Below are 60948 nucleotides of genomic sequence, written 5' to 3' on the forward strand. Positions count from 1 at the left end.
AACAAATGCAAATGTGGCTAATTTGTTGTTATTCTGTCTGCACTCTTTGACGTGACCGTAAGTTAGCTGTAGTTGGCTAGCTAGCAAACATGGGTTAAGAAGGTTGCCAGCCAGTATGGCAATGGAAATTTTAGAATGAACGACTGGGTCGCGCCCATAGATGCAGAACAAAAATACTGAACGACTGGGTCGCGTCCCTGGCAACCGAACGGACAGAACGAACGACCAGCCGGCTTGGGTAGCAACCCTAGATTTGTGTCGGGACTATATCTTGTGAAAGGATGAAATGGTATTAATAAATTCATCAAAATTACTTTTTTAATAAAAATGTCAATAATTTATAATCATGTATAAAGTGATAATGCCCTTATCCCTTGCTTGCTAACTAGTCAACTTCGGCTAACTTAGTCACGTCAGACAGTCAGAATAACAGCTAAGTAGGTGCATTTGCATTTGTTTAAGCATTGTTGGCCCCCATCCTTGAAACAGCCTGCAGAGCAGCAGACCTCTCCTCTGGCACACGTCGGCCAGCTGCAGATCCCCTCCTGGTCCTCGTGTCCATCCTCATGAAGTTATGCAGGACACACGCAGCCTTCACACACCTGAATTCCTCCAGGAGGCAGTCTCAGATGGCCCTGGTCACCCAACCTTGCAGTGCCCTACACGATAACTGTAGGAAATCCTTTTGAAGGAATCTCCAGTTGCAAGTTATGGGAGAATATGGAAGATAATCTCATTCTTAGACTTTTACATCACCAGGTCATTGTAGATTACTAAAGTATAATATATCTTATTACAAGTCGTGATAACATTGGATAGATGCATGTGCACACACGTACAGAAGGATCATATCAAGGATAGCATCACAAATGAATACATAAATATCACTCGAAGCTTGATGATGACGTGATCATTTGAATCAGCTGTGCAGTGCCGAGGCAAAAACAAGAACCACTGCTCTTCATTGGGACCTCTTCATCAGCAGACAGGCTTTCACAACTCTCTGTATCTGAGAACAGAAAACATTACAAGGAACAGGCTTCATTATACTCAAATTAGACAGCACTGAATATTATGTTACTATTATCCAGTGGGGCTCTGAGCCCCACCTGTTTATATAAAATAAAGCCTGTTTATTTTGGCATTAATACGTGTCTCACATCAGTTTGCAAACATTTATTTTTAAAGCATTGAGTTAATAAAGCTGCACACAAACATGGTATTTTTTGCTGTCTTTAGTAAGGCAGCTCCAAAAGGCAGGTGTTTCAGCCCAGCTCAGTGCTGTCTTTAGTAAGGCAGCGCCAAAAGGCAGGTGTTTCAGCCCAGCTCAGTGCTGTCTTTAGTAAGGCAGCTCCAAAAGATAGGTGTTTCAGCCCAGCTCAGTGCTGTCTTTAGTAAAGCAGCGCCAAAAGATAGGTGTTTCAGCCAAGCTCAATGCTTTCTTGTTGTGTAGTTAGCTGTTAGTAGCCCATGTGCCTCACCCTAATACAGTTAATTCGGGAAGTATTCAGACCCCTTTTTCCACATTTTGTTACATTACAGCCTTTTTCTAAAATGTATTAAGTAGTTTTTCCCCCTAATCAATCGACACACAATATCCCATAATGACAAAGCAAAAACAGGTTTTTATAATTTTTTTGCAAATTTATAAATGAAAAACTGAAATATCACATTTACATAAGTATTCAGACCCTCTACTCAGTACTTTGTTGAACCACCTTTAACAGTGATTACAGCCTGGTCTTCTTGGGTATTCAGACCCTTTACTCAGTACTGTGTTGAAGCACCTTTAACAGTGATTACAGCCTGGTCTTCTTGGGTATTCGGACCCTTTATTCAGTACTGTGTTGAAGCACCTTTAACAGTGATTACAGCCTGGTCTTCTTGGGTATTCAGACCCTTTACTCAGTACTGTGTTAAACCACCTTTAACAGTGATTACAGCCTGGTCTTCTTGGGTATTCAGACCCTTTACTCAGTACTGTGTTGAAGCACCTTTAACAGTGATTACAGCCTGGTCTTCTTGGGTATTCAGACCCTTTACTCAGTACTGTGTTGAAGCACCTTTAACAGTGATTACAGCCTGGTCTTCTTGGGTATTCAGACCCTTTACTCAGTACTGTGTTAAACCACCTTTAACAGTGATTACAGCCTGGTCTTCTTGGGTATTCAGACCCTTTACTCAGTACTGTGTTGAACCACCTTTAACAGTGATTACAGCCTGGTCTTCTTGGGTATTCAGACCCTTTACTCAGTACTGTGTTGAAGCACCTTTAACAGTGATTACAGCCTGGTCTTCTTGGGTATTCAGACCCTTTACTCAGTACTGTGTTGAACCACCTTTAACAGTGATTACAGCCTGGTCTTCTTGGGTATTCAGACCCTTTACTCAGTACTGTGTTGAACCACCTTTAACAGTGATTACAGCCTGGTCTTCTTGGGAATGACGCTACAAGGTTCTCTGCAGATTTTATTTTTTATTTAACTACGTAAGTCAGTTAAGTACAAATTTAGATTTACAATGACGACCTACCAAAAGGCAAAAGGCCTCCTGCGGAGACAGAATACTTAAAAAAAATATAAAGTACAAAACACACATCACGACAGAACACAACATAAAGAGACCTAAGACAACAACACAGCATGGCAGCAACACAACATGACAACAACACGGCAGCAACACAGCATGGCAGCAACACATGACAACACATTTTTACATTTTAGTCATTTAGCAGACGCTCTTAGCCAGAGCGACTTACAGTAGTGAATGCATACATTTCATAGAATTCTTTTCCTGTACTGGCCCCCCGTGGGAATCGAACACACAACCCCTGGCATTGCAAACACCATGCTCTACCAACTGAGCTACAGGGAAGGATTACATGACAACACAGCATGGCAGCAACACATGACAACACAGCATGGCAGCAGCACATGACAACACAGCATGGTAGCAACACAACATGGCAGCAACACATGACAACACAGCATGGCAGCAACACATGACAACACAGCATGGCAGCAACACATGACAACATAGCATGGCAGCAACACATGACAACACAGCATGGCAGCAACACATGACAACACAGCATGGCAGCAACACAACATGGCAGCAACACATGACAACACAGCATGGCAGCAACACATGACAACACAGCATGGCAGCAACACATGACAACACAGCATGGCAGCAACACATGACAACACAGCATGGCAGCAACACAACATGGCAGCAACACATGACAACACAGCATGGCAGCAACATGACAACACAGCATGGCAGCAACACATGACAACACAGCATGGCAGCAACACATGACAACACAGCATGGCAGCAACACAGCAACACATGGCAGCAAACATGACAACACAGCATGGCAGCAACACATGACAACACAGCATGGCAGCAACACATGACAACACAGCATGGCAGCAACACATGACAACATAGCATGGCAGCAACACATGACAACACAGCATGGCAGCAACACATGACAACACAGCATGGCAGCAACATGACAACACAGCATGGCAGCAACACATGACAACACAGCATGGCAGCAACACATGACAACACAGCATGGCAGCAACACATGACAACACAGCATGGTAGCAACACAACATGGCAGAAACACATGACAACACAGCATGGCAGCAACACATGACAACACAGCATGGCAGAAACACATGACAACACAGCATGGTAGCAACACATGACAACACAGCATGGTAGCAACACAACATGGCAGCAACACATGACAACACAGCATGGCAGCAACACATGACAACACAGCATGGTAGCAACACAACATGGCAGCAACACATGACAACACAGCATGGCAGCAACACATGACAACACAGCATAGTAGTAACACTACATGGCAGCAACACATGACAACACAGCATGGCAGCAACACAACATGACAACACAGCATGGTAGAAACACATGACAACACATCATGGTAGCAGCAGATGACAACACAGCATGGCAGCAACACAGGACAACACAGCATGGTAGCAACACAACATGGCAGAAGCACAACATGGTAGCAGCACAAAACAAAGTTCCTCTGTCCAGTGTCTGTGTTCTTTTGCCCATCTCAATCTTTTATTTTTATTGGCCAGTCTGAGATATGGCTTTTTCTTTGCAACTCTCTCTAGAAGGCCAGCATCCCGGAGTCGCCTCTTCACTGTTGACGTTGAGACTGGTGTTTTGAGGGTACTATTTAATGAAGCTGCCAGTTGAGGACTTGTGAGGCGTCTGTTTCTCAAACTAGACACTCTAATGTACTTGTCCTCTTGCTCAGTTGTGCACCGGGGCCTCCCACTCCTCTTTCTATTCTGGTTAGAGCCAGTTTGCGCTGTTCTCTGAAGGGAGTAGTACACAGCGTTGTACGAGATCTTCAGTTTCTTGGCAATTTCTCGCATGGAATAGCCTTAATTTCTCAGAACAAGAATAGACTGACGAGTTTCAGAAGAAAGTTCTTTGTTTTTGGCCATTTTGAGCCTGTAATCGAACCCACAAATGTTGATGCTCCGGATACTCAATTAGTCTAAAGAAGGCCAGTTTTATTGCTTATTTAATCAGAACAACAGTTTCAGCTGTGCTAACATAATTGTGAAAGGGTTTTCTAATGATCAATTAGCTTTTTAAAATTATCAACTTGGATTATCTAACACAACGTGCCATTGGAACACAGGAGTGATGGTTGCTGATAATGGGCCTCTGTACGCCTATGTAGATATGTCAGAAAAAAATCAGCTGTTTCCAGCTACAATAGTCATTTACAACATTAACAATGTCTACACTGTATTTCTCAGCAACAGCGTAGCCTAGTGGTTAGAGCATTGGACTAGTAACCAAATGGTTGCATGTTCAAATCCCCGAGCTGACAAGGTACAAATCTGTCGTTCTGCCCCTGAACATGGCAGTTAACCCACTGTTCCTAGGCCGTCATTGAAAATAATAATTTGTTCTTAACTGACTTGCTTAGTTAAATAAAGATAGAATAAATTTCGGATCAATTTGATGTTATTTTAATGGACAAAAAAATGCTTTTCTTTCAAAAACAAGGACATTTTTAAGCGACCCCAAACTTCTGAACGGCATTGTATATTATACATCTGTTGAAGTTAATATAATGCCGTTGTTAAGTGAGAAAAACCACTCTGGAGAAGGGGCAGAACAGCTCCTCTGGATGTGAACATGAAAATATATTTTAAATTCACTTTCTAGTGATATGAATAACCATTTCAAAGTAGAGAAGTGTAGGCAAGAGATGAATAAAGAAATATTCTGTTGATTAAGATGAAATCTGTCTGATATACAAAAATCTTTGGGGGAAAAATACAGATAATGTCTAACTCATTGAGAAAGGCACAATGGTCTTTACCCGAAGTAAGAAAAAGGGATGAGAAAATATTTATTGATAATCACGATAGGACATTAAAGAGAGTTTGAGGGCTCTTGGTGAACAGATAAAAATCTTAAAAGGCAAAATTCAACAATTACAGGAGGCAAAGGTCATGAAGGCAGACTTGGCCCCCTGTGGGCCTTTTGTTCCCTCAATCTACCCTCAGGCTGAGTTGCTCGGGTTTCAAGCATCTGGTCAACACTGCCTTGGCCTTCGAGTCAACAGATTCTGACAGCAGTGACGAACGATGTCTTAGGCCAACAAAAACACAGGCTGTAAAAGTAAGTAAAGACAAACCCCCGGTGACAGTAATCAGCATCTCCAAAACAGGTGGATGAATGGTCAAAGACTTTGAAGTATCCGTGAAACGTGGGTATGAAGCCTAAACAGCTTCCCTGGGGATTTCCTGATTCTACCTGGATTATGTTGGAGAGGCTTCCATTAAAGAACACCTTCTGTGTTCTGTTAGGCAGGTAACTCTTTATCCACAATAAACAAATATGGCTTATTAACCTATACGGGGGTTAAATTAAAGAACAGCCTCTGTGTTCTGTTTGACAGGTAACTCTTTATCCACATTATAGCAGGGGGTGTAAAGCCATAATACATACGTTTTTCCAGCAGCAGACTATGATCAATAATGTCAAAAGCTGCACTGACGTCTAACAAAACAGTCCCCACAATCTTTTTATCATCAATTTCTCTCAGCCAATCATCAGTCAGTTGTGTAAGTGCTGTGCTGGTTGAGTGTCCTTCCCTAAAAGCACGCTGAAATTCTGTTGTCAATTTGATTTCTGTGAAATAGCATTTTATCTGGTCAAACACCATTTTTTCCTGAAGTTTACTGAGGGTTGGTAACAGGCTGATTGGTCGGCTATTTGAGCCAGTAAAAGGGGACTTTACTATTTTTGGGTAGTGGAATGACTTTAGCTTCCCTCCAGGCCTGAGGGGACACACTTTCTAGTAGGCTTAGATTGAAGATATGGCAAATAGGAGTGGCAATATCGTCCACTATTATCCACAGTAATTTCCCATCCAGATTGTCAGACCCCGGTGGCTTGTCATTGTTGATAGACAACAATATTTGTTCACTTCTTCCACACTGTTAGCCTTTGTTTTAATCAACTGTGAACACGGTGTACATGAAGAAAAGGTTCATAGAGCTGTGGGTGGTGAAGAGCAAGATGTGGCCGATGGATGGAAAAGCCATACATGTTTTCCTTAAGGGTCTGACCAATGCAACCACCAACTGGAGAGAGATAACCAAAATAACCGTTAGTTGAATTTGAAGAAAGGTTTAGAGCAGAGGTGCTTATACACACGGTGGGTCGCCAGACATGGAAGATGAAGATACCTAAATTCCTCCATAAATTAGGTAATCACACATCAGCTGGTGTAATCCATACACGATGTTTCCACAACTGGGAGAGACAAAACTATGGCGACATCATTGACAGGCTGTCACGACTGGACAGAGACGTCAATCAACATAATGAACCATCTGATATCAGAGTTGTGCAGGTTCCCGAGTGAAACCAAACACGTTACTCTTTCAGCAGAAGAAAAACCCTGTAGGCTACTATTTGAAGAGACTGGATGATGTGGCGTTGGGATGGGGTCACAGCTATGCAGCCTCACGTCGCTGTGTCGATGGTTGTGTCTCTTGTTCTCGATCAACCATCAAGTGTCCACATGCTGTTCATAGTCTGACAATGAACGGAGCTGCACAGGTCACAGCTGCTCGTTGGAACAACGACGGTGTTGGAGGCTCCTAACATCATCATACAACGTGAGACACCATGTAATCCAGCTACTCTGATGCTTCTTCCACACACCACATTACTTAAACACGACTGTTGTGAGTTGGTTTTGGATCAGCTCTCTCATGGGTTTACCAAGGGTCATCTGTTAGAAAACCCTGAGTTTATCTTATACACAGTCGGTTCAAGCATTGTGGAGGGTGGGTGTGAGGAAGGCAGGCTGGGCAGTTACTACAATGGACAATGTGATAGTGACAGGCACGTTACCTGCAGGAACATCAGCACAGGTGGCGGAATTGGTGGCTTTGATAGAAACATGTAAACAGGCTGAAGGAAAAACAGCTAATATCTACATAGACTCAAGGTATGCTTTCGGCGTTACCCATGATTTCAGAAAAATATGTAAAAACATGATTCATGACACCACTGGGAGCTCCTGTGAAGAATGGACCAGAGGTGATGGATCTACTGAATGCTCTCCAGTTACCTGGACAAGTTGCGATTTTGAAAATTAAAGCACATGGAAAGACCTTTACAGACGAGAGTAAAGGTAATGACCCGACTAAAAGAGCTGCCATGGCGACTGCCAAGAGAACACCTCTGTCACCTAAACTGATTAGGAAATACACCTTGGAGACATTGCAACACATTAGAGACATGCAAAGCAGTGCACCAAAAGATGAAGTGTGTTTTTTATTTGACCTTTTATTTAACTAGGCAAGTCATTTAAGAACAAATTCTTATTTACAATGACGGCCTAGGAACAGTGGGTTAACTGCCTTGTTCAGGGGCAGAACGACAGATTTTTACCTTGTCAGCTCGGGGATTCAATCTTGCAACCTTTTCAGTTACTAGCCCAACACTCTACCCACTAGGCTACCTGCTGGTTACTGGCCCAACACTCTACCCACTAGGCTACCTGCTGGTTACTAGTCCAACGCTTCCAGCCTTTCCGTTCACCTTCACACTCCTGGGCCAGACTATACTTAATCATAGGACCTACTGAAGAGATAAGTCTTCAGTAAAGACTTAAAGGTTGAGACTGAGTCTGCGTCTCTCACATTGGTAGGCAGACCATTCCATAAAAATGGAGCTCTATAGGAGAAAGCCCTACCTCCAGCCGTTTGCTTAGAAATTCTAGGGACAATTAGGAGGCCTGCGTCTTGTGACCGTAGCGTACGTGTAGGTATGTACAGCAGGACCAAATCGGAAAGATAGGTAGGAGCAAGCCCATGTAATGCTTTGTAGGTTAGCAGTAAAACCTTGAAATCAGCCCTTGCCTTAACAGGAAGCCAGTGTAGGGAGGCTAGCACTGGAGTAATATGATCAAATTTTTTGGTTCTCGTCAGGATTCTAGCAGCCGTATTTAGCACTAACTGAAGTTTGTTTAGTGCTTTATCCGGGTAGCCGGAAAGTAGAGCATTGCAGTAGTCCAGCCTAGAAGTAACAAAAGCATGGATGAATTTTTCTGCGTCATTTTTGGACAGAAAGTTTCTGATTTTTGCAATGTTTCGTAGATGGAAAAAAGCTGTCCTTGAAACAGTCTTGATATGTTCTTCAAAAGAGAGATCAGGGTCCAGAGTAACGCCGAGGTCCTTCACAGTTTTATTTGAGATGACTGTACAACCATCCAGATTAATTGTCAGATTCAACAGAAGATCTCTTTGTTTCTTGGGACCTAGAACAAGCATCTCTGTTTTGTCCGAGTTTAAAAGTAGAAAGTTTGCAGCCATCCACTTCTTTATGTCTGAAACACAGGCTTCTAACGAGGGCAATTTTGGGGCTTGACCATGTTTCATTGAAATGTACAGCTGTGTCGTCCGCATAGCAGTGAAATTGAACATTATGTTTTCGAATGACATCCCCAAGAGGTAAAATATATAGTGAAAACAATAGTGGTCCTAAAACGGAACCTTGAGGAACACCGAAATGTACAATTGATTTGTCAGAGGACAAACCATTCACAGAGACAAACTGATATCTTTCCGACAGATAAGATCTAAACCAGGCCAGAACTTGTCCATGTAGACCAATTTGGGTTTCCAATCTCTCCAAAAGAATGTGGTGATCGATGGTATCAAAAGCGGCACTAAGATCTAGGAGCACGAGGACAGATGCAGAGCCTCGGTCTGACATCATTAAAAGGTCATTTACCACCTTCACAAGTGCAGTCTCAGTGCTATGATGGGGTCTAAAACCAGACTGAAGCGTTTCGTATACATTGTTTGTCTTCAGGAAGGCAGTGAGTTGCTGTGCAACAGCTTTTTCTAAAATGTTTGAGAGGAATGGAAGATTCGATATAGGCCGATAGTTTTTTATAATTTCTGGGTCAAGATTCGACTTTTTCAAGAGAGGCTTTATTACTGCCACTTTTAGTGAGCTTGGTACACATCCGGTGGATAGAGAGCTGTTTATTATGCTCAACATAGGAGGGCCAAGCACAGGAAGCAGCTCTTTCAGTAGTTTAGTTGGAATAGGGTCCAGTATGCAGCTTGAGGGTTTGGAGGCCATGATTATTTTCATCATTGTGTCAAGAGATATAGTACTAAAACACTTTAGTATCTCCCTTGATCCTAGGTCCTGGCAGAGTTGTGTAGACTCAGGACAATGGAGCTTTGGAGGAATACCCAGATTTAAAGAGGAGTCCGTAATTTGCTTTCTAATGATCATGATCTTTTCCTCAAAGAAGTTCATAAATTTATTACTGCTGAAGTGAAAGCCATCCTCCATTTGCGAAGGCTGCTTTTTAGTTAGCTTTGCGACAGTATCAAAAAGAAATTTCGGATTGTTCTTATTTTCCTCAATTAAGTTGGAAAAATAGGATGATCGAGCAGCAGTGAGGGCTCTTCGATACTGCACGGTACTGTCTTTCCAAGCTAGTCGGAAGACTTCCAGTTTGGTGTGGCGCCATTTCCGTTCCAATTTTCTGGAAGCTTGCTTCAGAGCTCGTGTATTTTCTGTATACCAGGGAGCTAGTTTCTTATGACAGATGTTTTAAATTTTTTGGGGTGCAACTGCATCTAGGGTATTGCGCAAGGTTAAATTGAGTTCCTCGGTTAGGTGGTTAACTGATTTTTGTCCTCTGACGTCCTTGGGTAGGCAGAGGGAGTCTGGAAGGGCATCAAGGAATCTTTGGGTTGTCTGAGAATTTATAGCACGACTTTTAATGCTCCTTGGTTGGGGTCTGAGCAGATTATTTGTTGCAAATGCAATAAAATGGTGGTCCAATAATCCAGGATTATGAGGAAAAACATTAAGAGCCACAACATTTATTCCATGGGACAAAACTAGGTCCAGAGTATGACTGTGGCAGTGAGTAGGTCCAGAGACATGTTGGACAAAACCCACTGAGTCGATGATGGCTCCGAAAGCCTTTTGGAGTGGGTCTGTGGACTTTTCCATGTGAATGTTAAAGTCACCAAAAATTAGAATATTATCTGCTATGACTACAAGATCCGATAGGAATTCAGCGAACTCAGTGAGGAACACTGCATATGGCCCAGGAGGCCTGTAAACAGTAGCTATAAAAAGTGAGTGAGTAGGCTGCATAGATTTCATGACTAGAAGCTCAAAAGACGAAAACGTCATTGTTTTTTTTTGTAAATTGAAATTTGCTATCGTAAATGTTAGCAACACCTCCGCCTTTGCCGGATGCACGGGGGTATGGTCACTAGTGTAACCAGGGGGTGAGGCCTCATTTAACACAGTAAATTCATCAGGCTTAAGCCATGTTTCAGTCAGGCCAATCACATCAAGATTATGATCAGTGATTAGTTCATTGACTATAACTGCCTTGGAAGTGAGGGATCTAACATTAAGTAACCCAATTTTGAGATGTGAGGTATCACAATCTCTTTCAATAATGGCAGGAATGGAGGAGGTCTTTATACTAGTGAGATTGCTAAAGCGAACACCGCCATTTTTAATTTTGCCCAACCTAGATCGAGGCACAGACACGGTCTCAATGGGGAAAGCTGAGCTGACTACGCTGACTGTGCTAGTGGCAGACTCCACTAAGCTGGCAGGCTGGCTAACAGCCTGCTGCCTGGCCTGCACCCTATTTCATTTTGGAGCTAGAGGAGTTAGAGCCCTGTCTATGTTCGTAGATACGATGAGAGCACCCCTCCAGCTAGGATGGAGTCCGTCACTCCTCAACAGGCCAGGCTTGGTCCTGTTTGTGGGTGAGTCCCAGAAAGAGGGCCAATTATCTACAAATTCTATCTTTTGAGAGGGGCAGAACACAGTTTTCAACCAGCGATTGAGTTGTGAGACTCTGCTGTAGAGCTCATCACTCCCCCTAACTGGGAGGGGGCCAGAGACAATTAATCGATGCCGACACATCTTTCTAGCTGATTTACACGCTGAAGCTATGTTGCGCTTGGTGACCTCTGACTGTTTCATCCTAACATCGTAGGCTACCTGCCTCTAACCACTAGGCTACCTGCTGGTTACTTGTCCAACGCTCTAACCACTAGGCTACCTGCTGGTTACTAGTCCAGCCCTCTAACCACTAGGCTACCTGCTGGATACTAGTCCAACCCTCTAACCACTAGGCTACCTGCCTCTAACCACAAGGCTACCTGCTGGTTACTAGTCCAACGCTCTAACCACTAGGCTACCTGCTGGTTACTAGTCCAACCTACTAACCACTAGGCTACCTGCCTCTAACCACTAGGCTACCTGCTGGTTACTAGTCCAACGCTCTAACCACTAGGCTACCTGCTGGTTACTAGTCCAACCCTCTAACCACTAGGCTACCTGCTGGTTACTAGTCCAATGCTCTAACCACTAGGCTACCTGCTGGTTACTAGTCCAACACTCTAACCACTAGGCTACCTGCTGGTTACTAGTCCAACTCTCTAACCACTAGGCTACCTGCTGGTTACTAGTCCAACGCTCTAACCACTAGGCTACCTGCTGGTTACTAGTCCAACGCTCTAACCACTAGGCTACCTGCTGGTTACTAGGCCAACCCTCTACCCACTAGGCTACCTGCTGGTTACTAGTCCAACGCTCTAACCACTAGGCTACCTGCTGGTTACTAGTCCAACGCTCTAACCACTAGGCTACGTGCTGGTTACTAGTCCAACCCTCTAACCACTAGGCTACCTGCCTCTAACCACAAGGCTACCTGCTGGTTACTAGTCCAACGCTCTAACCACTAGGCTACCTGCTGGTTACTAGTCCAACGCTCTAACCACTAGGCTACCTGCTGGTTACTAGTCCAACCCTCTAACCACTAGGCTACCTGCTGGTTCCTAGTCCAACTCTCTAACCACTAGGCTACCTGCTGGTTACTAGTCCAACCCTCTAACCACTAGGCTACCTGCTGGTTACTAGTCCAACACTCTAACCACTAGGCTACCTGCTGGTTACTAGGCCAACCCTCTACCCACTAGGCTACCTGCTGGTTACTAGTCCAACGCTCTAACCACTAGGCTACCTGCTGGTTACTAGTCCAACGCTCTAACCACTAGGCTACCTGCTGGTTACTAGTCCAACCCTCTAACCACTAGGCTACCTGCCTCTAACCACTAGGCTACCTGCTGGTTACTAGTCCAAAGCTCTAACCACTGGGCTACCTGCTGGATACTAGTCCAACGCTCTAACCACTAGGCTACCTGCTGGTTACTAGTCCAACCCTCAAACCACTAGGCTACCTGCTGGTTACTAGTCCAACGCTCTAACCACTAGGCTACCTGCTGGTTACTAGTCCAGCCCTCTAACCACTAGGCTACCTGCTGGTTACTAGTCCAACCCTCTAACCACTAGGCTACCTGCCTCTAACCACAAGGCTACCTGCTGGTTACTAGTCCAACGCTCTAACCACTAGGCTACCTGCTGGTTACTAGTCCAACCCTCTAACCACTAGGCTACCTGCCTCTAACCACTAGGCTACCTGCTGGTTACTAGTCCAACGCTCTAACCACTAGGCTACCTGCTGGTTACTAGTCCAACGCTCTAACCACTAGGCTACCTGCTGGTTACTAGTCCAACCCTCTAACCACTAGGCTACCTGCTGGTTACTAGTCCAATGCTCTAACCACTAGGCTACCTGCTGCTTACTAGTCCAACACTCTAACCACTAGGCTACCTGCTGGTTACTAGTCCAACTCTCTAACCACTAGGCTACCTGCTGGTTACTAGTCCAACCCTCTAACCACTAGGCTACCTGCTGGTTACTAGTCCAACACTCTAACCACTAGGCTACCTGCTGGTTACTAGGCCAACCCTCTACCCACTAGGCTACCTGCTGGTTACTAGTCCAACGCTCTAACCACTAGGCTACCTGCTGGTTACTAGTCCAACGCTCTAACCACTAGGCTACCTGCTGGTTACTAGTCCAACCCTCTAACCACTAGGCTACCTGCCTCTAACCACTAGGCTACCTGCTGGTTACTAGTCCAACGCTCTAACCACTAGGCTACCTGCTGGTTACTAGTCCAACGCTCTACCCACTAGGCTACCTGCTGGTTACTAGTCCAACCCTCTAACCACTAGGCTACCTGCTGGTTACTAGTCCAACCCTCTAACCACTAGGCTACCTGCTGGTTACTAGTCCAACACTCTAACCACTAGGCTACCTGCTGGTTACTAGGCCAACCCTCTACCTGCTGGTTACTAGTCCAACGCTCTAACCACTAGGGTACCTGCTGGTTACTAGTCCAACGCTCTAACCACTAGGCTACCTGCTGGTTACTAGTCCAACCCTCTAACCACTAGGCTACCTGCCTCTAACCACAAGGCTACCTGCTGGTTACTAGTCCAACGCTCTAACCACTAGGCTACCTGCTGGTTACTAGTCCAACGCTCTAACCACTAGGCTACCTGCTGGTTACTAGTCCAACCCTCTAACCACTAGGCTACCTGCTGGTTCCTAGTCCAACTCTCTAACCACTAGGCTACCTGCTGGTTACTAGTCCAACCCTCTAACCACTAGGCTACCTGCTGGTTACTAGTCCAACACTCTAACCACTAGGCTACCTGCTGGTTACTAGGCCAACCCTCTACCCACTAGGCTACCTGCTGGTTACTAGTCCAACGCTCTAACCACTAGGCTACCTGCTGGTTACTAGTCCAACGCTCTAACCACTAGGCTACCTGCTGGTTACTAGTCCAACCCTCTAACCACTAGGCTACCTGCCTCTAACCACTAGGCTACCTGCTGGTTACTAGTCCAAAGCTCTAACCACTGGGCTACCTGCTGGTTACTAGTCCAACGCTCTAACCACTAGGCTACCTGCTGGTTACTAGTCCAACCCTCTAACCACTAGGCTACCTGCTGGTTACTAGTCCAACGCTCTAACCACTAGGCTACCTGCTGGTTACTAGTCCAGCCCTCTAACCACTAGGCTACCTGCTGGTTACTAGTCCAACCCTCTAACCACTAGGCTACCTGCCTCTAACCACAAGGCTACCTGCTGGTTACTAGTCCAACGCTCTAACCACTAGGCTACCTGCTGGTTACTAGTCCAACCCTCTAACCACTAGGCTACCTGCCTCTAACCACTAGGCTACCTGCTGGTTACTAGTCCAACGCTCTAACCACTAGGCTACCTGCTGGTTACTAGTCCAACGCTCTAACCACTAGGCTACCTGCTGGTTACTAGTCCAACCCTCTAACCACTAGGCTACCTGCTGGTTACTAGTCCAATGCTCTAACCACTAGGCTACCTGCTGCTTACTAGTCCAACACTCTAACCACTAGGCTACCTGCTGGTTACTAGTCCAACTCTCTAACCACTAGGCTACCTGCTGGTTACTAGTCCAACCCTCTAACCACTAGGCTACCTGCTGGTTACTAGTCCAACACTCTAACCACTAGGCTACCTGCTGGTTACTAGGCCAACCCTCTACCCACTAGGCTACCTGCTGGTTACTAGTCCAACGCTCTAACCACTAGGCTACCTGCTGGTTACTAGTCCAACGCTCTAACCACTAGGCTACCTGCTGGTTACTAGTCCAACCCTCTAACCACTAGGCTACCTGCCTCTAACCACAAGGCTACCTGCTGGTTACTAGTCCAACGCTCTAACCACTAGGCTACCTGCTGGTTACTAGTCCAACCCTCTAACCACTAGGCTACCTGCCTCTAACCACTAGGCTACCTGCTGGTTACTAGTCCAACGCTCTAACCACTAGGCTACCTGCTGGTTACTAGTCCAACGCTCTAACCACTAGGCTACCTGCTGGTTACTAGTCCAACCCTCTAACCACTAGGCTACCTGCTGGTTACTAGTCCAACGCTCTAACCACTAGGCTACCTGCTGATTACTAGTCCAGCCCTCTAACCACTAGGCTACCTGCTGGTTACTAGTCCAACCCTCTAACCACTAGGCTACCTGCCTCTAACCACAAGGCTACCTGCTGGTTACTAGTCCAACGCTCTAACCACTAGGCTACCTGCTGGTTACTAGTCCAACCCTCTAACCACTAGGCTACCTGCCTCTAACCACTAGGCTACCTGCTGGTTACTAGTCCAACGCTCTAACCACTAGGCTACCTGCTGGTTACTAGTCCAACGCTCTAACCACTAGGCTACCTGCTGGTTACTAGTCCAACCCTCTAACCACTAGGCTACCTGCTGGTTACTAGTCCAATGCTCTAACCACTAGGCTACCTGCTGCTTACTAGTCCAACACTCTAACCACTAGGCTACCTGCTGGTTACTAGTCCAACTCTCTAACCACTAGGCTACCTGCTGGTTACTAGTCCAACCCTCTAACCACTAGGCTACCTGCTGGTTACTAGTCCAACACTCTAACCACTAGGCTACCTGCTGGTTACTAGGCCAACCCTCTACCCACTAGGCTACCTGCTGGTTACTAGTCCAACGCTCTAACCACTAGGCTACCTGCTGGTTACTAGTCCAACGCTCTAACCACTAGGCTACCTGCTGGTTACTAGTCCAACCCTCTAACCACTAGGCTACCTGCCTCTAACCACTAGGCTACCTGCTGGTTACTAGTCCAACGCTCTAACCACTAGGCTACCTGCTGGTTACTAGTCCAACGCTCTACCCACTAGGCTACCTGCTGGTTACTAGTCCAACCCTCTAACCACTAGGCTACCTGCTGGTTACTAGTCCAATGCTCTAACCACTAGGCTACCTGCCTCTAACCACTAGGCTACCTGCTGGTTACTAGTCCAGCCCTCTAACCACTAGGCTACCTGCTGGTTACTAGTCCAACCCTCTAACCACTAGGCTACCTGCCTCTAACCACTAGGCTACCTGCTGGTTACTAGTCCAACGCTCTAACCACTAGGCTACCTGCTGGTTACTAGTCCAACCCTCTAACCACTAGGCTACCTGCCTCTAACCACTAGGCTACCTGCCGCCCCATGGACTGGATGACTGCAGGGTGCAAACTCAATCCAGGAGGTGTGTGGAAATACAACCTGAGATGTGTAGCGCCAAATGCACTCCTAAGGGTGGCTACTTTGAAGAATCTAAAATCTAAAATATATTATATATACACTGCTCCAAAAAATAAAGGGAACACTTAAACAACACAATGTAACTCCAAGTAAATCACACTTCTGTGAAATCAAACTGTCCACTTAGGAAGCAACACTGATTGACAATAAATTTCACATGCTGTTGTGCAAATGGAATAGACAACAGGTGGAAATTATAGGCAATTAGCAAGACACCCCCAATAAAGGAGTGGTTCTGCAGGTGGGAACCACAGACCACTTCTCAGTTCCTATGCTTCCTGGCTGATGTTTTGGTCACTTTTGAATGCTGGTGGTGCTTTCACTCTAGTGGTAGCATGAGACGGTGTCTACAACCCACACAAGTGGCTCAGGTAGTGCAGCTCATCCAGGATGGCACATCAATGCGAGCTGTGGCAAGAAGGTTTGCTGTGTGTGTCAGCGTAGTGTCCAGAGCATGGAGGCGCTACCAGGAGACAGGCCAGTACATCAGGAGATGTGGAGGAGGCCGTAGGAGGGCAACAACCCAGCAGCAGGACCGCTACCTCCGCCTTTGTGCAAGGAGGAGCAGGAGGAGCACTGCCAGAGCCCTGCAAAATGACCTCCAGCAGGCCACAAATGTGCATGTGTCTGCTCAAACGGTCAGAAACAGACTCCATGAGGGTGGTATGAGGGCCCGACGTCCACAGGTGGGGGTTGTGCTTACAGCCCAACACCGTGCAGGACGTTTGGCATTTGCCAGAGAACACCAAGATTGGCAAATTCGCCACTGGCGCCCTGTGCTCTTCACAGATGAAAGCAGGTTCACACTGAGCACATGTGACAGACGTGACAGAGTCTGGAGACGCCGTGGAGAACGTTCTGCTGCCTGCAACATCCTCCAGCATGACCGGTTTGGCGGTGGGTCAGTCATGGTGTGGGGTGGCATTTCTTTGGGGGGGCCGCACAGCCCTCCATGTGCTCGCCAGAGGAAGCCTGACTGCCATTAGGTACCGAGATGAGATCCTCAGACCCCTTGTGAGACCATATGCTGGTGCGGTTGGCCCTGGGTTCTCCTAATGCAAGACAATGCTAGACCTCATGTGGCTGGAGTGTGTCAGCAGTTCCTGCAAGAGGAAGGCATTGATGCTATGGACTGGCCCGCCCGTTCCCCAGACCTGAATCCAATTGAGCACATCTGGGACATCATGTCTCGCTCCATCCACCAACGCCACGTTGCACCACAGACTGTCCAGGAGTTGGCGGATGCTTTAGTCCAGGTCTGGGAGGAGATCCCCCAGGAGACCATCCGCCACCTCATCAGGAGCATGCCCAGGCATTGTAGGGAGGTCATACAGGCACGTGGAGGCCACACACACCACTGAGCCTCATTTTGACTTGTTTTAAGGACATTACATCAAAGTTGGATCAGCCTGTAGTGTGGTTTTCCACTTTCATTTTGAGTGTGACTCCAAATCCAGACCTCCATGGGTTGATAAATTGGATTTCGATTGATTATTTTTGTGTGATTTTGTTGTCAGCACATTCAACTATGTAAACAAAAAAGTATTTAATAAGATTATTTCTTTCATTCAGATCTAGGATGTGTTGTTTAAGTGTTCCCTTTATTTTTTTGAGCAGTATATATATACAACAGCTTTTGATTTGTTTAACACTTTTTTTTTGATTACTACATGATTCCATATGTGTTATTTCATAGTTTTGGTGTCTTCACTATTATTCTACAACGCAGAAAATAGTAAAAATAAAGAAAAACCTTTGAATAAGTAGGTGTGTCCAAACGTTTGACTGGTACTATATGTGTATATGTACATATGTATGTATATTATTGTACTGCTCTATGGATATAATTATTGTTTGCATAGCCTTATTTACTATTATGTATTGATTTATACCTTTAATGCAGAGATCACCGGAAGAAGAATTATCATTTAATTACCACAGTTAATTATTGTAATGTTTGTAATGCTTCTCTCTGGGGTCAACACAACGTATCCATAACAACAGGTAATGCTTCTCTCTGGGGTCAACACAACGTATCCATAACAACAGGTAACGCTTCTCTCTGGGGTCAACACAACGTATCCATAACAACAGGTAATGCTTCTCTCTGGAGTCAACACAACGTATCCATAACAACAGGTAATGCTTCTCTCTGGGGTCAACACAACGTATCCATAACAACAGGTAATGCTTCTCTCTGGGGTCAACACAACGTATCCATAACAACAGGTAATGCTTCTCTCTGGGGTCAACACAACGTATCCATAACAACATGTAATGCTTCTCTCTGGAGTCAACACAATGTATCCATAACAACAGGTAACGCTTCTCTCTGGAGTCAACACAACGTATCCATAACAACAGGTAATGCTTCTCTCTGGGGTCAACACAACGTATCCATAACAACAGGTAATGCTTCTCTCTGGGGTCAACACAACGTATCCATAACAACAGGTAATGCTTCTCTCTGGGGTCAACACAACATATCCATAACAACAGGTAATGCTTCCCCCTGGGGTCAACACAACGTATCCATAACAACAGGTAATGCTTCTCTCTGGGGTCAACACAACGTATCCATAACAACAGGTAATGCTTCTCTCTGGGGTCAACACAACGTATCCATAACAACAGGTAATGCTTCTCTCTGGGGTCAACACAATATATCCATAACAACAGGTAATGCTTCCCCCTGGGGTCAACACAACGTATCCATAACAACAGGTAACGCTTCTCTCTGGGGTCAACACAACGTATCCATAACAACAGGTAATGCTTCTCTCTGGGGTCAACACAACGTATCCATAACAACAGGTAATGCTTCTCTCTGGGGTCAACACAACGTATCCATAACAACAGGTAATGCTTCTCCCTGGGGTCAACACAACGTATCCATAACAACAGGTAACGCTTCTCTCTGGGGTCAACACAACGTATCCATAACAACAGGTAATGCTTCTCCCTGGAGTCAACACAACATATCCATAACAACAGGTAATGCTTCAACATATTCATAACGAGAGGTGAACAGACAGGTGTAGGTGTCAGTCAGGTCCAACATTCACTTGGACTCTTCTGTTTAAATAACGAATTTATCGATGATCCACTAGTGTTTTACCATTTGATTGCTGTCGTTCACGTATGTGCATGTGCTTTGGGCTGAAGTGAGACGTGGCTGATGCCATCAATGTGTTGTCGTAGTAACCTGTTGACTGTGTGTTCTATAGTAACTGACGACGTGGGGATAACGTCATCGATGCACATATTAATGAAGCCGCCGACTGATGTGGAAAACTCCTCGATGTTACCACACGAATCCCGGGAACATATTCCAGTCTGTGTTAGCGAAACAGTCCTGTAGCTTAGCATCAACGACATCTGACCACTTCCGTATTGACAGTGTCACTGGTACTTCCTGTTTGAGTTTTTGCTTGTAAACAGGAAGCAGGAGTATGGAGTTATGGTCTGATTTGCCAAAGGGAGGATGAGGGAGGGACTTGTGTTTCTGTGTGTGGAGTCAATGGCATTTTGAGCAGCGGTTGTGTCGAGCGCCAATTTACCTTTTTTGTGTCGAGCGCCAATTTACAATTCATCCTACCACTTCAAACCATCTGTGTGCCACTTCTGATTTTCATATGTGCATTATAACTAATTGTGTCTATTGAATGTATAATTGCCCACAAATGGAATAATTAGATAGTCGCTAAACAGAGCTGTTGTTTCAATTCAACCCAGAATTCAACTAGAAGTAGACAACACATATAAGCCTACGGTTTCAAGCTCTGGTTGATTACAAAAATAATCTTTGATGGATGTCAGCAGACTGTTAATCAACTGGTTCAACGCTACTGTCCACCCCCTGACCTGGCAACCCGTCTCCATCACAAACCACTGGGTCAACGCTACTGTCCACCCCCTGACCTGGCAACCCGTCTCCATCACAAACCGCTGGGTCAACGCTACTGTCCACCCCCTGATCTGGCAACCCGTCTCCATCACAAACCGCTGGGTCAACGCTACTGTCCACCCCTTGACCTGGCAACCCGTCTCCATCACAAACCGCTGGGTCAACGCTACTGTCCACCCCCTGACCTGGCAACCCGTCTCCAGCACAAACCGCTGGGTCAACGCTACTGTCCACCCCTTGACCTGGCAACCCGTCTCTATCACAAACCGCTGGGTCAACGCTACTGTCCACCCCCTGACCTGGCAACCCGTCTAGCACAATGTACTGTCCACCCCTGACCTGGCAACCGTCTCCAGCACAAACCGCTGGGTCAAGTCTGTCCCCCCTTGACCTGGCAACCGTCTCTATCACAAAGCTGCAACGTACTGTCCACCCCTTGACCTGGCAACCCGTCTCTATCACAAACCGCTGGGTCAACGCTACTGTCCACCCCCTGACCTGGCAACCCGTCTCCATCACAAACCGGGTTAGGTCCCCATATCCGGGTCGATCTCAGAGTTATTATCCAAGTCCCCTGGGAAAGTCTCCACAAAAACTGTAAAACAAAGAAAATTCTCCCTCCTGGGGACATTTCCCAGGACCCCACAAAGACAAAGGCTATTTTAGGCTTAAGGGTTAGGTTGAAGGTTAGAATTAGAGTTTGGTTAAATAGGATTTTGAATGGAAATTAATTTTAGGTCCCCACAAGGATAGTAAAACTGTGTGTGGCTGTTACAGAGAAGGTCTTCCTAATTCCTACAGCATGGATGAACCCCAGGGTTACATCTGTGATGAGGGGGTATCGAGTGACAGCAAACCTTTTGTGACAGACAGCCGGGCGTGCGCGTGTGGTGTGTGTGTGTGTGTGTGTGTGTGTGTGTCTGCTCTTTCTAAGGCAGAAGTTAAACACAGACCACTTCCTTATCATGCAAGACAAGTGTCCAACATTACACTGTTGTTGCTCAAACATTGAGAGAGGTGTTTTTCTGTAGAATAGGCCTACGTTAGTTTATTATCCCTTCATTATACCAGTGTTGGCTATTGGATGCAAGCAAAACAACACATTCTGGGGGGGTTTTCCTGACACAGATAAGGCCTAGTCATGGATTTAAAAACAAGCTTAACGGAGAATGTCCAGGAAAGCGTAGCCTAGCATCACAGGGTGGCTGTTCCCAGGGTTAGGGTTAACCCTGGATGAGTCCTAAGATACGTCCATGCCAGAAGGATGAGCATGTAACGACTGCTGCTACTGGAGTATAGAAACACCGTCCTGTTACCTACACCAACATACCAACCCTTCGTTGATGAGGAACCTGTCTTTAACAGGGCCAGGGATTGTAATGTCATCCAGAAATTACACATTGAATCATGATGCGATGACTGTAGGGTCTGTTTGATGACCGTCTGTCTTAAATACTTCTCTGAGATTTCAACTCTTCACTAGACATTACTTTTTGGGGTTTGTAAGAACTTCCAAAATATGGGTGGGTAGATATTTACCCAGAATTGTTATTTCAGTACATTTTACGGTTCGAAAACTTCAACATGCATGTCATCATCCAATTCTCTCACATCGAATTTGACTGAAGGGGTTGAGAGTGAAGCAGACTCACTGTGTCTGAGGGAACAGCGGTTGACTCACTGAGTCTGGGGGAACAGCAGTTGACTCACTGTGTCTGGGGGAACAGCGGTTAACTCACTGTGTCTGGGGGAACAGCGGTTGACTCACTGTGTCTGGGGGAACAGCGGTTGACTCACTGTGACTGGGGGAACAGCGGTTGACTCACTGAGTCTGGGGGAACAGCGGTTGAATCACTGAGTCTGGAGAAACAGCGGTTGACTCACTGTGTCTGGGGGAACAGCGGTTGACTCACTGAGTCTGGGGGAACAGCGGTTGACTCACTGTGACTGGTTGAACAGCGGTTGACTCACTGTGACTGGGGGAACAGCGGTTGACTCACTGTGTCTGGGGGAACAGCGGTTGACTCACTGTGACTGGGGGAACAGCGGTTGACTCACTGTGTCTGGGGGAACAGCGGTTGACTCACTGTGTCTGGGGGAACAGCGGTTGACTCACTGAGACTGGGGGAACAGCGGTTGACTCACTGTGTCTGGGGGAACAGCGGTTGACTCACTGTGTCTGGGGGAACAGCGGTTGACTCACTGTGTCTGGGGGAACAGCGGTTGACTCACTGTGTCTGGGGGAACAGCGGTTGACTCACTGTGTCTGGGGGAACAGCGGTTAACTCACTGTGTCTGGGGGAACAGCGGTTAACTCACTGTGTCTGGGGAACAGCGGTTAACTCACTGTGTCTGAGGGAACAGCGGTTAACTCACTGTGACTGGGGGAACAGCGGTTAACTCACTGTGTCTGGGGGAACAGCGGTTAACTCACTGTGACTGGGGGAACAGCGGTTAACTCACTGTGTCTGGGGGAACAGCGGTTAACTCACTGTGTCTGGGGGAACAGCGGTTGACTCACTGTGTCTGGGGGAACAGCGGTTAACTCACTGTGACTGGGGGAACAGCGGTTAACTCACTGTGTCTGGGGGAACAGCGGTTAACTCACTGTGTCTGGGGGAACAGCGGTTAACTCACTGTGACTGGGGGAACAGCGGTTAACTCACTGTGTCTGAGGGAACAGCGGTTAACTCACTGTGACTGGGGGAACAGCGGTTAACTCACTGTGTCTGGGGGAACAGCGGTTAACTCACTGTGACTGGGGGAACAGCGGTTGACTCACTGTGTCTGGGAGAACAGCGGTTGATCTTCTTCCTGCATGGACACGGACGATTCACCTTGGACGCTCACAAATGGGTCGCGGATCCATTCCTTCGCACTTTGTGGGTCTTTGGCGGTTGGGAAGTAACGCTCGAACTCCGTTGACAGCGAAGCTAGGTCATCGTGCACCAGCTGGGAGAAAGACGGCACAGTCTCAGTCTCTCCCAAAATCCTGCTAATGTTTGGAACATTTCAAATGTGCCCCTGTCCACTCGCCGTCCCCACAGTTCCAGTTTGGCTTTGAATGCAGCCACTTTATCTGCCAATTTAAAGACAGTTTTCATTCTCCCCCGAAGTGACAGATTGAGTTCATTGAGCAGGTTCAATATGTCGCACAGGTAAGCGAGTTTGCGACCCATTCCTCGTCATTGAAATGTGCTGCCAGTGGGGACTTTTTTTCTGAAAGAATACTCTGCAGCGGCTCTCATAACTCAAACCCTCTGTCAAGCGATCTCCCCCTGGATAGCCATCTGACTTCTGTGTGTAAGAGAAGGCGTTTGTGCTCTACATCCCATTTCCTCACAAAGCTGTCCAAACTGTTAAGGGGCGTGTGCTTTGATGTGATTGATAACTTTAATAACATCATTCAATAGCACGTTAAATTCAGGGGACATTTTTCGGCTAGCCAGCATTCCTCTGTGAATGGCACAGTGTGTAGACTCACATTCAGGTGCAACCTCTTTAACCCGGGTAGTGAAAACCAGACAGCCGTCCAGACATGGCAGCAGCCCCATCCGTTCATACGCCAACACAGAATGACCAATCCAATTTTCCTGACATGTAATCATCCAAAGACTTGAATAGTTATGCGGCCGTTGTGTTAGTCGGCAGGGACAACGCACACAACATATCCTCATGCACATCATCCTGAAATATATATCGCACATAAACATTTTATAAACAAGTAGTATTGCCTTGCTGTCGACGTCGGTAGATTCGTCAACCTGGATTGCATACCACGGTGACTCGTTAAGCCTCTCTAACAATTGTGCCTCAACGTCCTCCGCTATTTCATCAACTCGCCTAGTGACGGTGGTAGCTGAAAGAGGAACCTGCTATCTTTTAGCTGCAGTCTCTCCTAAGAGTTTACATTTAGATTTTAGTCATTTAGCAGACGCTCTTATCCAGAGCGACTTACAGTAGTGAATACATACATTTCATTTCATTCATTTTTTTGTACTGGCCCACCGTGGGAATCGAATCCACAACCCTGGCGTTGCAAACACCATGCTCTACCAACTGAGCCACAGGGAAGGCCGTTCCAAGAGTTCACGGCAAATGTCCGTAGCAGCAGGTAGAATCAACTCCTTGCCAGTAGTGAAAGGCTTCTTGGCCTTAGCAATACGGCTAGCCACTAACTGTGACGCTCTCAGTGTAGCCACGTTTGTTGATGCAGTGGCTTTCAAGACTCGCTTCTGTCCTTGTTCACATTTTCTTTCAAAGAATTCAACAGGTTTGTCTTTAAGTGCAGGGTGCTTGGATTCGATGTGCCGAAGCAGTTTTGGGGGCTTTATTTCCTTGTTAGATAGCCTATCTCCACATACTACGCACAGGAGGCTTGGAGCATGTGAGTCACCTGTCGCAATAAAGCCATATTTTAGGTAGGACTCATCATATTTTTCTATTGAATGAGGCTTTATTTTTTTTGTTGCAGTCGGGCTCTGCTGTCTCTGCATTGTCGACATCGTCGTTGGGTCTTTTATCTCCCTTACCCCTTCAGAAGAAGTTCTCCAGCGACGTTTGTTTTTATTCACGTCAGCTAACCGACTGCGCCAAGTTCAATGTAATTACTGCACAAATAGCCTATAATTGTATACAATTATTATTTTAATTAGTTATTTATCCTTTCTGTGCGGCACGGTAGTGAATGTACCACGCCCTGATACCGGTCCGTGGCCCGGTGGTTGGGGACCGCTGCTCTAGTGTACAATCTGTCCTCATCCAAGGCATCATGGAAACTATTGGTCTCCGAGTTTATTGAACCTAAACTAAAGTTGTCTGAGAGAGTGTTGTGAGAATCATTGGTTTGCAGAGAAATGTAGTTATCACAAAAAACAGTGTTTTGTTGTTAGACAATCAGTGTACTGTGGGCTGCCTTCTCATTGCTGTTCATTTAAGAGCATCTGACTCCAGGGCCACGTTCATTTAAGACCATCTGACTCCAGGGCCAAGTTCATTAGCCAAAGGTTGCAGATAGGAATGCCATGAAAAGAGCTGACATGATATCCTCTATAGGTCAGAGAGCTGACATGATATCCTCTATAGGTCAGAGAGCTGACATGATACCCTCTATAGGTCAGAGAGCTGATACACTCTATAGGTCAGAGAGCTGACATGATATCCTCTATAGGTCAGAGAGCTGACATGATATCCTCTAGGTCAGAGAGCTGACATGATATCCTCTATAGGTCAGAGAGCTGACATGATACCCTCTATACGTCAGAGAGCTGATATCCTCTATAGGTCAGAGAGTTGTTTGTTGTACGTAAGCATATTAACATCCTGCCGAACGTGCCCCTGGTGTTGTGTATATATGTGGTGAAATAAGATGCCAAACAGAACGTTGTACAGCGCCACCAAGGTTTATTATTTACATGCTTCATCATCCCAAACCATATCTGTGTCAAGGCACAGATCTTATGTACGGCATAGAGGTAACATTAGGTCTGTCTGACATATGGTAACATTTCACACACTGGTTCCAGACATGTGGTCTGGGGGCCGATAGTGTGAGAAGGTACTGCAGGTTGTCTGCAAATTCCTTGAAAATAAATGACAATGAAGGAATGAGGGGAAAATGGTCTGTTCCCCTTCAGTTCCTGGTCCAGGATGGGAAGTAGTTGGTGGTTATCTTGGTTTACTTATTCTTTGGTCTGGGTGGTGAGGCTTGAGGGTGTACCTTTGGTCTACAGTCTCGTGGTTGGAGTGTCTACAGTCTCGTGGTTGGAGTGTCTACAGTCTCGTGGTTGGAGTGTCTACAGTCTCGTGGTTGGAGTGTCGGTCTAGTGGTTGATGGTGATGATCGTTGGTCAACAGCATGCTGATCCCGTTGAGTCTCATAAGTAATAGGGGAATGTGTGGATCTTTGGTCTCTTGGTTTATAATGGGTCTTTACAGAGGGAGTGTGTACCTGTATGCTTGGTCCCCTAGTTGCCATGGTTGGCCTGGTGTGTGTGTGGTCCCCTAGTTGCCATGGTTGGCCTGGTGTGTGTGTGGTCCCCTAGTTGCCATTGTTGGCCTGGTGTTTTTGGTATATATCCAGGTACTCCTTGACGTCACTTGGTGACCCCAGCACCACGGGAACTCTCTGGTGGATGTTGATTGGCTGGATGTCCAGGACGTTCTGACTTCCTGTGGTTGCCATACCGCCCGCCTGCTCGATGATGAACGCCATGGGGTTGCACTCATACAGCAGACGCAGCTAGAACACAGAGAACACTTCATATTACAGAATATCTTCCTAATATTGAGTTACACCCCGTTTTTCCCCCTCAGAACAGCCTCAATTTGTCAAGGTGTCAAAAGCGTGTCACAGGGATGCTGGCCCATGTTGACTCCAATACTTCCCACAGTTGTGTCAAGTTGGCTGGATGTCCTTTGGGTTGTGGACCATTCTTGATACACACGGGAATATCACTAAAAACATAGCCCTAGGAAGTTTGTTGCAATTTCAGTTTAATCCACCAAAATATAGTAATTGATTTTTAAAAAAAGATGGAAATGTCTGCTCTATCCAAAATTGCAGCATTACCGCCAGTGGAAGAACGTAAGGCTGTTGGCCCTGCATTAAAGACCAAAATTGGTGATGCTGTGCCATACAGGTTTCAAAATAGTTGTGAGATTTTTGATGTACTGATTCCATGCCACATGGTTTATGAACTGATACACAAAACACCAGATTCAAAATGTAGTTTTTCCCATTTAAACTGATGATACAACCAACTGATTGTTGTGGATACAACCGTTCCAGCTCTGTAGATTTCACTGCGAGGAGAATGATTAAACCACTTCATTTCATACTGTCCTCATGTGGATTGTTTTTGGTTCGCAGGTTCAGGAATGGCTGAAGAATTGAAACATTTACCTGGAGCGAACTCTCCAAAACAGCACTGCTAGGTGATTTGAAAAGCCATAGTCCAATCGATCAATAATACTCAGTAAAAATGTATCATTAAATTTATAATCTGGATGAAATATGAGAATAGAAAGGTTCACAACTTTTGTGAAATATCACAGTACAGCGGAAAAATACGGCAACTAGAAATCAAACTGGATGGTGTTAGGAGATAGATGGGAGGGGTTGGATAGAGCTGAAGGATGGGACTGGATGGTGTTCGGAGATAGATGGGAGGGGTTGGATAGAGCTGAAGGATGGGACTGGATGGTGTTCAGAGATAGATGGGAGGGGTTGAGGGAAGCTGAAGGATGGGACTGGATGGTGTTCAGAGAGATGGGAGGGGTTGGATAGAGCTGAAGGATGGGACTGGATGGTGTTCAGAGATAGATGGGAGGGGTTGGATAGAGCTGAAGGATGGGACTGGATGGTGTTCAGAGATAGATGGGAGGGGTTGGATAGAGCTGAAGGATGGGACTGGATGGTGTTCAGAGATAGATGGGAGGGGTTGGATAGAGCTGAAGGATGGGACTGGATGGTGTTCAGAGATAGATGGGAGGGGTTGGATAGAGCTGAAGGATGGGACTGGATGGTGTTCAGAGATAGATGGGAGGGGTTGGATAGAGCTGAAGGATGGGACTGGATGGTGTTCAGAGATAGATGGGAGGGGTTGAGGGAAGCTGAAGGATGGGACTGGATGGTGTTCAGAGATAGATGGGAGGGGTTGGATAGAGCTGAAGGATGGGACTGGATGGTGTTCAGAGAGATGGGAGGGGTTGAGGGGAGCTGAAGGATGGGACTGGATGGTGTTCAGAGAGATGGGAGGGGTTGAGGGGAGCTGAAGGATGAGACTGGATGGTGTTCAGAGATAGATGGGAGGGGTTGAGGGGAGCTGAAGGATGGGACTGGATGGTGTTAGGAGATAGATGGGAGGGGTTGAGGGGAGCTGAAGGATGGGACTGGATGGAGCTGAAGGATGGGACAAAAAAAAAAAAAAATACTGTGTCCGTAAGATGTACACACACAAAATGCAATGATATTACTGAGTTGCAGTTCATATAAGGAAATCAAATACATTCATTAGGCCCTAATCTATGGATTTCACATGACTGGGCACAACCAAACTCAGAGCTAGTTTTTCCCCACAAAGGGCTTGATTACAGACAGAAATACTCCTCAGTTTAATCAGCTGTCCAGGTGGCTGGTCTCAGATGATCCCGCACGTGAAGAAGCCAGATGCGGAGGTCCTGGGCTGGCGTGGTTACACGTGGTCTGCGGCCGGTTGGATACACTGCCAAATTCTCTAAAATGACGTTGGAGGCGGCTTATGGTAGAGCGATGAACATTCATTTCTCTGGTGGATATTCCTGCAGTCAGCATGCCAATTGCACGCTTCCTCAAAACTTAACATCCGTGGCATTGCGTTGTGACAAAACTGCACATTTTAGAGTGGCCGTTTATTGTCCCCAGCACAAGGTGCACCAGTGTAATGATCGTGCTGTTTAATCAGCTTCTTGATATGCCACACCTGTTAGGTGGATGGATTATCTTGGCAAAGGAGAAATGCTCACTAACAGGAATGTAAACAAATTTGTCCACAAAATATGAGAGAAATAAGTGTGTTGTGCATATGGAACATTTCTGGGATCTTTTATTTCAGCTCATGAAACATGGGACCAACACTTTACATGTTGCGTTTTATATTTTTGTTCTGTATAAACAGGAAGTAGAAGCCTAAGTATTGTTGTCCATTAGTTTACTCCAATTACGGGAAGGGTGGTAGGGTTAAAGGACAATAATAAATTAGGAAAATATATTATTCAACAGAACCACATCCTTACACACAAAGTTCACTGTTCTGAAGACATCACTGTTGTGACATGCCAAGAGTAGAATACCACCTCTGTTTCCTATTTCCCCAGAAGCTCCAGCTCTTCTGCTTTAAGCAATAGAGATGAACACACATTGTGACCCTCCACATTAGGAAACTAAACTAACCAAGACACAACACACTGAGAACATGCAACATCTTGACCTTGAGAGGGTTAAGAGGTCAGGGCTCACCTTTCCCTCGGGGCTCTTGACGTTAGCAGGGTAGAGGAAGATTCCTCCGTAGACCAGGGTCCTGTGGACGTCTGCTACCATAGAACCCACATAGCGGGCACCGTACGGGGCACTGCCATCCTGAGACACAGAGTAAGGGTTAGCCCCTGAACCACAAACACAGTTACACTGTCTAAATAGTTTGTCTGTAACAGGGGGACATTTCATTTCTGTCTATCCCTGTTCTCTCCCCTCTGCACAGGCCATACAAACGCTTCACACCGCGTGGCCGCTGCCACTCCAACCTGGTGGTCCCAGCGCGCACGACCCACGTGGAGTTCCAGGTCTCCGGCAGCCTCTGGAACTGCCGGTCTGCAGCCAACAAGGCTGAGTTCATCTCAGCCTATGCTACCCTCCAGTCCCTAGACTTCCTGGCGCTGACGGAAACATGGATTACCACAGATAACACTGCTACTCCTACTGCTCTCTCTTCGTCTGCCCACGTGTTCTCGCATACCCCTAGAGCATCGAGCCAGCGGGGTGGTGGCACTGGAATCCTCATCTCTCCCAAGTGGACATTCTCTCTTTCTCCCCTGACCCATCTGTCTATCTCCTCATTTGAATTCCATGCTGTCACAGTTACCAGCCCTTTCAAGCTTAACATCCTTATCATTTATCGCCCTCCAGGTTCCCTTGGAGAGTTCATCAATGAGCTTGACGCCTTGATAAGTTCCTTTCCTGAGGATGGCTCACCTCTCACAGTTCTGGGTGACTTTAACCTCCCCACGTCTACCTTTGACTCATTCCTCTCTGCCTCCTTCTTTCCACTCCTCTCCTCTTTTCGACCTCACCCTCTCACCTTCCCCCCTACTCACAAGGCAGGCAATACGCTTGACCTCATCTTTACTAGATGCTGTTCTTCCACTAATCTCATTGCAACTCCCCTCCAAATCTCCGACCACTACCTTGTATCCTTTTCCCTCTTGCTCTCATCCAACACTTCTCACTCTGCCCCTACTCGGATGGTATTGCGCCGTCCCAACCTTCGCTCTCTCTCTCCCGCTACTCTCTCCTCTCCCATCCTATCATCTCTTCCCTCTGCTCAAACCTTCTCCAACCTATCTCCTGATTCTGCCTCCTCAACCCTCCTCTCCTCCCTTTCTGCATCCTTTGATTTTCTCTGTCCCCTATCCTCCAGGCCGGCTCGGTCCTCCCCTCCTGCTCCGTGGCTCGACGACTCACTACGAGCTCACAGAACAGGGCTCTGGGCAGCCGAGCGGAAATGGAGGAAAACTCGCCTCCCTGCGGACCTGGCATCCTTTCACTCCCTCCTCTCTACATTCTCCTCTTCTGTCTCTGCTGCTAAAGCCACTTTCTACCACTCTAAATTCCAAGCATCTGCCTCTAACCCTAGGAAGCTCTTTGCTACCTTCTCCTCCCTCCTGAATCCTCCTCCCCCTCCCCGGATGACTTCGTCAACCATTTTGAAAAGGTTGACGATATCCGATCCTCGTTTGCTAAGTCAAACGACACCGCTGGTCCTGCTCACACTGCCCTACCCTGTGCTTTGTCCTCTTTCTCCCCTCGCGTCTTGTGACGGCCGGCCGCCCAACAACCTGCCCACTTGACCCTATCCCCCTCTTCTGCAGACCATTTCCGGAGACCTTCTCCCCTACCTCACCTCGCTCATCAACTCATCCTTGACCGCTGGCTACGTCCCTTCCTTCTTCAAGAGAGCGAGAGTTGCACCCCTTCTGAAAAAACCTACACTCGATCCCTCCGATGTCAACAACTACAGACCAGTATCCCTTCTTTCTTTTCTCTCCAAAACTCTTGAACGTGCCGTCCTTGGCCAGCTCTCCTGCTATCTCTCTCAGAATGACCTTCTTGATCCTAATCAGTAAGGTTTCAAGACTGGGCATTCAACTGAGACTGCTCTTCTCTGTATCACGGAGGCTCTCCGCACTGCTAAAGCTAACTCCCTCTCCTCTGCTCTCATCCTTCTAGACCTATCTGCTGCCTTTGATACTGTGAACCATCAGATCCTCCTCTCCACCCTCTCCGAGTTGGGCATCTCCGGCGCGGCACATGCTTGGATTGCGTTCTACCTGACAGGTCGCTCCTACCAGGTGGCGTGGCGAGAATCTGTCTCCGCACCATGCGCTCTCACCACTGGTGTCCCCCAGGGCTCTGTTCTAGGCCCTCTCCTATTCTCGCTATACACCAAGTCACTTGGCTCTGTCATATCCTCACATGGTCTCTCCTATCATTGCTATGCAGACGACACACAATTAATCTTCTCCTTTCCCCCTTCTGATAACCAGGCGGCGAATCGCATCTCTGCATGTCTGTCAGACATATCAGTGTGGATGACGGATCACCACCTCAAGCTGAGCTGCTCTTCCTCCCGGGGAAGGACTGCCCATTCCATGATCTCGCCATCACGGTTGACAACTCCATTGTGTCCTCCTCCCAGAGTGCTAAGAACCTTGGTGTGATCCTGGACAACACCCTGTCGTTCTCCACTAACATCAAGGCGGTGACCCGATCCTGTAGGTTCATGCTCTACAACATTCGCAGAGTACGACCCTGCCTCACACAGGAAGCGGCGCAGGTCCTAATCCAGGCACTTGTCATCTCCCGTCTAGATTACTGCAACTCGCTGTTGGCTGGGCTCCCTGCCTGTGCCATTAAACCCCTACAACTTATCCAGAACGCCGCAGCCCGTCTGGTATTCAACCTTCCCAACTTCTCTCACGTCACCCCGCTCCTCCGCTCTCTCCACTGGCTTCCAGTTGAAGCTCGCATCCGCTACAAGACCATGGTGATTGCCTACGGAGCTGTGAAGGGAACGGCACCTCCATCCCTTCAGGCTCTGATCAGGCCCTACACCCAAACAAGGGCACTGCGTTCATCCACCTCTGGCCTGCTGGCCCCCCTACCTCTGAGGAAGCACAGTTCCCGCTCAGCCCAGTCAAAACTGTTCGCTGCTCTGGCACCCCAATGGTGGAACAAGCTCCCTCACGACGCCAGGACAGCGGAGTCAATCACCACCTTCCGGAGACACCTGAAACCCCACCTCTTTAAGGAATACCTAGGATAGGATAAAGTAATCCTTCTAACCCCCCCTTAAAAGATTTAGATGCACTATTGTAAAGTGGTTGTTCCACTGGATATCATAAGGTGAATGCACCAATTTGTAAGTCGCTCTGGATAAGAGCGTCTGCTAAATGACTTAAATGTAAATGTAAATTTCACCATTGTAGCTGTTCTGTATACCGCCAGTATTAGATGTTTATGAGAAAATAATCTCAAGTAAGGAACTACTTTGTGTGCGCGTACCTCGGGGGGGCAACTACTTTGTGCGCGCGTGCACTCGGGGGTGGGGGACTACTTTGTGTGCGCGTGCCTCGGGGGGGACTACTTTGTGTGCGCGTACCTCGGGGGGGAAACTACTTTGTGTGTGCGTACCTCGGGGGGAACTACTTTGTGTGCGCGTACCTCGGGGGGGGGAACTACTTTGTGTGCGCGTACCTCGGGGGGAACTACTTTGTGTGCGCGTACCTCGGGGGGGAACTACTTTGTGTGCGCGTACCTCGGGGACGGCGGCGGACTACTTTGTGTGCGCGTACCTCGGGGGGAACTACTTTGTGTGCGCGTACCTCGGGGGGAACTACTTTGTGTTGCGCGTACCTCGGGGGGGAACTACTTTGTGTGCGCGTGCACTCGGGGGGAACTACTTTGTGTGCGCGTACCTCGGGGGGACTACTTTGTGTGCGCGTACCTCGAGGGGGGGGGGGGGGGAACTACTTTGTGTGCGTGTACCTGGGGGAACTTCTTCTTTTGTAGGTACTCCGTGACAGCGGGGTCAAAGTATTTGGCGTATCCTTCATTCAGACTGTAGATATTTCCTTTCGGTTTGATCTTCAGATCTCTGTCCACCAGAATGAACTCACCTATGGCCTGACAGAGAGAGATACATAAACATGAATGAGCGTATCACCGGACCGACGGCTGGATACATAAACATGAATGAAATCTCCAGTAAGAGGTTCTAACAGCTGCAGTGATGTGGGTAGAGGACGGTGCTCAAGGGGCCAAGCAATATTTGACTTTCTGCCCGGTAATGGGTGTGTACTGACCGGGTCCAACATGAAGCAGTTCACTCCCTGCCCAGTGGACAGTACCATCATGGTGGCGCTGCCATAAAGAGCGTATCCGGCGGCAACGATGTTCCTACCGGGCTGCAGCGCGTCGTTCTCACACGGGTCATCCTCTGTCGTCTGGAAGACACACCGGACGATTGGTTGATTGATTTGATCATTAAAAAATGCATATACAGTGGTAAGAAATACCTGGATTTCTGCATCAATTGGTCCTAAAATGTGATCTGATCTTCATCTAGGTCACAACAATAGACAAACACAGTCTGCTAAAACTATTAACAAACAATTAGAAGTATTCATGTCTTTATTGAACACACCGTGTAAACATTCACAGTGCAGGGTGGGAAAAGTATGTGAACCCTTGGATTTAATAACTGGTTGACCCTCCTTTAGCAGCAATAACCTCAACCAAACGTTTTCTGTAGTTGAAGATCAGACCTGCACAACGGTCAGGAGGAATTTTGGACCATTCCTCTTTACAAAACTGTTTCAGTTCAACAATATTCTTGGGATGTCTGGTGTGAACCGGTCTCTTGAGGTCATGCCACAGCATCTCAATCAGGTTGAGGTCAGGACTCTGACTGGGCCACTCCAGAAGGCGTATTTTCATCTGTTGAAGCCATTCTGTTGTTGATTTACTTCTGTGTTTTGGGTCGTTGTCCTGTTGCATCACCCAACTTCTGTTGAGCTTCAATTGGCGGACAGATAGCCTTATATTCTCCTGCAAGAAGTCTTGATAAACTTGGGAATTCATTTTTCCTTCGATGATAGCAAGCTGTCCAGGCCCTGAGGCAGCAAAGCAGCCCCAAACCATGATGCTCCCTCCAACATACTTTACAGTTGGGATGAGGTTTTGATGCTGGTGTGCTGTGCCTTTTTTTCTCCACACAGTGTTGTTTTCCTTCCAAACAACTCAACTGTAGTTTCATCTGTCCACATAATATTTTGCCAGTAGCGCTGTGGAACATCCAGATGCTCTTTTGCAAACTTCAGACGTGCAGCAATGTTTTATTTGGACAGCAGTGGCTTCTTCCGTGGTGTCCTCCCATGAACACCATTCTTGTTTAGTGTTTTACGTATCGTAGACTCGTCAACAGAGATGTTAGCATGTTCCAGAGATTTCTGTAAGTCTTTAGCTGACACTTTAGGATTCTTCTTAACCTCATTGAGCATTCTGCGCTGTGCTCTTGCAGTCATCTTTGCAGGACGGCCACTCCTAGGGAGAGTAGCAACAGTGCTGAACTTTCTCCATTTATAGACAATCTGTCTTACCGTGGACTGATGAACATCAAGGCTTTTAGAGATACTTTTATAACCCTTTGCAGCTTTATGCAGGTCAACAATTCTTAAGCTTAGGTCTTCTGAGATCTCTTTTGTTCGAGGCATGGTTCACATCAGGCAACGCTTCTTGTGAATAGTAAACTCAAATTTTGTGAGTGTTTTTTTATAGGGCAAGGCAGCTCTAACCAACATCTCCAATCCCGTCTCATTGATTGGACTCCAGGTTAGCTGACTCCGTACTCCAATTAGCTTTTGGAGAAGTCATTAGCCTAGGGATTCACATACTTTTTCCAACCTACACAATGATTAAATGTTGTATAATAATTTCTGTGTTATTAGTTTAAGCACACTGTTTGTCTATTGTTGTGACTTAGATGAAAATCAGATCAAATTGTAAGCAGAAATCCAGGTAATTCCAAAGGGTTCACATACTTTTTCTTGCCACTGTATAAGCTAAATACATTAGGTCTCAATGAAGCACTTTATAGAACACACACAAACACACACACACACACACACACACATATCCAGCCTGGTCAAACACACTGACCACTGGCTTCACCTTCTGTTTGGTTAAAAACAACGTGAGACATGGCTCCTGTAGAGAAACCTAATGAAACAGACCTTTTTATAGACGGCGAAGATGGTGCCGATGGAAGCCAAGCAGTCGATGTTAGAGGAGCCATCCAGAGGGATCAAAACACACCACGTATTTACCCTGGAGGAGAGACCAGAGTGTCAAAACACACCACGTATTTACCCTGGAGGAGACCAGAGGAAAATCATCATTTGTATTATGTTCATCAGTGCAGGGATAGAACCAAAATGTGGACTATCTGGTGGGTTGGCCCCCCCCGCTCTAAACAGCAATGTTGCCAGAATTTTTATAACTTTTGGTCCAATAACTAACCGTCTGGTTTTACTATCGTTCCTCTGACACCAGGACAACAGCGTTAGTTACCTGTCTGTCTGGTTCTACTATGATGGTGGTGGTATCGTTCTCCTCTGACACCAGGACAACAGCGTTAGTTACCTGTCTGTCTGGTTCTACTATGATGGCGGTATCGTTCTCCTCTGATACCAGGACAACAGCGTTAGTTACCTGTCTGTCTGGTTCTACTATGATGGCGGTATCGTCCTCCTCTGATACCAGGACACAGGATGTGAAGGAGGATTTGATCATGTTGATCACCAGGTTGTTAGACAGGATGTCCAGCTTCTTCACCTGGTCCCCCGTGACATTGGTGCTGCCTGCTATGCCATACCTGGGGAGAGGAGACGCAGTTAGTACCCATCTCATTGGTGCTGCCCGCTATGAGAGATGAGACAGAACCGCCACCTACTAACCAGCCGTCAGGCGGGAGAGAGAGAGAGGAGACAGAACCGCCACCTACTAACCAGCCGTCAGGCGGGAGAGAGAGAGAGGAGACAGAACCGCCACCTACTAACCAGCCGTCAGGCGGGAGAGAGAGAGAGGAGACAGAACCGCCACCTACTAACCAGCCGTCAGGCGGGAGAGAGAGAGAGAGGAGACAGAACCGCCACCTACTAACCAGCCGTCAGGCGGGAGAGAGAGAGAGAGAGGAGACAGAACCGCCACCTACTAACCAGCCGTCAGGCGGGAGAGAGAGAGAGAGGAGACAGAACCGCCACCTACTAACCAGTCGTCAGGCGGGAGGAGAGAGAGAGAGAGAGGAGACAGAACCGCCACCTACTAACCAGCCGTCAGGCGGGAGAGAGAGAGGAGACAGAACCGCCACCTACTAACCAGCCGTCAGGCGGGAGAGAGAGAGAGAGAGAGAGGAGACAGAACCGCCACCTACTAACCAGCCGTCAGGCGGGAGAGAGAGAGAGAGGAGACAGAACCGCCACCTACTAACCAGCCGTCAGGCGGGGAGAGAGAGAGAGAGAGAGGAGACAGAACCGCTACCTACTAACCAGCCGTCAGGCGGAGAGAAGAGAGAGAGAGGAGACAGAACCGCCACCTACTAACCAGCCGTCAGGCGGGAGAGAGAGAGAGAGAGAGGAGACAGAACCGCTACCTACTAACCAGCCGTCAGGCGGGAGGGAGAGAGAGGAGACAGAACCGCTACCTACTAACCAGCCGTCAGGCGGGAGAGAGGAGACAGAACCGCTACCTACTAACCAGCCGTCAGGCGGGAGAGAGAGAGAGAGGAGACAGAACCGCTACCTACTAACCAGCCGTCAGGCGGGAGAGAGAGAGAGGAGACAGAACCGCTACCTACTAACCAGCCGTCAGGCGGGAGAGAGGAGACAGAACCGCTACCTACTAACCAGCCGTCAGGCGGGAGAGAGAGAGAGGAGAGACAGAACCGCTACCTACTAGCAGGTGGGAGAGAGGAGACAGAGGGTGATGAAATAAACAAACATCTACCCCCCCTTTTACGTCTAGCCCCCCCGTTTACACTACTTCTATGTGTCTCTTACCGAGTCTGGCTTTAAGGTGCATGCCAACGCCACCCCAGCACCCCCTTTAAGGTGCATGCCAACGCCACCCCAGCACCACGACTACATTTCATTCTAAGCTGTATCCCAGGGATCATCGACTAGATTCAGCTTGGGAGCGGATGGTCGGGGAGCCGGATGGTCGGGGAGCCGGAACGGAATTACAACTCATTTGTAGACTGCAAATTGACAGCAACAAGCACAAACAGATGTTTGACTAAAACATAATAGTTTTTCCTCAGCAAGGTTTGAAACTATCTACACACAACACACCATAATGACAAAGCAAAAACGCTTTTCATAAATGTATATAAATAAAAATATAAAAATCTGTTTTTGCTTTGTCATTATGGTGTGTTGTGTGTAGATAGGCCTACAAACCTGACCCAGTTACACCAGCTCTTTCAGGAGGAATGGGCCAAAATTCACCCAAATTATTATGGGAAGCTTGTGGAAGGCTACCGGAAACGTTTAACCCAAGTTAAACAATTTAAAGGCAATGCTACCAAATACACTCAATTATTATGTAAACCTCTGACCCACTGGGAATGTGATGAAAGAAATAAAAGCTGAAATAAATCTCTACTATTATTCTGACATTTCACATTCTTAAAATAAAGTGGTGATCCTAACTGACCTAAGACAGGGAATTTTTACTAGGATTAAATGTCAGGAATTGTGAAAAACTGAGTATAAATGTGTTTGGCTAAGGTGTATGTAAACTTCCCACTTCTACTGTAGGTCTCTTTTTATTTTTTAAATTATTTTTTTATTTAACCAGGTAGGCCAGTTGAGAACAAGTTCTCATTTACAACTGCTACCTGGCCAAGATAAAGCAAAGCAGTGTGTCCCAGACAACAACAGTGTTACACATGGAGTAAACAATAAACAAGCCAATAACACAATAAACAAGTCAATGACACAGTAGGGAAAAAAAGAAAGTCTATATACAGTGTGTGCAAAAGGCATGAGGAGGCAGGCAATAAATAGGCCATAGGAGCGAACAAGAGACGGCTAAGGTGTATGTAAACTTCCGACTTCAAATGTACGTCTCTCTAACGAGAGAGACAGATTAGTCCTGTCTGTTGATGGATGTGGTGGTTTGAGTTGACCAACGCTCTTTCACAAAAACAACTCCACATTACCACATGTAAAGATATATGTGCCAAGCAAGTGTGATACTGCAATTTTGAAATGAGGAAGTCAGTGCGATTGTGTATACCAAAAACACCGTCCTTCTCTCAGCACATATCAAAGCTGCAGCCTAAGGTTAAATCTAGACTTGGTTTCCTCTATCGTAATCGCTCCTCTTTCACCCCAGCTGCCAAACTAACCCTGATTCAGATGACCATCCTACCCATGCTAGATTACGAAGACATAATTTATAGATCGGCAGGTAAGGGTGCTCTCGAGTGGCTAGATGTTCTTTACCATTCGGACATCAGATTTGCCACCAATGTTCCTTATAGGACACATCACTGCACTCTATACTCCTCTGTAAACTGGTCATCTCTGTATACCTGTCGCAAGACCCACTGGTTGATGCTTATTTATAAAACCCTCTTAGGCCTCTCTCCCACCTATCTGAGATATGTACTGCAGCCCTCATCCTCCACATACAACACCCGTTGTCTGCCAGTCACATTCTGTTAAAGGTCCCCAAAGCACACACATCCCTGGGTCGCTTGTCTTTTCAGTTCGCTGCAGCTAGTGACTAGAACGAGCTGCAACAAACACTGAAACTGGACAGTTTTATCTCCATCTCTTCATTCAAAGACTCAATCATGGACTCTCTTACTGACAGTTGTGGCTGCTTTGCGTGATGCATTGTTGTCTCTACCTTCTTGACCTTTGTGCTGTTGTCTGGGCCCAATAATGTTGTTGTGTAGCTGACATGCAGTGTTGCCGTCTTAGGTCTCTTGTCGTGATGTGTGTTTTGTCCTATATTTATATATATTTGTTATTTTTTAATCCCATCCCCGCAGGAGGCCTTTTGGTAGTCTGTCATTGTAAAAAATAATGACTTGCCTAGTTAAATAAAGGTTAAATAAAACAAAAAAAAACACCACATCAAAACGGAATGTGAAGTTACATAAAATACAGCTACCTACCTTTCCTATGCTGAGTGATTATGATTGGTCAAATAGCCTAGTAGGGCCTAGGCTACCCTCTGCTGAGTGATTATGATTGGTCAAAACCCTCTGCTGAGGGGAGAATGGTTCATTATAACGGAGCGAATGAAATCATACCATTCAACTCGCTTTATTATGACGTAACAATGTACATATTGCCAAAGCTTACTTTGGATATTTACAATATAAAAATAATAAGAATCAAACTTGTCAACGGGACAACAGTAACAACAATAACCAAGGGTCAAAATAACCAACACATTCAACAATAACAATAAGCATAGAGGACATGTGCAGGTTGATTGGACTGTCAGACACTGTCCCTCATCTTATGGCAGGCAGCAATGTAGTGCGCTGCCAACCCACAGCTCTCTGCTTCCTCCCCCAACAGGACGGGTAGCCTATCCTCATCAGAGAGGTCTTTGAAACCTTGAAGAAGGGTTTCAAATTTGGGGAAATGACACTCAAATTGTTATATATTTTTGACATTTTGTCAGGAAATGCAGCTCCGTCTCAGGTTCTGCTGTTGTGCAGTGGTTGCACAGCCTTTCCTCTACAGGGAGCCAGGTTTTCCTGTGTCTTCTCAATAGCAAGGCTGTGCTCACTGAGCCTGTACTATGTCAAGGTTTTGATCAGTAACCATGGTCAAATAGTTTGCCACAGTGTACTGTCGATTTAGGGCCAGATAGCACTGCATTTTGCTTTGTGCTTCCCAATAAGTAATGTAGTTTTGTTTTGACTGGGTTGTAATTTAGTTCATTCTGATTGATTGGATGTTCTGGTCCTGAGGCTTCAGTGTGTTAGTAGAACAGGTTAGTGAACTCAGCCCCAGGACCAGCTGGATGAGGGTCCTGAGGCTTCAGTGTGTTAGTAGAACAGGTTAGTGAACTCAGCCCCTCGGACCAGCTGGATGAGGGTCCTGAGGCTTCAGTGTGTTAGTAGAACAGGTTAGTGAACTCAGCCCCTCGGACCAGCTGGATGAGGGTCCTGAGGCTTCAGTGTGTTAGAAGAACAGGTTTGTGAACTCAGCCCCAGCTGGATGAGGGGACTCTTTTCTTTGCTCAGCTCTTGGCATTGCAGGGCTTGGTAATGATATGAGAGGGGGGGGGGTCACTGTATTCGAGATGTTTCCAAAATAATTGCTCTTTTTTTTGTTTTATAATTAGTGGATATTGGCCTAATTCTGCCCTGCATACATTGATTGTAGTTTTCCTCTGGACATGTAGGAGAATCTTACAGAACTCTGCATGCAGGGTTTCAATGGGGTGTTTGTCCCATTGGGTGAAATCTTGTTTTGCTAGTGGACCCCACACCTCGCTGCCATAAAGTGCAATTGGTTCAACTTCAATTTGAATAGGTATTTGGACTTCAATTTGAATAGGTATTTCAACTTCAATTTGAATAGGTATTTCAACTTCAATTTGAATAGGTATTTCAACTTGAATGGCGGTCTGTCTGTCTGTCATTCAACTGATTCTGTTCCAGCCAATCCCACCAGCCCAATTTAAAGGTGCCACCAACCTCCTTACGTGGATATGTTGCATCTGAAACTCCATTCAGTGTGTAAATTGGGTAAAAACTAAGACATCAGCCTACTGATACATCTGTAAACAAAGTGCTACTTGTACAATGACTTGTTGAACAACAAACTTTCTCGGTCTCCGTCTCTCTCTCTCCAATGAGAGACAGACATGTCCTATTTTGTTAGAAAGCATGCTTGCTAACTGTGATGAGAATTACTTACAGGTTGGCGATGCCAGCTTTCCTCACCGCTGTGGAGATGGCTTTGACGGCCGTGCACATCGAGTTGAGCAGGGTAGTGAGCTCCCCTGTTCCCTTGGCTTTCCTCCCTTCCTCCAGCACAAACCGGGTTAAAGTCACCACGTTGGTATCAAAAGAGCCTCGGTCAGACATGACTGCAAAGATCGTAGAGAGCGTCGGGCCAGAAGAGTCCTGAATGAAAATGTTAACTACAAAATCAAACAATTAAATACCTGACTGTTAACACGGAACTTGGAGATGAGAGAGGGTGGTGAAGACAGGACAGCCAATCCGAAGTGAAAGCGCACAGGGAAAGAGGAGTGGCCGACCGGGTGGAAACAATGGGTAATTCGATTATGCTGAGCCGTGCGGCACCGGTCTATGGCCCGTGACATAAACGGGCAAAAGCAGTAGGCTTCTTCTTCTTCTGTGGGGTTTATCGTGGTTGGCATCTAACACTATGGTGCATTACCGCCACCTACTGAACCCCCCCTCCCACTGGAAAAATAAATGACCTATAGAAGTATAAAGAGGGGTTCCTGCATCACATGCACCTTCTCGGTGGAAAACACAGCGTCCTTTGTAGGGGACAATGCCGTCTGTAACCAACAATGGACTGAACTGACACTGTAGCTAGAACGGGAGGGTAAATAATAGACTCTCTCATGCCTGAAATCAAGTTGAAGCTGAGTGAATGCAGTGTACGCGCTTTGTCACAAAGTTGGAAGCACAGAATCATCTAGAATGTCATTGTATAACGTAGTGTTAAGATGTCCCTTCACTGGAACTAAGGGGCCTAGACCATTATTCCTCCTCCACCAAACTTTACAGTTGGCACTATGCATTGGGGCAGGTAGCGTTCTCCTGGCATCCGCCAAACCCAGATTAGTCCGTCAGACTGCCAGATGGTGAAGCGTGATTCATCACTCCAGAGAACACGTTTCCACTGCTCCAGAGTCCAATGGCAGCGAACTTTACACCACTCCAGACGATGCTTGGCATTACGCATGGTGATCTTAGGCTTGTGTGTGGCTGCTCTGCCATGGAAACCCATTTCATGAAGCTCCCGACGAACAGTTATTGTGCTGACGTTGCTTCCAGTGTCCGTTTGGAACTCAGTAGTGAGTGTTGCAACCGAGGACAGATGAGTTTTATGCGCTTCAGCACTCGGTGGTCCCGTTCTGTGAGCTTGTGTGGCCTACCACTTCGCGGCTGAGCCGTTGTTGCTCCTAGACGTTTCCACTTCACAATAACATCACTTACAGTTGACTGGGACATTTCTAGCAGGGCAGAAATTTGACAAACTAACTTGTTGGAAAGGTGGCATCCTAGGACGGTGTCACATTGAAAGTCACTGAGCTCTTCAGTAAGGCCATTCTACTGCCAATGTTTGTCTATGGAGATTGCATGGCTATGTGCTCGATTTTATATGCCTGTCACCAACGGGTGTGGCTGAAATAGCCAAACCACTAATTTGAAGGGGGTGTCCACATACTTTTGCATATATATTGTATTAAACTATTATAGGCCTAACTCACTATATTGTTAAACTGGAGATTATACACATTTTGCAAAACTCATGGAAATCCTGGACCCACTCCAATTTGAATACCGCCCCAGAAAATCCACAGATGACGCAATCTAAATTGCACTCGACACTGCCCTTTCCCACCTGGACAAAGGAACACCTACGTGAGAATGCTTTTCATTGACTACAGCTCAGTGTTCAACACCATAGTGCCCTCAAAGCTCATCACTAAGCTAAGGACCCTGGGACTAAACACCTCCCTCTGTAACTGGATCCTGGACTTCCTGATGGGCCGCCCCCAGGTGGTGAGGGTAGGTAACAACACATCTGTCATGCTGATCCTCAACACTGGGGCCCCTCAGGGGTGCCAGCTTAGTCTCCTTCTGTACTTCTTGTTCACCCATGACTATGTGGCCAAGCACGACTCCAACACCATCATTAAGTTTGCTGACGACACAACAGTGGTAGGCCTGATCACCGACAACGATGGGACAGCTTTTAGGGAGGAGGTCAGAGAACTGGCTGTGTGGTGCCAGGACAACAATCTCTCCCTCAATCGGAGCAAGACAAAGGAGCTGATCGTGGACTACAGGAAAAGGCAGGCCGAACAGGCCCCCATTCACATCGACGGGGCTGTAGTGGAGCGGGTCGAGAGTTTCAAGTTCCTTGGTGTCCACACTAAGGATCTGTCATGAATGAATCGTGAACAATAGTGAGTGAAGAAGTTACAGATGCACAAATTTCATACCTCCAAGACATGCTAACCTCTCATCATTACAATAACAGGGAAGGTTAGCATTTTATATCATACCCCCAAGACATGCTAACCTCTAACCATTACAATAACAGGGGATGTTAGCATTTTATATCATACCCCCAAGACATGCTAACCTCTCACCATTACAATAACAGGGGAGGTTAGCATTTTATATCATACCCCAAGACATGCTAACCTCTCACCATTACAATAACAGGGGATAGCATTTTATATCATACCCCCAAGACATGCTAACCTCTCACCATTACAATAACAGGGGATAGCATTTTATATCATACCCCCAAGACATGCTAACCCCTCACCATTACAATAACAAGGGAGGTTAGCATTTTATATCATACCCCCAAGACATGTTAATCTCTCACCATTACAATAACATGGGAGGTTAGCATTTTATATCATACCCCCAAGACATGCTAACCTCTAACCATTACAATAACAGGGGAGGTTAGCATTTTATATCATACCCCCAAGACATGCTAACCTCTCACCATTACAATATCAGCGGAGGTTAGTGTTATATATCATACCCCCAAGACATGCTAACCTCTCACCATTACAATAACAGGGGAGGTTAGCATTTTATATCATTCCCCCAAGACATGCTAACCTCTCACCATTACAATAACAGGGGAGGTTAGCATTTTATATCATACCCCCAAGACATGCTAACCTCTCACCATTACAACAACAGGGGAGGTTAGCATTTTATATCATACCCCCAAGACATGCTAACCTCTCACCATTACAATAACAAGGGAGGTTAGCATTTTATATCATACTGGAAGAGCCTGCCAGAGAACCTGAGGGGCCCAGACTCTGGAAGAGCCTGCCAGAGAATCTGACTGGCCCAGACTCTGTAAGAGCCTGCCAGAGAACCTCAGGGGCCCACACTCTGTAAGAGCCTGCCAGAGAACCTGAGGGGCCCAGACTCTGGAAGATCCTGCCAGAGAACCTGAGGGGCCCAGACTCTGTAAGAGCCGGCCAGAGAACCTGATGGGCCCAGACTCTGTAAGAGCCTGCCAGAGAACCTGAGGGGGGCCGAAACTTAAAACACACCTTTTTAGTTTTGCTTTTCTTCAGGGTGCTGTTTAGTTGTTCAGTTTTTATTGTTATTCTTATGTTTTTTATCCTCTTATGTTTGTTTTGTAGTAAATATTTAAGTTTTCATTCGTTTTTTCCCTGTGATGCACATTGTGCTGTATTCCATGTCTGAAATGTGCTCTATAAATGAAGCTTGATTTGATTTGATGTAGAACTGTGGACTTGACAGGAAGCTCCTCCACACAGGTCAGCTCTGAATATCTTTATCACCACAATACATGTCAGGATATGTGGATAGAAATGTCAATGTCATCCAGTCATACCAGACGGTCGGTCTACGGATCCATCATCCAGTCATACCAGATGGTCGGTCTACGGATCCATCATCCAGTCATACCAGACGGTCGGTCTACGGATCCATCATCCAGTCATACCAGACGGTCGGTCTACGGATCCATCATCCAGTCATACCAGACGGTCGGTCTACGGATCCATCATCCAGTCATACCAGACGGTCGGTCTACGGATCCATCATCCAGTCATACCAGACGGTCGGTCTATGGATCCATCATCCAGTCATACAAGACGATCGTTGAAGTGAATGATCCATCATCCAGTCATACCAGACGGTCGGTCTACGATTCCATCATCCAGTCATACCAGACGGTCGGTCTACGGATCCATCATCCAGTCATACCAGACGGTCGGTCTACGGATCCATCATCCAGTCATACCAGACGGTCGGTCTACGGATCCATCATCCAGTCATACCAGACGGTCGGTGAAGTGAATGATCCATCATCCAGTCATACCAGACGGTCGGTCTACGGATCCATCATCCAGTCATACCAGACGGTCGGTCTATGGATCCATCATCCAGTCATACCAGACGGTCGGTCTATGATTCCATCATCCAGTCATACCAGACGGTCGGTCTATGGATCCATCATCCAGTCATACCAGACGGTCGGTGAAGTGAATGATCTTTCATCCAGTCATACCAGACGGTCGGTCTACGGACCCATCATCCAGTCATACCAGATGGTCGGTCTATAGATCCATCATCCAGTCATACCAGACGGTCGGTCTACAGATCCATCATCCAGTCATACCAGACGGTCGGTCTACGGATCCATCATCCAGTCATACCAGACGGTCGGTCTACGGATCCATCATCCAGTGTTACCAGACGGTCGGTGTACGGATCCATCATCCAGTCATACCAGATGGTCGGTCTACGGATCCATCATCCAGTCATACCAGACGGTCGGTCTACGGATCCATCATCTAGTCATACCAGACGGTCGGTCTACGGATCCATCATCCAGTCATACCAGACGGTCGGTCTACGGATCCATCATCCAGTCATACCAGACGGTCGGTCTACGGATCCATCATCCAGTCATACCAGACGGTTGGTCTACGGATCCATCATCCAGTCATACCAGACGGTTGGTCTACGGATCCATCATCCAGTCATACCAGACGGTCGGTGAAGTGAAGGATCCATCATCCAGTCATACCAGACGGTCGGTCTACGGATCCATCATCCAGTCATACCAGACGGTCGGTGAAGTGAATGATCCATCATCCAGTCATACCAGACGGTCGGTCTATGGATGAAGTGAATGCGGTAGTACCGGTAAATGAGCACAGGGTGGCGGTCCATACTTACAGTTCCAGGCCCTGATTCTTTGGGCTACATACTATAATATACTACTGTGATTGTAAGTACATTTTGTTGAAACCAACTTCATTGAAACGTTTAAACGATATACACCTCCTCCTCCCCTCTACACCTCACCCCTCCTCCCCTCTACACCTCAACCCTCCTCCCCTCTACACCTCACCCCACTCCCCCCTCTACACCTCACCCCCCTCCTCCCCTCTACACCTCACCCCCCTCCTCCCCTCTACACCTCACCCCCCTCCTCCCCTCACCCCTCCGCCCCTCTACACCTCACCCCCCTCCTCCCCTCTACACCTCACCCCCTCACCCTCCTCACCCCCCTCTGATGCGCAACAGACAGCGCATCAGACAGCGCATCAGACAGCACATCAGAAAGCATATCCGACAGCGCATCAGACAGCGCATCAGACAGCTTATCAGACAGCGCAACAGACAGCGCGTCAGACAGCGTGTCAGACAGCACGTCAGACAGCGCATCAGACAGCGCATCAGACAGCGAGTCAGACAGCACATCAGAAAGCACATCAGACAGCGCATCAGACAGCGCATCAGACAGCGCATCAGACAGCACATCAGACAGCGTATCAGACAGCACATCAGACAGCGTATCAGACAGCGTATCAGACAGCGTATCAGACAGCGCGTCAGACAGCGAGTCAGACAGCGAGTCAGACAGCGCATCAGACAGCGCATAAGACAGCGCATCAGACAGCGAGTCAGACAGCGCATCAGACAGCGCATCAGACAGCGCATCAGACAGCGCATCAGACAGCGCATCAGACAGTGTATCAGACAGCGCATCAGACAGCGCATCAGACAGCACATCAGACAGCGAGTCAGACAGCACATCAGACAGCACATCAGACAGCGCATCAGACAGCGCATCAGACAGCACATCAGACAGCGAGTCAGACAGCACATCAGACAGCACATCAGACAGCACATCAGAGAGCGAGTCAGACAGCACATTAGACAGCGCATCAGACAGCGTATCAGACAGCGCAACAGACAGCGAATCAGACAGCGCATCAGACAGCGCATCAGACAGCACATCAGTATTAGAACTACAGGCAGGCTGGTGCCTTTCTCTAACCTGTCCAGAGTCGACCCACAACTGATCCAAATGGAATGAAACATTTAAATAAAAGGGTTTTGCGTCATTATTCAAGTGACTTTTTCACTGCAGTTTACAGACTAGAGTCGAATTCTACTCAATTGAAAACAAATGCAATTATTAATTGGACTGTGGTGGTGTTTGTACACTAGTCTAGGTAGTCTAGGTAGCGCATCAGACAGCGCATCAGACAGTACACCAGACAGCGCATCAGACAGCGCAACAGACAGAGCATCAGACAGTGTATCAGACAGCGCATCAGACAGCGTATCAGACAGCGTATCAGACAGCGTGTCAGACAGCGCATCAGACAGCGTATCAGACAGCGTATCAGACAGCGTGTCAGACAGCGCATCAGACAGCGTATCAGACAGCGCATCAGACAGCGAGTCAGACAGCGAGTCAGACAGCGCATCAGACAGCGCATCAGACAGCGCATCAGACAGCACATCAGACAGCTAGTCAGACAGCACATCAGACAGCGCATCAGACAGCGCATCAGACAGCGCATCAGACAGCGCATCAGACAGCACATCAGACAGCGTATCAGACAACGTATCAGACAGCGCATCAGACAGCGCATCAGACAGCACATCAGACAGCGAGTCAGACAGCACATCAGACAGCGCATCAGACAGCGCATCAGACAGCACATCAGACAGCACATCAGACAGCGAGTCAGACAGCACATCAGACAGCGCATCAGACAGCGTATCAGACAGCGCAACAGACAGCGAATCAGACAGCACATCAGACAGCGCATCAGACAGCGCATCAGACAGCGCATCAGACAGCACATCAGACAGCTTATCAGACAGCGTATCAGACAGCGTATCAGACAGCGCATCAGACAGCGAGTCAGACAGCACATCAGACAGCGCATCAGACAGCGCATCAGACAGCACATCAGACAGCGTATCAGACAGCGTATCAGACAGCGTATCAGACAGCGTATCAGACAGCGCATCAGACAGCGCATCAGACAGCACATCAGACAGCGAGTCAGAGAATGCATCAGACAGTGCATCAGACAGCGCAACAGACAGCGCATCAGACAGCGTATCAGACAGCGCATCAGAAAGCGTATCAGACACCGTGTCAGACAGCGCATCAGACAGCGTATCAGACAGCGCATCAGACAGCACATCAGACAGCGAGTCAGACAGCGAGTCAGACAGCGCATCAGACAGCGCAACAGACAGCGCATAAGACAGCGCGTCAGACAGCAAGTCAGACAGCGCATCAGACAGCGCATCAGACAGCGCATCAGACAGCGCATCAGACAGCGTATCAGACAGCGCATCAGACAGCGCATCAGACAGCACATCAGACAGCGAGTCAGACAGCACATCAGACAGCGCATCAGACAGTGCATCAGACAGCGCATCAGACAGCACATCAGACAGCGAGTCAGACAGCACATCAGACAGCACATCAGACAGCACATCAGAGAGCGAGTCAGACAGCACATCAGACAGCGCATCAGACAGCGTATCAGACAGCGCAACAGACAGCGAATCAGACAGCGCATCAGACAGCACATCAGTATTAGATCTACAGGCAGGCTGGTGCCTTTCTCTAACTTGTCCAGAGTCGACCCACAACTGATCCAAATGGAATGAAACATTTAAATAAAAGGGTTTTGCGTCATTATTCAAGTGACTTTTTCACTGCAGGTTACAGACTAGAGTAGAATTCTACTCAATTGAAAACAAATGCAATTATTAATTGGACTGTGGTGGTGTTTGTACACTAGTCTAGGTAGTCTAGGTAGCGCATCAGACAGCGCATCAGACAGCACACCAGACAGCGCATCAGACAGCGCAACAGACAGCGCATCAGACAGCGTATCAGACAGCGCATCAGACAGCGTAACAGACAGCGTGTCAGACAGCGTGTCAGACAGCGCATCAGACAGCGTATCAGACAGCGTATCAGAAAGCGTGTCAGACAGCGCATCAGACAGCGTATCAGACAGCGCATCAGACAGCACATCAGACAGCGAGTCAGACAGCGAGTCAGACAGCGCATCAGACAGCGCATCAGACAGCGCGTCAGACAGCTAGTCAGACAGCACATTAGACAGCGCATCAGACAGCGCATCAGACAGCACATCAGACAGCACATCAGACAGCGAGTCAGACAGCACATCAGACAGCGCATCAGACAGCGTATCAGACAGCGCAACAGACAGCGAATCAGACAGCACATCAGACAGCGCATCAGACTGCGCATCAGACAGCGCATCAGACAGCGCATCAGACAGCATATCAGACAGCGTATCAGACAGCGTATCAGACAGCGCATCAGACAGCGCATCAGACAGCGCATTAGACAGCGCATCAGACAGCGTATGAGACTGAGCAACAGACAGCGCATCAGACAGCCTATCAGACAGCGCAACAGACAGCGCGTCAGACAGCGTGTCAGACAGCGCGTCAGACAGCGCATCAGACAGCGCATCAGACAGCGAGTCAGACAGCACATCAGAAAGCACATCAGACAGCGCATCAGACAGCGCATCAGACAGCGCATCAGACAGCACATCAGACAGCGTATCAGACAGCACATCAGACAGCGTATCAGACAGCGTATCAGACAGCGTATCAGACAGCGCGTCAGACAGCGAGTCAGACAGCGAGTCAGACAGCGCATCAGACAGCGCATAAGACAGCGCATCAGACAGCGAGTCAGACAGCGCATCAGACAGCGCATCAGACAGCGCATCAGACAGCGCATCAGACAGTGTATCAGACAGCGTATCAGACAGCGCATCAGACAGCGCATCAGACAGCACATCAGACAGCGAGTCAGACAGCACATCAGACAGCACATCAGACAGCGCATCAGACAGCGCATCAGACAGCACATCAGACAGCGAGTCAGACAGCACATCAGACAGCACATCAGACAGCACATCAGAGAGCGAGTCAGACAGCACATCAGACAGCGCATCAGACAGCGTATCAGACAGCGCAACAGACAGCGAATCAGACAGCGCATCAGACAGCGCATCAGACAGCACATCAGTATTAGAACTACAGGCAGGCTGGTGCCTTTCTCTAACCTGTCCAGAGTCGACCCACAACTGATCCAAATGGAATGAAACATTTAAATAAAAGGGTTTTGCGTCATTATTCAAGTTACTTTTTCACTGCAGTTTACAGACTAGAGTCGAATTCTACTCAATTGAAAACAAATGCAATTATTAATTGGACTGTGGTGGTGTTTGTACACTAGTCTAGGTAGTCTAGGTAGCGCATCAGACAGCGCATCAGACAGCACACCAGACAGCGCATCAGACAGCGCAACAGACAGCGCATCAGACAGTGTATCAGACAGCGCATCAGACAGCGTATCAGACAGCGTATCAGACAGCGTGTCAGACAGCGCATCAGACAGCGCATCAGACAGCGTATCAGACAGCGTGTCAGACAGCGCATCAGACAGCGTATCAGACAGCGCATCAGACAGCGAGTCAGACAGCGAGTCAGACAGCGCATCAGACAGCGCATCAGACAGCGCATCAGACAGCACATCAGACAGCTAGTCAGACAGCACATCAGACAGCGCATCAGACAGCGCATCAGACAGCGCATCAGACAGCGCATCAGACAGCACATCAGACAGCGTATCAGACAGCGTATCAGACAGCGCATCAGACAGCGCATCAGACAGCACATCAGACAGCGAGTCAGACAGCACATCAGACAGCGCATCAGACAGCGCATCAGACAGCACATCAGACAGCACATCAGACAGCGAGTCAGACAGCACATCAGACAGCGCATCAGACAGCGTATCAGACAGCGCAACAGACAGCGAATCAGACAGCACATCAGACAGCGCATCAGACAGCGCATCAGACAGCACATCAGACAGCTTATCAGACAGCGTATCAGACAGCGTATCAGACAGCGCATCAGACAGCGAGTCAGACAGCACATCAGACAGCGCATCAGACAGCGCATCAGACAGCACATCAGACAGCGTATCAGACAGCGTATCAGACAGCGTATCAGACAGCGTATCAGACAGCGCATCAGACAGCGCATCAGACAGCACATCAGACAGCGAGTCAGACAGTGCATCAGACAGTGCATCAGACAGCGCATCAGACAGCGTATCAGACAGCGCATCAGAAAGCGTATCGAGACACCGTGTCAGACAGCGCATCAGACAGCGTATCAGACAGCGCATCAGACAGCACATCAGACAGCGAGTCAGACAGCGAGTCAGACAGCGCATCAGACAGCGCAACAGACAGCGCATCAGACAGCGCATCAGACAGCGCATCAGACAGCGCATCAGACAGCGTATCAGACAGCGTATCAGACAGCGCATCAGACAGCGCATCAGACAGCACATCAGACAGCGAGTCAGACAGCACATCAGACAGCGCATCAGACAGCGCATCAGACAGCGCATCAGACAGCACATCAGACAGCGAGTCAGACAGCACATCAGACAGCACATCAGACAGCACATCAGAGAGCGAGTCAGACAGCACATCAGACAGCGCATCAGACAGCGTATCAGACAGCGCAACAGACAGCGAATCAGACAGCGCATCAGACAGCACATCAGTATTAGAACTACAGGCAGGCTGGTGCCTTTCTCTAACTTGTCCAGAGTCGACCCACAACTGATCCAAATGGAATGAAACATTTAAATAAAAGGGTTTTGCGTCATTATTCAAGTGACTTTTTCACTGCAGGTTACAGACTAGAGTAGAATTCTACTCAATTGAAAACAAATGCAATTATTAATTGGACTGTGGTGGTGTTTGTACACTAGTCTAGGTAGTCTAGGTAGCGCATCAGACAGCGCATCAGACAGCACACCAGACAGCGCATCAGACAGCGCAACAGACAGCGCATCAGACAGCGTATCAGACAGCGCATCAGACAGCGTAACAGACAGCGTGTCAGACAGCGTGTCAGACAGCGCATCAGACAGCGTATCAGACAGCGTATCAGAAAGCGTGTCAGACAGCGCATCAGACAGCGTATCAGACAGCGCATCAGACAGCACATCAGACAGCGAGTCAGACAGCGAGTCAGACAGCGCATCAGACAGCGCATCAGACAGCGCGTCAGACAGCTAGTCAGACAGCACATTAGACAGCGCATCAGACAGCGCATCAGACAGCACATCAGACAGCACATCAGACAGCGAGTCAGACAGCACATCAGACAGCGCATCAGACAGCGTATCAGACAGCGCAACAGACAGCGAATCAGACAGCACATCAGACAGCGCATCAGACTGCGCATCAGACAGCGCATCAGACAGCGCATCAGACAGCGTATCAGACAGCGTATCAGACAGCGCATCAGACAGCGCATCAGACAGCACATCAGACAGCGAGTCAGACAGCGCATCAGACAGCGCATCAGACAGCGCATCAGACAGCACATCAGACAGCACATCAGACAGCGAGTCAGACAGCACATCAGACAGCGCATCAGACAGCGTATCAGACAGCGCAACAGACAGCGAATCAGACAGCACATCAGACAGCGCATCAGACAGCGCATCAGACAGCGCATCAGACAGCACATCAGACAGCTTATCAGACAGCGTATCAGACAGCGTATCAGACAGCGCATCAGACAGCGAGTCAGACAGCGCATCAGACAGCGCATCAGACAGCGCATCAGACAGCACATCAGACAGCGTATCAGACAGCGTATCAGACAGCGTATCAGACAGCGTATCAGACAGCGCATCAGACAGCGCATCAGACAGCACATCAGACAGCGAGTCAGAGAATGCATCAGACAGTGCATCAGACAGCGCAACAGACAGCGCATCAGACAGCGTATCAGACAGCGCATCAGAAAGCGTATCAGACACCGTGTCAGACAGCGCATCAGACAGCGTATCAGACAGCGCATCAGACAGCACATCAGACAGCGAGTCAGACAGCGAGTCAGACAGCGCATCAGACAGCGCAACAGACAGCGCATAAGACAGCGCGTCAGACAGCAAGTCAGACAGCGCATCAGACAGCGCATCAGACAGCGCATCAGACAGCGCATCAGACAGCGTATCAGACAGCGCATCAGACAGCGCATCAGACAGCACATCAGACAGCGAGTCAGACAGCACATCAGACAGCGCATCAGACAGTGCATCAGACAGCGCATCAGACAGCACATCAGACAGCGAGTCAGACAGCACATCAGACAGCACATCAGACAGCACATCAGAGAGCGAGTCAGACAGCACATCAGACAGCGCATCAGACAGCGTATCAGACAGCGCAACAGACAGCGAATCAGACAGCGCATCAGACAGCACATCAGTATTAGATCTACAGGCAGGCTGGTGCCTTTCTCTAACTTGTCCAGAGTCGACCCACAACTGATCCAAATGGAATGAAACATTTAAATAAAAGGGTTTTGCGTCATTATTCAAGTGACTTTTTCACTGCAGGTTACAGACTAGAGTAGAATTCTACTCAATTGAAAACAAATGCAATTATTAATTGGACTGTGGTGGTGTTTGTACACTAGTCTAGGTAGTCTAGGTAGCGCATCAGACAGCGCATCAGACAGCACACCAGACAGCGCATCAGACAGCGCAACAGACAGCGCATCAGACAGCGTATCAGACAGCGCATCAGACAGCGTAACAGACAGCGTGTCAGACAGCGTGTCAGACAGCGCATCAGACAGCGTATCAGACAGCGTATCAGAAAGCGTGTCAGACAGCGCATCAGACAGCGTATCAGACAGCGCATCAGACAGCACATCAGACAGCGAGTCAGACAGCGAGTCAGACAGCGCATCAGACAGCGCATCAGACAGCGCGTCAGACAGCTAGTCAGACAGCACATTAGACAGCGCATCAGACAGCGCATCAGACAGCACATCAGACAGCACATCAGACAGCGAGTCAGACAGCACATCAGACAGCGCATCAGACAGCGTATCAGACAGCGCAACAGACAGCGAATCAGACAGCACATCAGACAGCGCATCAGACTGCGCATCAGACAGCGCATCAGACAGCGCATCAGACAGCATATCAGACAGCGTATCAGACAGCGTATCAGACAGCGCATCAGACAGCGCATCAGACAGCGCATTAGACAGCGCATCAGACAGCGTATGAGACTGAGCAACAGACAGCGCATCAGACAGCCTATCAGACAGCGCAACAGACAGCGCGATCAGACAGCGTGTCAGACAGCGCGTCAGACAGCGCATCAGACAGCGCATCAGACAGCGAGTCAGACAGCACATCAGAAAGCACATCAGACAGCGCATCAGACAGCGCATCAGACAGCGCATCAGACAGCACATCAGACAGCGTATCAGACAGCACATCAGACAGCGTATCAGACAGCGTATCAGACAGCGTATCAGACAGCGCGTCAGACAGCGAGTCAGACAGCGAGTCAGACAGCGCATCAGACAGCGCATAAGACAGCGCATCAGACAGCGAGTCAGACAGCGCATCAGACAGCGCATCAGACAGCGCATCAGACAGCGCATCAGACAGTGTATCAGACAGCGTATCAGACAGCGCATCAGACAGCGCATCAGACAGCACATCAGACAGCGAGTCAGACAGCACATCAGACAGCACATCAGACAGCGCATCAGACAGCGCATCAGACAGCACATCAGACAGCGAGTCAGACAGCACATCAGACAGCACATCAGACAGCACATCAGAGAGCGAGTCAGACAGCACATCAGACAGCGCATCAGACAGCGTATCAGACAGCGCAACAGACAGCGAATCAGACAGCGCATCAGACAGCGCATCAGACAGCACATCAGTATTAGAACTACAGGCAGGCTGGTGCCTTTCTCTAACCTGTCCAGAGTCGACCCACAACTGATCCAAATGGAATGAAACATTTAAATAAAAGGGTTTTGCGTCATTATTCAAGTTACTTTTTCACTGCAGTTTACAGACTAGAGTCGAATTCTACTCAATTGAAAACAAATGCAATTATTAATTGGACTGTGGTGGTGTTTGTACACTAGTCTAGGTAGTCTAGGTAGCGCATCAGACAGCGCATCAGACAGCACACCAGACAGCGCATCAGACAGCGCAACAGACAGCGCATCAGACAGTGTATCAGACAGCGCATCAGACAGCGTATCAGACAGCGTATCAGACAGCGTGTCAGACAGCGCATCAGACAGCGCATCAGACAGCGTATCAGACAGCGTGTCAGACAGCGCATCAGACAGCGTATCAGACAGCGCATCAGACAGCGAGTCAGACAGCGAGTCAGACAGCGCATCAGACAGCGCATCAGACAGCGCATCAGACAGCACATCAGACAGCTAGTCAGACAGCACATCAGACAGCGCATCAGACAGCGCATCAGACAGCGCATCAGACAGCGCATCAGACAGCACATCAGACAGCGTATCAGACAGCGTATCAGACAGCGCATCAGACAGCGCATCAGACAGCACATCAGACAGCGAGTCAGACAGCACATCAGACAGCGCATCAGACAGCGCATCAGACAGCACATCAGACAGCACATCAGACAGCGAGTCAGACAGCACATCAGACAGCGCATCAGACAGCGTATCAGACAGCGCAACAGACAGCGAATCAGACAGCACATCAGACAGCGCATCAGACAGCGCATCAGACAGCACATCAGACAGCTTATCAGACAGCGTATCAGACAGCGTATCAGACAGCGCATCAGACAGCGAGTCAGACAGCACATCAGACAGCGCATCAGACAGCGCATCAGACAGCACATCAGACAGCGTATCAGACAGCGTATCAGACAGCGTATCAGACAGCGTATCAGACAGCGCATCAGACAGCGCATCAGACAGCACATCAGACAGCGAGTCAGACAGTGCATCAGACAGTGCATCAGACAGCGCATCAGACAGCGTATCAGACAGCGCATCAGAAAGCGTATCAGACACCGTGTCAGACAGCGCATCAGACAGCGTATCAGACAGCGCATCAGACAGCACATCAGACAGCGAGTCAGACAGCGAGTCAGACAGCGCATCAGACAGCGCAACAGACAGCGCATCAGACAGCGCATCAGACAGCGCATCAGACAGCGCATCAGACAGCGTATCAGACAGCGCATCAGACAGCGCATCAGACAGCACATCAGACAGCGAGTCAGACAGCACATCAGACAGCGCATCAGACAGCGCATCAGACAGCGCATCAGACAGCACATCAGACAGCGAGTCAGACAGCACATCAGACAGCACATCAGACAGCACATCAGAGAGCGAGTCAGACAGCACATCAGACAGCGCATCAGACAGCGTATCAGACAGCGCAACAGACAGCGAATCAGACAGCGCATCAGACAGCACATCAGTATTAGAACTACAGGCAGGCTGGTGCCTTTCTCTAACTTGTCCAGAGTCGACCCACAACTGATCCAAATGGAATGAAACATTTAAATAAAAGGGTTTTTGCGTCATTATTCAAGTGACTTTTTCACTGCAGGTTACAGACTAGAGTAGAATTCTACTCAATTGAAAACAAATGCAATTATTAATTGGACTGTGGTGGTGTTTGTACACTAGTCTAGGTAGTCTAGGTAGCGCATCAGACAGCGCATCAGACAGCACACCAGACAGCGCATCAGACAGCGCAACAGACAGCGCATCAGACAGCGTATCAGACAGCGCATCAGACAGCGTAACAGACAGCGTGTCAGACAGCGTGTCAGACAGCGCATCAGACAGCGTATCAGACAGCGTATCAGAAAGCGTGTCAGACAGCGCATCAGACAGCGTATCAGACAGCGCATCAGACAGCACATCAGACAGCGAGTCAGACAGCGAGTCAGACAGCGCATCAGACAGCGCATCAGACAGCGCGTCAGACAGCTAGTCAGACAGCACATTAGACAGCGCATCAGACAGCGCATCAGACAGCACATCAGACAGCACATCAGACAGCGAGTCAGACAGCACATCAGACAGCGCATCAGACAGCGTATCAGACAGCGCAACAGACAGCGAATCAGACAGCACATCAGACAGCGCATCAGACTGCGCATCAGACAGCGCATCAGACAGCGCATCAGACAGCGTATCAGACAGCGTATCAGACAGCGTATCAGACAGCGCATCAGACAGCGAGTCAGACAGCGCATCAGACAGCACATCAGACAGCGCATCAGACAGCACATCAGACAGCATATCAGACAGCATATCAGACAGCGTATCAGACAGCGCATCAGACAGCACATCAGACAGCGCATCAGACAGCGCATCAGACAGCGCATCAGACAGCGCATCAGACAGCACATCAGACAGCACATCAGACAGCGAGTCAGACAGCACATCAGACAGCGCATCAGACAGCGTATCAGACAGCGCAACAGACAGCGAATCAGACAGCACATCAGACAGCGCATCAGACAGCGCATCAGACAGCGCATCAGACAGCGTATCAGACAGCGTATCAGACAGCGTATCAGACAGCGCATCAGACAGCGAGTCAGACAGCGAGTCAGACAGCACATCAGACAGCGCATCAGACAGCGCATCAGACAGCGCATCAGACAGCGCATTAGACAGCGCATCAGACAGCGTATGAGACTGAGCAACAGACAGCGCATCAGACAGCCTATCAGACAGCGCAACAGACAGCGCGTCAGACAGCGTGTCAGACAGCGCGTCAGACAGCGCATCAGACAGCGCATCAGACAGCGAGTCAGACAGCACATCAGAAAGCACATCAGACAGCGCATCAGACAGCGCATCAGACAGCGCATCAGACAGCACATCAGACAGCGTATCAGACAGCACATCAGACAGCGTATCAGACAGCGTATCAGACAGCGTATCAGACAGCGCGTCAGACAGCGAGTCAGACAGCGAGTCAGACAGCGCATCAGACAGCGCATAAGACAGCGCATCAGACAGCGAGTCAGACAGCGCATCAGACAGCGCATCAGACAGCGCATCAGACAGCGCATCAGACAGCGTATCAGACAGCGTATCAGACAGCGCATCAGACAGCGCATCAGACAGCACATCAGACAGCGAGTCAGACAGCACATCAGACAGCACATCAGACAGCGCATCAGACAGCGCATCAGACAGCACATCAGACAGCGAGTCAGACAGCACATCAGACAGCACATCAGACAGCACATCAGAGAGCGAGTCAGACAGCACATCAGACAGCGCAACAGACAGCGTATCACACAGCGCAACAGACAGCGAATCAGACAGCGCATCAGACAGCGCATCAGACAGCACATCAGTATTAGAACTACAGGCAGGCTGGTGCCTTTCTCTAACCTGTCCAGAGTCGACCCACAACTGATCCAAATGGAATGAGACATTTAAATAAAAGGGTTTTGCGTCATTATTCAAGTGACTTTTTCACTGCAGTTTACAGACTAGAGTCGAATTCTACTCAATTGAAAACAAATGCAATTATTAATTGGACTGTGGTGGTGTTTGTACACTAGTCTAGGTAGTCTAGGTAGCGCATCAGACAGCGCATCAGACAGCACACCAGACAGCGCATCAGACAGCGCAACAGACAGCGCATCAGACAGTGTATCAGACAGCGCATCAGACAGCGTATCAGACAGCGTATCAGACAGCGTGTCAGACAGCGCATCAGACAGCGCATCAGACAGCGTATCAGACAGCGTGTCAGACAGCGCATCAGACAGCGTATCAGACAGCGCATCAGACAGCGAGTCAGACAGCGAGTCAGACAGCGCATCAGACAGCGCATCAGACAGCGCATCAGACAGCACATCAGACAGCTAGTCAGACAGCACATCAGACAGCGCATCAGACAGCGCATCAGACAGCGCATCAGACAGCGCATCAGACAGCACATCAGACAGCGTATCAGACAGCGTATCAGACAGCGCATCAGACAGCGCATCAGACAGCACATCAGACAGCGAGTCAGACAGCACATCAGACAGCGCATCAGACAGCGCATCAGACAGCGCATCAGACAGCACATCAGACAGCGAGTCAGACAGCACATCAGACAGCGCATCAGACAGCGTATCAGACAGCGCAACAGACAGCGAATCAGACAGCGCATCAGACAGCGCATCAGACAGCGCATCAGACAGCACATCAGACAGCTTATCAGACAGCGTATCAGACAGCGTATCAGACAGCGCATCAGACAGCGAGTCAGACAGCACATCAGACAGCGCATCAGACAGCGCATCAGACAGCACATCAGACAGCGTATCAGACAGCGTATCAGACAGCGTATCAGACAGCGTATCAGACAGCGCATCAGACAGCGCATCAGACAGCACATCAGACAGCGAGTCAGACAGTGCATCAGACAGTGCATCAGACAGCGCATCAGACAGCGTATCAGACAGCGCATCAGAAAGCGTATCAGACACCGTGTCAGACAGCGCATCAGACAGCGTATCAGACAGCGCATCAGACAGCACATCAGACAGCGAGTCAGACAGCGAGTCAGACAGCGCATCAGACAGCGCAACAGACAGCGCATCAGACAGCGCATCAGACAGCGCATCAGACAGCGCATCAGACAGCGTATCAGACAGCGTATCAGACAGCGCATCAGACAGCGCATCAGACAGCACATCAGACAGCGAGTCAGACAGCACATCAGACAGCGCATCAGACAGCGCATCAGACAGCGCATCAGACAGCACATCAGACAGCGAGTCAGACAGCACATCAGACAGCACATCAGAGAGCGAGTCAGACAGCACATCAGACAGCGCATCAGACAGCGTATCAGACAGCGCAACAGACAGCGAATCAGACAGCGCATCAGACAGCACATCAGTATTAGAACTACAGGCAGGCTGGTGCCTTTCTCTAACTTGTCCAGAGTCGACCCACAACTGATCCAAATGGAATGAAACATTTAAATAAAAGGGTTTTGCGTCATTATTCAAGTGACTTTTTCACTGCAGTTTACAGACTAGAGTAGAATTCTACTCAATTGAAAACAAATGCAATTATTAATTGGACTGTGGTGGTGTTTGTACACTAGTCTAGGTAGTCTAGGTAGCGCATCAGACAGCGCATCAGACAGCACACCAGACAGCGCATCAGACAGCGCAACAGACAGCGCATCAGACAGCGTATCAGACAGCGCATCAGACAGCGTAACAGACAGCGTGTCAGACAGCGTGTCAGACAGCGCATCAGACAGCGTATCAGACAGCGTATCAGAAAGCGTGTCAGACAGCGCATCAGACAGCGTATCAGACAGCGCATCAGACAGCTCATCAGACAGCGAGTCAGACAGCGAGTCAGACAGCGCATCAGACAGCGCATCAGACAGCGCGTCAGACAGCTAGTCAGACAGCGCATGAGACAGCGCATCAGACAGCGCATCAGACAGCACATCAGACAGCGCATCAGACAGCGAGTCAGACAGCGCATCAGACAGCGCATCAGACAGCGTATCAGACAGCGCAACAGACAGCGAATCAGACAGCACATCAGACAGCGCATCAGACTGCGCATCAGACAGCGCAT

At 48.1% G+C, this 60948-nt stretch overlaps 1 protein-coding gene across 1 annotated transcript; it reads right to left on the reverse strand.

Moving 5' to 3' along the window:
• Positions 1-25907: 25907 nt before the first annotated feature.
• fbp1a (fructose-1,6-bisphosphatase 1a) lies at positions 25908-41592 on the reverse strand. The gene is given in 8 exon segments (XM_045695462.1): positions 25908-26762; positions 29520-29639; positions 33324-33461; positions 33641-33781; positions 35570-35638; positions 35640-35663; positions 36048-36210; positions 41288-41592. Coding segments are annotated over 8 exon segments (1026 nt in total). The 5' UTR covers positions 41458-41592; the 3' UTR covers positions 25908-26561.
• Between the last annotated feature and the right edge of the window lie 19356 nt (positions 41593-60948).

The sequence above is a fragment of the Salmo salar genome, chromosome ssa15 (assembly GCF_905237065.1).
Source record: "Salmo salar chromosome ssa15, Ssal_v3.1, whole genome shotgun sequence".
NCBI lineage: Eukaryota > Metazoa > Chordata > Actinopteri > Salmoniformes > Salmonidae > Salmo > Salmo salar.